Here is a 52,087-nt window from a genome sequence, read left to right as displayed (position 1 = left end):
AGATGAGGCCGCCGACTCGTAGATATTGTTTACAACAAAAAAAAAAGAAAATTGTTAACAATGACGTTTTTAATATAATAAAAAATGTAGTACATAATAAGAATCAACTAGGACATCATCTATAGAACATTGCGGTGAAGGTAGGTTACAAAGGAAGACTTATATCTCCGGACAGCCATTGCGGATTCACGACTATAAGCGTTTATAGCCTATGTCAACCGAAGTTATCTACGTCTTTCAAATAGTGTTTCAATAATAATTATATACCTACTTACATTAACTCGTTTAGTCATAATCGTCTCTGATCTTTGCATAATTATATGAAATTTTTCGTAAACAATCATGTACGTATTAGATTAGAATCCCTAACATTTTACATGAAATGTGATTAATACTGATAACAGAAATATCTTTTAAGTAAATTCATGAATGAATAATGATTCATTCATTTATAATATTCAAAAATTTGTACAAAAACAATAAGTTTGTTCTCAATCTCTAAAAATTTAAATTATGTTTCTGTCGTGGCTTGTCAAAAATTTCTCATTCCGTGGCTGGTTTCCGTTTAAAATATGGCGATCTCGTGCTGACACACTTCAAATGCGCCATCTGAGAGTAGGCATTCTGATTGTTATTTATTCTGTGACTCTATGGTCTATCTTAATATATACCTACGTCTATGGTAAATACGGCCCTGGGATTGGTGATAAATATAGCAAAGGGATATTATGATTTGGCGCCAAATACAATTTGGCTATGCCACAATAAGTTGTTTCTAGATTTATTTTTTAATGGGCATTTGTTTAAAATCGTTTAGTTATACAGTTTGTTACGTACAATTCAATGGTATGGGTTGGGTTTTTTCCAAATATAATTTATTTTTTTTTAAACGGAACAATTTGAAAAGAATACCATGTTCATTGTTTAATAAACTGTTTGATACTAACTCGAGACTAATCATGTGTAATGTGTACTACCGTTTTTTTTTTAGTTTGGCCATTTTTTTATACCGAAAAATATCAAGTTTAGAAAAACACAGGTATCTTAACCACTGGATTTTACGGGAAAACTAATGTTTTTTTCTCCCTTGGTTCCAAGAACAACAATTTCGCCCTTTTAGCAAAACTGAAGAGGACTAGGAAATTTTTGGATTTTGAGATCTTTAGTTTATTTAAAAAGGAACATAGAATTGCGCCAATCCCAAGTCTCTGATGCCTACAGTACTGACAACGCTACACTGCAAATACAAGGAACATATTAAGCACCCCGTTTAAGATAAATAATTTTTGTTGATACTAACTAGCGAAAAGTAAAACTTAATTTAAATATTCTTCTTATTTACGACAACGTTTAAATTACGACCAATCGGAGGTTTCTATTTTATTCTATGCCGTACGTTGTGGAATCGGCGAATATACGCCCTGAAACGCAAGTCAAAGAACGTCCATAGAACGAAATTTTTGGGTTTAGCGGTGTTGTCATGTCCTTAGAATGTACCTATAATATGTTGTATGCCTCAAATAAACACAGAGAAAGCTTTGAAACACTACACTTTTATTATATTATTTTATGGATTCTGCAATTTTTAATTTACATAAAAAACAAACGAATAAATATTTGTTTCTTTCGATTTTAATTGCAGTTATTCGATATCATTAGAGGTTTTTTGGCGATTGCCCTTTGATAGATTAGCTAATAGATTTGGCAATCACCCTCAGTTGCCAGATTGCAACACACGTCTTTTTAACTTTATTATTTATACTGAAATTTACTATTTACTGTTTTAAAACTATTTAGTTTTTCTTTTTTGATAATTCTTAACTATTAATATTTATATATCTTATTGCTATTGATTGTATATGTTTCATTTTTTAAGTATATATAAACACCGCCAAACACCAATATCTTGATCTGTCATGCATCATTTGTAGCCATGATAATAATATAGACGCATATATCTTATATGTATATATTTTCTATCTTTATATTGATATATATATAGGATATATAGGATATATAGGATATATATATATATATATATATATATATATATATATATATATATATATATATATCAATATTTATTGCCTAATTATCTCTTAAATGGATGGTTCAAATTGTATTAGAACTAAGATACGCCTATTCTGTAATATAGAGATTTTAAATGTGATACTTGCAATGTTGCCTGGTTTTTCTGATATCATTAGTCACTTTGGTTTTCTATATAAAAAATACTCTGTAGATTGTATTATTATTGGAATCCGTACTTCAATACGAGTTCAAAAATATCTAACTCTTGGTATTTTGTCTGGTCGTGAAGGTCTTAAATAAATAAAACTTCTTAGTGCCAAAGAGTTTTGAAGTAATTTAGTAAATTTAGAGTTCTGTGATTTTGACAATAATTTTTAAAACTAACAATAGCTTGACGTTTATTGAAAAGATTTGTAAAATAAATTGTATTAGTAACTAAAGCTGATAGGTTATTTTATGTGTTAAAAAAGAGCGAATTATAAAGTACCTAACTTGTTCAATAATACTCTCCCAAACCATTTTTCTATCCATAAGACGACGGTACAAAAAATTGTAAAGCGCTTTGAGGAAACTGAACGAATAAAAGATGGCATTCGAATAGATAAATCATGAACTGTTATACATTACAATAAAACTTTAGATATTGTTCTGAAGCTATTTTCTTGTGACATTTTAAAGTAATTATTATTTAAAAGGAATAAGCAACAATTAAAGGTAAAAGTAAAGTAAATACAAACATAAGTTTTGAGAAATGTTTGTATTTTGAGAACGATTTCCGAAGTGGAAATTGAAACGTCAATAAATTTACTTTAACTTTTAATTGTGGCTTATTCCCATTTAAATATTAACAACTTTAGATTGAATGCAGAGTTTCGACAAAAATCCACATACATCCTTATGCAAAACTACACAAATACATGATGTAGGTCATTTTCTCATTAGGATAGCAGTGCCTCCGGAATTTGATCTATGATCGTTTCTGTAGATGTCAGCTAGGAAACTTTACGTTTATGTTGTTCGTTAATTTGGTTTCCTGTATTGCTACGATATCAATTTAGTGTCTGTTGATTAATTCGTCCAAAAGTTTTCATTTCTTCTTATACCACCTGGATTTCAGGAGCCTATCTTCAAGCATCTCCTTTTTTCGTACCTTAGTTCAGTACCATATTTATCCTCCCTATCGCTTTATACACCACTTTAGTGATTATTTCTCTCACCATGTGGGTTAGTCCATCTTGTTGTTCTTTGGAAAATAGGATAGTATTTTCTGTTGACAGTAGCTGGACAACAACTAATCGCGTCAATCACGGCACGCCCATGCCAGATGTGAAGGGGGAAGTGACCTCAGTAGTAACAGTCGCGAAAGTCACATACACCAGCCGCCTTTCACCCCACACGCCCCCACTCATGCATTGCTAAAGTGTTTGCAGCTTATTATATTATTGATGTTTACATTGTTTTAGTTCTTTTCTGTTGACATTTATAGATTTTTATATCATTTTTTATATTTTATATGTTTAAAAATTTGCAGCCCCTGGATATTTGCCGCTCTAAGCCACGGCCTAATGGGAAATACGTAAATGTCAGTACTGCATATGTAATAATGTGCTAGGTGTTCGCTACATTTTATTGGGCGGTAGAACGATTTTAATATAAATTGTAAGGTATCTTACAGGCAATATTAAGTGATGGGACTAATTGAAAAACATAATTATACCGTAATACTTCTACAAAGCTTAAAAGTTGTATTACCCAAAATTCACTTACCTGCCTTTTTAAGTTTTTGCTACTTTTGCTTTGATTTACAGATCTCTGCAACTATTCATATATTCAACTCTTCTGGAACATAGACGCTTTCACCTTCTTTCATTCAAAGTATCTTAGAATGATTGTTTTGGATTATTCCCAGATCAGATGATATTTTAGGTCTGCGATGGACCAGTATTAATTTAAGGTCCAATTTATGGTCTTTTGTGCTCATTTAGGGTCGAAAGAAATAATCACTTGTAACATTTTTTATTCGGGAGACATAAATAATAAAACACTACACAATCTACTTAAAGACGCCACAACGAGAAATTAAAATCAACGTAATGTCTAGTTTTTAATAGTAGGTCGGATAATGATATGCAGCTGATGTGGGCGAAGTGACATGTGGCCTGGTAGTCAAAGAAGCTGGATGGTAAGGATTCTGTGACACCGAATATCCACTAAAGCCTTGGACGGGCGAAACCGCCCCACTTGGTGTAGTTGGAGGTAAAATACGACCATCTCCGATGAGTCTACTTTGATCCAGCAGTCTGGATTGATCAGAAATAACTCTGGAGTCATCACCAATGATCCTGCTTTGATCTGACGAAAGCAAATGGTTTGTTCCTAATTGCTCAGTGTTTAATATCCTAGATGTACTGTGATCAGTGAGTACTCTATTGCTAGTTTCCGGAATTAATCTATCTGTGGTTAAATGTCTTGTGGAAATGAGATCTGGATTTAGTAAGCGACTCTGATCTAAAAGTCTGTGCGGGGTTGTCTGAAGACTGTGGTCTGTTAACAAACGAGAACTGCCAATTGAATGCAGAGGATGGTTCCTTAAGCTCAAGTCCACACTGTGCCTGCCAGGAGGAGTCAAATCCAAAGAAACAACCCGCAAAAGATCAGCATGTGTGTAAGTAGGCGGTGGGGGACTGTAATTAAGACGCAAATCCACCCTATCTACGTCAGGATACAATGATCTATATCTATTCACATTGGAATAATTATGGAAACTTCTAGCAGACATATCTAGACCTTGCAGCTCAGAATTGAGTATTAGAGGCTCAAAATTCCGATCCGTTCTAAAGTCAGACTCGATCAGATCGTACTGTTTGTTTCTATTCTCCACCGAGTCGATCAGATCGTAAGTTTTGGTTCTGAAATCGAGCTCAGTATCGTATGTATGATTTCTTTGTCGCAAACTTTCAGTGTCGATACTGTCGTAAGCTTTTAGCCTCAAGTCTAGATCTATGTCGAATTTATTACGTATTTCGACTGATAAATCGTGGTGTTCGTCTCGTTCTATCTCTTTAATTTCATCATTTGGAACTCCGGATGGTAAGTCATTGTTGATAACGTCTATGTCATCGTCTAACTTAAACTTCCTGATGTAATCATGAGTTGTGGACTTGTAAGTCTTGTATAACGATAAATCTAACTGTATTTCATTTTTAGCGTGCAAACTCAGGTTCTGTACTGTCATTCCGTTACTGTCATCAGAAGATAAATGATCCGGATTAACGTGATGACCGAATAGGTCGTATCTGGATGGACTAGGTACGGGCGAACTACTTTTGGGATCGTACCCGCCGTTCTGCGGAGATAAACTATTGATGTAATTCCGCACAAAGTTCGACCTGTGTATATCCGGACTGTGAGGTGGACTGAAGTCGTTTTGGTGGAAGTGGGAATAGTGCATCCCTATGCTGCCATCGTGTCTTAGTTCATCGTTTAACTCGTCAGTCACCGAAACATGATCATTCACTGAAGGAGAAATGAGGCTAATATCTCTCGAATCACTAATACAGCCTTGATCGTTGTAGGAAACGTCATGAAGGTTGTCCGATTGGGCAAGATTATACAAGTTGTTCACTAACGAATCTGCACAGTTAGGAGTCCCGTCTATATCTATATTCGGCTCATTACAAACCGAATCCAAAGCTGCCTCAACCAACAAACTTGCATTAGAAGCTTCATGTCTACCAAAATCACTACTCGTCAATTTACCTCTATCGTACATTTCACTTTCTTGCAAAGTTATCGAGGAAAAGTCGTCTTTACTGAGCTTCTCGACTGAATATATATCCGACAACTTTGTTGCCACTGGTGGATCATCTCCGATCCATTTTTTAGATCCTTTACTTAATACTTTTAAGTTCGACCCTGATACCGACTTGTTGTAATCTTCCGGTGGGGGTGTTGGTATCTCTGGAGATGGAGGGGGAAATTCATCTTGTTTTTCTTCTTGAGGAGGTGCTTGTGGTGGAATGGGATCGTCTATATTTTCACTGTTATCACCTGTAAAAGAAATAAAACATTGGTAAAGTGTTTATTTCTCATTAAGATGATTTTTTGGTTTATACTTTTTTTTACTTTTATAGTTTGGTTACAGTTCTATTTTTTATATAAAGTTTAGTAATATATTAAAAATTTCTATACAAGTGTCATTCTTTAAGTTTGAATCCTTCGTAGTTTTTGGGAATCATACTTAGAAGATGTAAAATTTTCGATGAAATGATTCGATTTGTAAAATTATGGTACAGAAACTTTTGTTTAGTAAAAAACCATAATATTCCAAATCAAATTATTACATCGAAAATTTTACATCTTCTTGAAATTTGCATAAATAGGAACTACTTTAAATTCAATAATCATATAAATACGAATAACTGTGCAGAACTTATCTGTGATCATTTAAAAACAAATATTGCAAAACATCCCGTATTCAAACAGTTTTTATATTGGTGGAGATACTTAGATGATATACTGGTTTGCTTTACAGGAACTAACAAGCAGCTTGACCAATGCTTATCTTACATTAATTCGCTCCATAGTCATATTGAATTTACAATAGATATAGAACAAAATCAATCCATAACTTTAGATTTAAAAATCATTAGAGACTTGAAAACAAACATGAGTTCTTCATATTTCATAAATCTATTGTAACGTTCCGTCAATTAATAATCACATTTTTAATTTTAATAGTCATTTATAATCACTAAGAGTTAGGCAATCCATATTACCTATTTAGAAACTTGAAATTTCTTATTCTCTACCAATATACTGTGACGTAGTTACTTCAAATTCTTAAAGTTGATAGGATGTGCTGCGCCAATACGCACATTGGGAAGATGTGATTTGCTGCATTGAATTATACTTTTACTTCTGGGCAGGAATTCAACGAGAAAACAAGTCGGCTGTTGTCAATTATGTGTAATTGTTAAGAATATATTTTTAAGATTTTTTTAAGAAGGTTGGTTCAGTTTGGAATAGATTATTTTGGTTTAGTTTGTCATGGTTATGGTTTTGTTGTTTATTTAGATTTAATTCCGTAATTCACCCGGTAAGTCTAATTTTAAAATATGTATATGTAGTCATTTTGTAGTGTTCATTGTTAAATCTCCAAAATAATTTTCATTGTCATATTTCCTTCCCTTTCATTGAGAAATATTCTGTACATTTTAAATATATTGAGAATATATTATTGCCTTTTAATATTATTTCGATTTTCACAATTCACACACAAGAAATTTCACAAGATTGAAGAAAGGAAACAACATAACACCATAGGCAATCTAGAAACGGCCACAAGAAGGGATATAAAGATGACAACAATACCATATGTAAAGGGTTTATGAGAAAAAGTAAAAAGGATAAATAGAATATTACAATAATATACTGAGATGTATTCTGTACAAATCCAAACTTAGCAACACACAAGAGAGATCAAACATCTGCATGTATAAAATACCCTGTAAATGCAACAATTTTTACGTGGGAGATCACTAAGTGTCCGGATAAACGAGCATGAACCATACATCAAAAACAGAGACAAATATCTAGGACAAAAATAAGACTGTACAAAACTGTTATAAGAACAACAGTAACTTATGTCAGTGAAACATGAGTGTTAAGAAAATCTTATCAGGGAGGGGGGAGAAAAAAAATAATGAAAGGAATTTACGGAGGGAGGTCTGAAAATGAGTAAGAAAAAAGAACAAATAACGCATTATTATATGGGGGCCCAATATTATAAATTCCATAGAGCCCAAGAGCACAAATACAGCGATGATTGGAGTGCGTGCAAAGAATGGATAGGGATAGAAGGGCAAAAATGAGCAGAATAGCAAAATTGAGCAGAAGTCGACTAGGTAAAAGCAAACAAGGACACCCAAGGAAAATGTGATATGACAGTGTTGCAGAATATCTAAGAGGTATTGGAGTTCTTAACTAAAAATAAAAAAAAATGTTTTTGTTAATTTTAATGTAATGTATATTGTATGTAAGTAATCTAATGTAAAATGTGTGAAATGTAATGACGTAAAAGATTAGACGCTCTAGGCCTACAAGGCCTGTTGAGCAAATAAATAAATGAAAATAAGTTAGGAAATAAAAAAAACTCACAGCTATGCTAATAATTTAATTTAATTATTTAAACTCAGAAAATAGTCTCTCTCTCTATATCTCTCTGTGTGTTTAGTTTCTCAACCCTTCGTGATCTTCGCTGCCTGTACCGACACTTGTGTATTCCCATGGCATCCAAATCTTTTATAATGTTATCCCTCCATCTGAGTCTGGGTCTGCCTATGGGTTTCCTGCAAATCGCATTTTCCTCCCATATCTGTTCGATGAGCAGTTCTTCGTTGGCTCTATTCACATGTCCTGTTCACCTCAGTCTCTGAACTCTTATCTCGTTGATGATGTTTGGGTGCTTATACAAGATTTGTAGTTCTTCATTTGTTCTAATTCGATAATATCCGGTTATCGTATCAACTGTCGGGCCATACATTTTTCGTAATACATTGTTTTTCTTTTTTGGTATGAAGAAATACCCAGATAATTTAACACGACGCTTTCTTTTTTTATTATGCTCACTTTAACAAAATCTTGCCTCATGATGACTGTGTCGATACTGTAATGCGTGTTGCCTGTTCTAATTTATTTTACTCATACTCATATTTAATCTATCATTTCACAATAGTATTCTTGTTTTATAACTTATTTATGGTACAACTTAGCCCACTGTGGATGCTGGTCTGCCAAAAATTTTCTTCAAATCTGGTCTTTTCAGAACATATAGTCTCCACGTAGCAACGCCTAGGTTTGGCAAGTCTTCTTCGATGTCATCTCCGTAACGTCTTTATGTCTTTCCTTTTTTCTCTCGTTCACATTGAACCGTTTCTTTTACAGCATTACATAGCCTAGCTATCCTAGATGGTTAGGTACCATGTGGGGTTATTATGTTAGGTTCTCTGATAAATAATTAGTACAATTTAAAGTTAAACCTTCTTCTCCAATCAACATCATTTATCGCATCTGTTTCGTACGCAATACCTTTCTTTTTTTGTGGCGGCCATAGCTCAGTGGCCAAGTACTTGCTTATAAAATCGGAAGATCTGGGGTCGATCCCGGCCGACACCAAAAATGTTTCAATTTCTAATTTAACTTAACCGCCACCGTATCGGAGGACACGTAAAGACACTAATACCTAAACCAGAAGGCTACACGAATGTGAGATGTACAATAAGTCAATTGGATGCAATACGGCCATTTATGACAACCAAGGGATTCCAAAAAAACTTGCCTTTCAAAGCATTAAAACATATCTTTATCGTTTTTGTTCAGGTTTCTGCCACATACTTTAAAACTGGGTTTTATACATTTAAAATTTTGTTTTACTACTGATACATTTTGACCGTAGTAGTGAGACCAGCTCATAATAACATAAGTTGGATGCTAATATTCTTCTTTTTATTTCAGAAGAATTATTGTTATCTATGTTCATCAGTGAGACTATGTAGATAAATTAATCTACTTTCTCTATACTGTTACCTTCAAATTACAAAGGGTCCTCTTGGCGCTGTGTTTTACTTATTGTATATATTTTGTTTTGGATATATTAGTCATTAGGTCCATTTTCTTGCCAGCGTTTTCAAGCATATCAAATATATCATAACAAAAATAAACAAACAATCAAAAAATACTCACTTCCATCATCCGAATGTTCTTCTTGATCTTCTTTATCCACAGACATGTAGTTATCATCGGCTTTAGAATCTTCACTGACATTTTCATTCTCATTTCCACTGTAGGCTTGAAAGGTATAATCTATGCTACGTATAATTTTCGGCATATTATCTTCAGTGTAATTGTGAATCTTTCTATAGTGGAACTGTAAGCACTGTTTAGTTGTAAACGCCGAATTACAGCTTGTTACATTACACCTAAAAAAGTACGTTTTACTGAATAGTGTTTAATAAACATATGTAAAGCAAAATTAAGTAACTTTTACCAATATCATCAATATTTAGCACCAAAACTGTCAATATTATCGGGTTATGGTCTTATCGTAATGAAAAAAACAAAAAAAAAGTAAAAATAAAAAAAATTGAACAAAATATAATGTTAAGTATATGTTAAGTATAATGCCAAGGTAATGTTAAGGTGTGATAATAATAATAAGACATGTTATAACGTATTAATAAAAAAGGGTTTATGTAATTCTATATAATTAAATAAAAGAGTTGTAATGAATGTAAAATGAGGAAAATTGGATAAACTGACGAATGGACCCTAAGGCCTATAGTCATACAAACCCAAGTTAAAAAAAAACTGTCAATATTTGACAAAAGTAAGTGAGGCAAGCATGTCCACTTTTCTAATTTTGTTTAACTTATATGCAGAAGTAACATTCACAGAGGAAGTTGCAGACTCTAGAAAGGGTGTTAAAGTGAAAGACAAATTTATTATAATTTATATTAACAATATTTGGTATATAAATATTGTAATTCGTAAGTTTCTGAGTGATCACAGATGGGATTTTATATTGAGATAAAAGATGCCTAAGGCCTGGTTCCTCCAAATAATCTTCAAAAAATCGAATTTTTTTTTTAAATTGCTAGAAAATAGGATAGAATTAGTTCTGAAGAGGAAGCGCTCCAAGCGGGTAATTCGGCCATTCAAGCCGGGTGACTTTCGGGTATTTCGAAACGATTACCACCATGAATCAAACGGAATTTCACTCTTTAGTTGTCTCTCTATGGTCGGTACTACAAACAAAAATATTCATTGTTATTTTAAAGTTATAACCAATTAAAAGTGCAAAAGAAAGGTTGAAAAATTCAAAAGTCCGCCTTTTTTTTTCGGTTAAAATGTTTTATTGTAGCACCGTCCATAGCCAATTCGATACAGAATATGAAACCATCTTGTTTTTTGCTTTCGAATGATCCTTTTCAAGAAATGATGACACCCACCAACAAATTGGACGAGTTTGGGCAGCTATTTTCGGAGCCGCCATTTTGAAAAAAAAAAAAACAGTTTTTTAAGTCGTTTACTATAAACGTTAACTATAAATTAATAAATAAATATTTATTTATAAAAAAAAGATTTATTTAAAAAAAATATGGTTTTTGGGGGAACCTGGTAAGTGTTATGTTTGACTTGTTCTGTTGTACGGAATAGAAGCATGAGTATTAAAGACTCATGTAGATATGTAGATAAAGTTCATGCATGTAGATTTAGACCCACTAGCAAACTTAAAGCTTTTTACAGTGAATGCCTGCGACGAATGATTAGAATATGATGAAGAGACTGAGTCATAAATGTGACGCTGAAAATAAAAAGTGGCTTACGTCAATTTAAGGCATGTTTAAGGTTTAATACAGTGGTTTGTTAAAATCGTTTGAAAAAATCAAATAAAACGATATTGCAATACAAATAACTGAAAAATGTCTACGTTTAAGTGGTCGATCTAATCTTAAAATATGAATTCTATATTTTCCATATACAATACAAAAAATTGGGTTATATTGACTTACATGAACCACTCTAAACATGTACAATGTAAATTCAATCATTACGACATGAATCTGTAAAGCAATGAATTTTATGGAACATTTAACATGAATTGTGTTACATTATTAGTACGTTGAATACATTACAATCATAAAAAATTTCTGTTACTGGCTTGCGTCACGTAGTTCTTCATTACCTTCCTCTCCCCCTAGATTATTAGTTTTATCGATTTCCTCTTGATGGTATGGCAAAGGTCCAATATTATCTTGAACAACATTTGTGGTGTTTAGATCCAAGAAAAACGAGTGATACACCGGAGGAATAAACGGTAGCTGATCGACCATGTCTTGCTCTTTCATCTCCCCAACAGATCTCTCTAAAGCTACGGGCCTTTCTTTTCTTCCAGTCGGTTTTATGTTTAGGACATTATACTCCACCATATTCTGCAATGTTTCTTTTTACATTATTTCGTAAGGATTATCATTTTGTTGTGTGATCCATTGAATTTTCAACCAGTTCACAGAGTTGTCAGTGTTTTTCTTCATCTTGCTCAGATTGCTCTCTAAATTATTAGTTGAAAAAAATGTTCATGTTTTATCTTATTTATAGTGAACTTGTTTTTATTTCTACACTTTGCAATGATGGCATGTCAGTCTTATGGAACATAGATGACCTTTCCTTTTGCTGCTGATTCTACACGGCCAAAATCAGCGTCGTTTGGCAAAAATGAATGGCCTGGAACCAAAAACTTTTGATTTATGACATCGATGTTAGTCTCACCACTCTGAGTAAACCTTTTTAATGCCAAACACATATTCATGTTGTGATTTTGACATCCACAGGTATCGCTGTAAATAGTTACATGGTTTTTATTGTTTGCGTTAAGTTTCAACTGCTTTATTAGACGTAAAGAAATGACTTGTGAGCTCTTGCTGCTGTGGTTTCATTCCACACATAAAAATATCCAGAATCTTTCTCAAAATCATGTACTCCAAAAATTTTAGCAGTAGAAGTTTCGTTTGTAGTACGTATCTGAAACTGTTAATACTAGACAGGATAAAGTTTTTTGCAAATCCATATTGTAAGCATACCTTTCATGATTGTTTCTGGAATTTTTTTCATTATCTTTCAAGCAATTTCTAGCCAATTCAGCCTTTCTTAGGTGAAGCTCATGACCCTTTTCAAGTATTCTCTTATCTTCCTGGCTCAAATCAGGCTACATATTTTAATTTTGTATTTATCGCAACATTTAGATGTATCTTTCTTAGGAATGCAAAAATGCCAGTTGAATTTGTTATTGAATGTATATCTACGATGAAAGTGTTTCTTTAATTGGACGTTTCTGATCTTCAGAACATATTTCAACATAATGTGCATACATTTTTCGTATCAATGATTAACATATATATTTCCTGTTAGGGTTATGTTTCCTCATGTAATTGCTTTGGTATGAAGAGAATGACTGTATATGTTGCCTAACATAGTTTATATCGTCTTCGGTTATTTTACGTATAGGACAGCATTTTAATCCTCCCAAGACGTTTTTTGAAGGCCTACCGTCTTCTGTTTTTCTAAAGTGCGAGAAGCTCTTCCCTCAGACGCATTGAACGTATCAAGAAAGTATTTCTTACAAACCATAACGGATAATTAATTGTTTAGTTTTAAATAATATTTATTGAATTTATTATATATAAATAATATTTATTTATTCAAACCACATAAAAATGTATTTTGTCTTTTGAAATCTTTAATTTTCCAAAACGATTGAAACAAAGACTTCCTCTCTTCTAGTGTGATTTTGTCATTACATTTCATTTTACAGGAACAAGGAGTATGTTGAAATGTTTTACCTTGGACAATTTTTCCCTTCTTTAACACATATCGCTATCCAATTTCCGGCTTGCTTCGCTATCAATTGCTTATGTTGGGAAGGATTTCAAAGTCTTTTCCTACTTTTATACTTGTTAGAAGGTCCCATTTCTGTTGGGTCATAATCAAACAATGAATGCAGATTTCCACCTTCGTTTTCTGAACTAGAAGAATAGTTACAAGCCTGTTTACTGCAAAAGGATTGAGAAAGTATTATTGAGCCTAGGCCTGGGTTGGTCAGGATCAAAGTCAAATTCAGGTGAATATGAGTGTTCATTTTCACTGTTATAATAAACTCTCAAAATAAACATTATTTAATCCAGTATTCATCAGAATATCCAGTAAGGTAGTTGTGAAAGACCCAAACAATTTTCAATAATATCAACTAATTAGAAAATCTTTCATTCAGTGAAACTGATTCACCTTTTTTACTGAATAAAATTTATCAAGTTTTTCAACCATAATGATCGAAACTGCCCTTAAAAGGGGTTTACACAACAAGAAACAATGGCTTACTTCACTTTAATTCTCAACAAAACAAATGTTTTGTAGAGAAAAGGCACTAGTGTTTCTCCTAGTGGTAAATTCATGTACTAATGACTAAAGCTACTTTCATTCTGAATAGTACTATGTCAGGGATTTGAAAAATAAACTTAACTATTTTTTGAAATTTTATGACTATGCCACTTTCATTCTCACCAGCTCAAATGACAAAGAAGGAAATATAGAGCTTTAAAAATTTCTGGTTAAGGTAGGGATGTAAAAAAAATCATGGTTGCGTAACATTGGACACAAGACGAGAATTCATAATTATGAAATGCTTCGCAATACTGCTAAAAATATATCAATTTAATTGTGTATGTTTAACATCTGACCTGACAACACAATGAACGATGGACGCTTACGCATAAATCCATGGCACCTTAAGAAGAAGTATAGGATAGTTCTTGCAAACCTTAACAAATGTGTGATTTATGTGACCTCAATGTTGTCCACAACTTTGTGTAACAAACTAAACTACTAATCTATTTTTTTAACTTACTTGAAAGGTTTGATGCCACTGTGGGTTAGCATATGGATTTTAAGATTAGATTTGTTCTGAAAACTTTTCCCACATCTTGAACAGGCACAGTTCGCTTCCGTTTGCTTCTTATGTACTTCCTTTAAATGTCTTTGTAATGCTGCTCTAGATCCCAGAATTTTCAAACAGCTCTTACATTGAAACTCTTTTAAGACTTCAGCTAAATCTAAAAGTCATAAATATTATCATTCGGAAACAAATTTCTGTAATTTGTTTTATAAGAAACACATTTCTGTAATTCCCTTTATGGGGGGTGGCGATATCTATCAATGGAGAAGTTTTGAATAACTTACGTTTTCCAGATGATACCGTAATAATGACGGATAACAACAATGATTTACGGAACGTAATGCAACGCCTTAATGAATGCTGTCATGAGTACCGACTGAAGATGAATTTAAAGAAAACTAAATGCATGATCATGACTAAATCTGCACATGCAAATATCCAATTGACTATTGAAGATACTGCAATTGAGAGTGTTAATAACTATAAATACTTAGGAACATGGATAACATCAGATGTATGAAATAGCACGTGCATCATTCATTAAACTTAGAAAGTTTCGTTGTTGTCGGGATATAAGGTTAGAACTACGCCTGAGAATGCTTCGATGTTACGTGTTCTCTACTCTTCTTTATGGCTTGGAAGCGTGGACACTAAAACAAGTCCATCTGAATAAGTTGGCCGCCTTTGAATTTTAGTGTTACAGAAGAATCCTACGAATATCATGGATTCAAAGAATGTCAAACGTGGAAGTAACTAGAAGGATAGGAAATGAGGCGGAAATAATATTAACTGTCAAAAGACGAAAACTTGAGTACTTAGGACATGTGATGAGAGGGCAAAAATACGCATTATTCCAGCTTATTATGCAAGGCAAAATCCGAGGAAAGCGAAATGTGGGAAGACGAAGAATATCCTGGCTTAAGAACTTAAGGGAATTGAATGCAGTAGTGCAGAACTTTTTAGAGCGACAGTCAACAGAGTCCGCATAGCCATGATGATTTCCAACCTTCGATAAAAGATGGAACTTAAATAATAAGAACAGGGTGGCGTATTACACAAGTTATAGTACAATGACCGCTAGAATCCAGTATATTCGACCACGCGAATTCAATAAGAAGTTGCCGCATATCAGCATCAAATATTCCGGAGCCTTGCAACACCAATTGCGACTTACTAAAATAGCAAATTCAGAAAGTGTAATGATTACAAATAAAGCATTGTAAAACCACCTTTTTTAGTCTGACATTAATGTGATAATAATCTGATGTATTTGTATTTGAAGACCGAATAATATATTTTGAATTGTAACTAAAATCTTTGCTAGTGTAAATAAAAGATTATTTTGAGTGTCTGTGATTTTTAAAAAAACGTTTTTCAAAAGAACATTCATAATTTGCAAGAGTGTTCTTTCTTTCTAAAAGCCGTTCTTCGTTCACACTACGACATCTTTTATTTAATATTTGAATCTCTTTAAGCAGTGGCAAATCGAAGGTAGACTCTGAGAGAAAAAGGCAGGATTTTTAACCAAATTTCTCATGCTACGTAGGAAACATACTACATAACGCCATCTATATTGGATAGCAGAAAATAGGTCAGAAATACCTCTGTATATCGCAATTCGCCGCTGTGTGTAAGTACTGATTAGATTACTATTATTTATTAAGAAATTAAAAGTTTGAGTTTATAAATTACTGTTGACTATTTGTTGTTGACTCTTAGGCGAGGCAATGAAACAATAAACCTACCAATTTTTTGCAATGAAATTTGTTACATTCGATTCGTAATAGCGCTAGGAAATTTTGTGAACTAAAGTGATGGTGTCGAAATGAAAATTGCGATATTGAATAAAAGGAAAAGTTTGTTCTTTGAGTTATCATTACCAGTCTGTAAATTTTAAGCCATTTTGCTTTTGCGGAAGATATACTCTCTTCAAGTACTGGGCAAACACATCGACTGTTGGGAGAATTTTGCCGAGGACAATTTTCTTGTTTTTTTGCAATTGTCATTAAATACATTTGGGCTTTCTAAAGCTAAGTGAAGCATTGTACAGAAGTCCGCCAGGTTCAATTAATTCATCAATTTATAAATCACGATGTTTAAATTTTTGTACGTATATTAAGTCTGGATTTTTCTTGCATAGATAGAAGGTGCTCCAAACTCTTAGAAGAATATAATTCTTCTGGTTTTTTTGTTGTCGAGCAGTTTCCATAAGGTAAACTTCAATGTCCGATGGAGTAAGAGCAGTAAGTAACACGAGTATGTCAGTATCTTCTACAACAATAACTATTTTTTACCAACATCTTTTACCATTTTGCAGTTGCTACTATCGTTCTGTCTGCATCTCCAGAGCACCACCGTATGGTAACAATACCTACTTCATTCAATGTAAGTCGTAACATTTTAATAATAAGATTTTATTTTTTTTAATCTCCCATAAAACTTCAGGAGACGAGGTTCCTCACGAAATCAACTCTGGGCACCAGATACCACAGAGACCATCGCCATCATGATATTCGTGTTTAGCGACCCCTAAAACACCCGAGTAACGAGTTTGCACTGATTTTGTATCGATGTTCCATAATACTTCAGGACGCGAGACCCTTCCTGACCACCAGGTACCTTGGAAATCATCGCCGTCATGATATTCATGTTTAGCGACTCCTAAAACACCGAGTAACGAGTTTGCACTAATTTTTATACCGAATATCCATAAAACTTCTGTAGACGAGGCCTATTGTGCGCACTAGGTGCCTCGGAGATAATCGCCGTCATAATATTCGATTTCAGCGACCCCAATAAACCCCGAGTAGTATTATAGAACTAATTTCCATCAATTATTTCCGAATTACAAATTTATCGTTTTTTATCAGTTCGAAATGCACTTTGGAAAATGCATTTTCCTTGTTCAATAATGTAATTTTCATTTCAACATCATCACTTTAGTTCACAAAATGTCTGCATTGCTTCGCCTATGTGAATATATTTAATAATTTTAGAGTTATTTCGCAGAAACAAGCATTAAATTGTAACATATTGATTACTAGAGGGCATATTGTTGTACATAATGGTAAAAAATGAAATAAGTACTCACCACTATGCATTCTTTTTATGTGCACTTTGAGTTTCTGAGGTTGGCAAAACTTACGACCACAAAAATCACAAAGTGGCTTTGATCTATGGGGATTAGCAGAACAGCCATATGTGCGATGCATTTCCAAATAATTCAGTCTCAAAAAATACTAAAAAATCACATATAAACTTAAAGAAATTGTGTAATTTTTTTTTAATTGAATTAGTGTGTCTTGATTATAGATATTATTTACACAAGAGCAATAAATAGTATACAAGAGATTACATAAAAGCTTTTAACAGTGCAGGATGGTACTAGTACATAAATAATAAGTATATGTAAGTTCGTTTTGGTATATTGGACAGTTTACAAGAATATGTTTGACAGTGACCATTGTAGTATTGATACAAAGGTAGGACCTCAGACATCATCAGATATCTACGTGTGAACCTAGTATGTCCAATTCGTAGTGTCCTTGTGTGGTTGGATTTCTAAAAATTTGGATGGCAGACTATTCCAGTAAGTTTGCCAACTTAAGTGTAAGACGATTACAGTGACGTTTTAGATCTTTGTTAATTTGGATATTTTCAGGATCAATCCTACTAATAGATATCTCTGCTTTGCGTTTTTTGTGCTTTACGATGAACGGTTTCGTAGCCTTGAATTCCGATACGGGAGGGTACCGATATTATTGTCAAGGAATCTCCTTTGGAGGTCAGGAAATGAATATTGTGTGATTAGTGTTTGTATACTATGTATAATACCAAAAACACCAAAAATATAGTCTCGTGCATTTATAAAAAAAACACCAAAGCAACAGTGAGAAACATTGAAATGAAATGGTCTTATAATATGGACAACAAAAGGATAAATTGCATCTTATGGAATTAAGAAAACAAGAAAATCAAATTACAAAAAGAAATTCGATAATAAAGTCCCTTTTCTCAAAAATATGTTAAAGAAAAACAGGAAAAGTATTACCAAATCAAGGAATGTAGGCTTTCACGGCCGATGTATTTCTTCTTGGTGTTTCGTCTGTTCAAAGAGCAATGGAACGAATCATGCTTGGAATATCACTAAGAGACAAGATTAGAAACACCGAGATAAGACGCAGAACGAAGATTTGGGATTTTGCGGAAGAAATTACAAAAATGAAATGGCGCTGGGCAGGTCACGTAGCCCGATATAATGACAACAGGTGGACACGGAGAATTCTAGAATGGAGACCAAGGACGACAACAAGAAGCATGGGAAGACTTCCAAAAAGATGGGTAGATGACATAAGAACAGTGGCAGGCAAACAGTGGATTAGATTGGCGCAAGATAGAGAAAGATGGAAGCAATTGGGAGAGACCTACATTCAGGAGTGGATGGAAAATGGTTGACAAAGAAGAAGTTTCGTCTGTAACTGCGGCAGACATTATCAAAAACGATGAGGCAAAGGCCATACTGTCTGTCGCTCACTCATTCATCTTCCTCGAATATCTGCACTAGTTATAGTCTTTACTTTTCTCCCACGATCGGTCGGTTGGTCGAAATTTTTGGGATTATTGAAGGAGGCTTTGTATTTCTATAAGGCTTCATTGTTTACTAAGGAGACAGTTAGTAAATATTTAGAGTATATTGTCAGCAGTTCTCAGAAGACATCGCAAACCTTTTTCGTCACTGTACTTACAGTGACGAATTTACAGACTGACATGCTAGTTTCTTTCTTTTTATTTCAAATACAGTTTACTTCGCTAATTTTTATATTTCGTAATATATATAATTTGAGGTCGAAGGGTATGAACCAGTGGTGATGTAGACGGAAAGTATATACCTAGACACTTTCCGATGTCCTTATATCTCATATAGAAGCAACAATACAAGTTTCTTACATTTCACGTTCCGTATCTTATCATTAGACATCCTATAAACACCGAAATCAATATACCATTAGAGTATCTATTTGCAAAATTCCAAACAGAACAAATGAACAAAAAGTGATAACCCACACTTTCTCAATAAAATTATATTAAATAGATACTTCAAATGTATAAACATTATGCATAACATTCAATATTGGCCCCCTTTAGTGACAAATTCATATTTTGTTTCAAATTACAAAATATATTGAATACAAACTTACCTTTTTACAAAACTGGCACTGATATGCGCCTTGTCCATTGTGTAATTCCGTAGCATGTTTCATTATGTTCTCTTTACCCAAAACTGCAGCTCCACATATCTTACAATGGTATTTCCTTATTGTTAAACTATACCGAAGATCATGGAATATTGAGCAATGTATCTGGTAGTACTGAGGGTGTTTGAAGTCCATATTACAACCCCCACAAGCTAAAATAGAAAAGCGCCATTAATCCAACAGACACATTGTTAAAAAAAGGCAAGATTGTGTTCTGTGAATCTGACTCGCCCTATAAACTAAAAAATGTTCGACTTACCAGTTTTTTCCATTTTCTTTTTAACATTGGCCATTGGAGGATCTTGCCAGTAGAGAAGCTCCTCTCCATTCTTAATAAATTTTATAGAAACAACATATAACTTAGAATCTCTAACTATCACAGTCAAATTTTTATCATCTCTCGTGGGAGCAGGTCGCACAAACTTGATCCAGTTGGAATCAGCATTACTTTCAGTGTCAATGTATTTGTTGCCAGATGCTTCACTGATTTCCCAGATATACTGCATGTTTACATCTTCGGAAATATCTCTTTCTTTGATCAAATTACCTTGAACATAAAGTAAGAGTTTTAGATATGAATATGAGATTGCAAGATTGTTAGTGGCATTCAAAATGTTTAAAACCAAAATTAATATAGAAGATACCTTTTAATACTAAAGACAGACAATAATTAAGCAGAAGATTAATTCTAAAGCCCTAGCAAGCACTCTTTGGGAATTAACCATTCTATCGATTTTGAAATTTTACAGATTTTAGAAGGAGCGCCAAATTATAATAAAAAATGTATTTTGGAGATGATTTAATTTAAAAAACATCTAAACTATATTAATAACAAAACAGATAATAAAATATTTCTCCTATAATACACTCACTCATATAATTGTTTTATATATTAAAATTGATTGACTGCAGGAAGCTCAAGACTGGCAGAACTTGAAGAAATTAAAGGAGGCCTATGTTCAACTTTTGACGCAGAAGGCTGGATGATGATGATGATACATAACTACCATTACTTGTGCGAAAAGAAGAGTATGATGTTGTTCTGCTAACAGAGAGAGAACGAATATAGTATGAAATTAGTCCAGACATACGAGCTTGTTTTTAATCCCCATTAGATTGAGTTCTAGTTTTGTCAATGTGATATTCAGTTTTGATAACGGAAACGTCAAATATACGTTTATTTTTTCATTAATAATAGTTCTGGTTTTATTTGAAAAAAAAAAAATAAAGAAATTGATATTTTAAGCTAGGAAAATGGTAACCTTCACAACTGAACATGAAATTCAAATTATTAAATGACATTATTCTCGAAGTAGTGCTGACGAGATATAACCGGTAGGTTTTCGTTTTCATTCGAAGGCCCTGAACCAACAAAATCTACAATTCACATTATTTTTAAATTTAAAAAAACTGGTTGTGCCAAGACTTGTAGAAAATGCACGGATAGTGATGAAGATGAATATCAACCCGCTCTTACAATTAATGAAGAACGGGAACAGCCTGAAACTGCCGTATGTAGTCTAAGTGAAATCAATTTTCCTTGTAACAGCATCCTAACTTCAAGAGAAACTAGTATTAATTCTAGATGTGTACGAAATATTATTAAAACTACAAATTGCAAAAAACAGGAAATTTTCCCTGCTGATTATGAACGACGGATGGTGAATACATGATGGAACGCACTAATCGTGACGAAGATTTCATAAAAAAAGTCTTGTTTACAGATGAGTCTTCTTTTTCTTTAACTGGACATTACAATCTATCTGTTACCCTCGGGTACTCTACAGAAAATAGGCACATAAGTGTTCCTTAAAAACACAATATTGTCAAAAAGTTAACGTCTGGGCTGATATTTTAGGTGACAACGTAATTGGCCCTTTTTTCATCGTGGGCATTTTGTGTCGTCGGAAATACCTAGTTATGGACAGTGGAAGTGTGACGTCACAACTGTCAATTACTTTCCAAACAAAAGTTGAAATGCCCAATCTCAAGACTTTTTAAATTCTATAAAGTTAACATTTTGCTTCCTCTGCTGCTTTTTTTAAGTATAGTGTTTTTTACGATAATACCATCATAATTCAGTGTTCTATTTCTATGAAATATAGTTTAAAAATTTAAATTAAAGACATTCTAACCTTACTTTATTGATACATGCATTTTATTGCTATTTTTATAAAACAACATGCTTTATTATTTACACAACCTTGTAAAATTGTTGTAGTAACTATTAGAATACGTATATATTGCAAAAAGCGGAAAGATTCTGTAAAAAAAATGAAAAAATAACGAAAAATACAAATTATCCACACTAAACAAGGTTTGTTTGGAAAGTGAAACTGACAGATGTCAATAAAATCAACGTCATCACTTCCACGGTCCATTAGTACAAAAGTACCATAAAAATGCCACCTCGCTCTCCCGATCTTGCACCTTTGGACTTTTTTGTATGGGGTTATGTGAAGCAACAAATTTACCGATATGAGCATGAATGTGCCGGAAATTTAGACGAATTACGTAAAAAAATCACTCACACCTTTTAAAGCCATACACCCAAAATGTTTTAATTAAAATTATAAAATTGATATTTTTAGAATAAATTGTTTTAATTTTTCTTTTTCTTCTTCTTCTTCCTCTTTATAAGATTTAAAATTATTTTTCTTGGGTAAGCGTGAAATGATATATAAAAGAATTTAACCGTTGTTGTATATTTTATTAAATAATTTAGTTGAACACTCACTATTTTCGTCATTCAGGATTTTTAGTATATCTACTGGAATTTCATCAGGGCCTGGCGCTTTACCACTTTTTGAAGTTTTAATTGCCTGTTTCTTCTTCTTCCTCTTTATAAACAATTCTGCTTGTTCATTGGCAGATTAATACCTCTATGAAAGGTTCCCACTCCATCTTTTGCGCGGTCCTCCGATACTTCTTCTGTCGATTGGTGACTTATCTCTTGCTATTTTGACGACACGGGTCTCCTCCATTTTGCTTATGTGGTTATTCCATTTTATTTTCTATTTTGTTTCCATTCATTTATACACTGTACGTTACATTTTCTTCTAATGTCTTCACTTCTATCTACTTGCTTTTTGTACTTGATCTCTCACTCTAGATAGTGTAATTTCCAGGTATTTTATCAATACTGATGCCATATATATATATATATATATATATATATATATATATATTATATATATATATATATATATATATATATATATATATATATATATATATATATATATATATATATATATATATATATATATATATATATATATATATATATATATATATATATATATATATATATATATATATATATATATATATATATATATTATATATATATATATATATATATATATATATATATATATATATATATATATATATATATATATATATATATATATATATATATATATATATATATATATATATATATTATATATATATATATATATATATATATATATATATATATATATATATATATATATATATATATATATATATATATATATATATATATATATATATATATATATATATATATATATATATATATATATATATATATATATATATATATATATATATATATATATATATATATATATATATATATATATATATATATATATATATATATATATATATATATATATATATATATATATATATATATATATATATATATATATATATATATATATATATATATATATATATATATATATATATATATATATATATATATATATATATATATATATATATATATATATATATATATATATATATTATATATATATATATATATATTATATATATATATATATATATATATATATATATATATATATATATATATATATATATATATATATATATATATATATATATATATATATATATATATATATATATATATATATATATATATATATATATATATATATATATATATATATATATATATATATATATATATATATATATATATATATATATATATATATATATATATATATATATATATATATATATATATATATATATATATATATATATATATATATATATATATATATATATATATATATATATATATATATATATATATATATATATATATATATATATATATATATATATATATATATATATATATATATATATATATATATATATATATATAGTAGAATACAGTAGAAGAGACTGAAAATTTTATTTTTTTTTGAGACATATTTGCATATTAATGTTTACATGACAAGTCACAGAAAAAAAGACATTCAAATCAAAATATTTATTTCACATTACCTAATAGGAATGAAAAGAAATGAAAAAATAGTTTCACCTCAACTTCGATAGAAATACATACATACCTATCTATACATATATTGTATAATTTAACTAAAAATGAAATATCTAGTGGAAAAATCTGTATCTGTAAAAATCTCATAAAGAAATAACAAAATATTTTTTTTTCTGTTCAGGCAAATTCTTGTCTAACGTGATGGATGAGTCCTCAAAGAAGTGTAATTTCCATCTGGTTGTAAATCATATGACTTTAAACTGAAATAAAAGCATTTGTGAATTTTTCTCTGGTATTACAATCTAAAAACAGCCGATCAAATTTAATCGTGAATATGATTTCCATCTAAACAGGAAGTGAACTGAGCGCTACGAAACACAAAACCTTTCCCCAGACCCATCTAAAACTTAAAGTCGCATAAAACTTAAAACAATATAGCATTACATTAGTCACAAAACCTACAATCCTTGATAACAGACAAGACATACATACCAACAAGGGGCCCAAACTGGGCAAAAGGCTCCAAATCACTTTTGGCAAAGATTCCCAAGCCATGATGAGTACCAGTCTCATTGATATTTAAGCAACTTGGTAATGATAACATCGAATAACTATATTTTGTTAAATCATCTTCATTGAGTTCAGTCTTTTCCTTATTATACTGAATATCGTGTAGTACCCTAAACTTTTCTTCCCATTCGCTATGTTCTAAGGAATCATTTATGATGTAATGAGGAAAGCTTATAGGGCAATGTTCTTGGACATGATGAGTATTACAGATGTGGCACAGCTTGATTTTAATCTTATCTAAATTGTTAGGCTTGGCTTCCTTTTCAGGCAGTACTTGTGGTTGTTCTTCTGGGGATTTGTTCTCGCATATTTTTAAATCTTTCAGTGGCAGTTGCAACTTTTCAGTCGGCTTTTTGTTAACATCTATTTCATTAATTTTTGTTACCTTTTTTGGTTGTTTTACACTGTCAGTCTTTACTTTTGATATATTATCTGCTGTTTTTTCTGGAACTATATCATTTATAATGTTGGCAACATTAAAATTAAGATTAACATTACTGTTATTAACAACAGTATCACTTTCTTGTTGGAATTCATCATTTTGAGCTTTTTTAGAAGAGCTTGGCTTTACCTTATGGGGTTTATGCTTCTTTTTTGTCTTTTTATTTTCTTCTGTGGTGGTTGCTTCCTCTTTTTGTAATCTAAAATATAAATAAGCATAAATTAGTTGCTAAATTTGAGATTTTGTACATAGAAAAAAATATAGATAATAATGTATATTTTTGTATTCATCATCATCAGTGGCGTTGCAGCTCTTTATGAGCCAAAGCCTTCTTCAGAACAATCCTCCATTCGCCCCTGTCTCTGGCAACTCTTCTCCAATATTTTTGTATTACCAGAATAAAATGTAAAGGTCTAGAACAGTGGTGCCAAAACGTCGCATGGTCGCCCAGCTTTGGAGTGGATCTCAAAATAATTCAATATTAATCAGGCCTTTGTCGAAATATTTCGTACTTCTGAGGCAATGCTACTGCGTGACATTCGAATATCTGTTTCATCACCGGCACAGTTAACCCCCATGGTACAATGAATACACATTCTGTATTCATTGTACCATGGTTAACCCTACCTTTATTATGTGTCACCCTGTCTGTTTACATTAACTATGGCTATATATATATATATATATATATATATATATATATATATATATATATATATATATATATATATATATATATATATATATATATATATATATATATATATATAATGTATTTGTGAAATATAAATTAAAATTTTAAAATATTGGCTGGCCTTGCTATAGTTACCTGATTTGCCTTTATTGTATGAAAATGTGAGATCAGCAACAGCAACAATACAATGTCAAGTTATCAGTTCAGATTCAGAAACAAAACAAAAAGCACAAAAGAAAAATACTTAATAAAGACTAGAATATAAGTGGAATGAATTTGTTATTATACTTAAGGGAAAAAATTATACAATAAGTAAGTATAAATATGTGCTTAAATCTTTTCGCATATTTTGTCAACACTTTTTGTACTTTTACAAGCATAAGGTAAGTTCTAGTAGTAGAAGTAGAACAAAACACAAATTTTTGACAGGCTGACTATTTTTTAATTTCCACGTGTGTTTGTTTATGTTTGTGAATTTATTGATCTGTCAGACAAGCCAAAATCCCTACCTCCAATTTTTAAAGCTCCAAAGTAGTTGGTTTTGACACATAGAGCATTGAACCCAAGCATTATTTTTACAAAATATCGTTAAAACTTACCCATCGAGATATCCTTGAGCAAGATCTAACAACTTGGTGACAAATTCTTCATTGCTTTTAAATCCTAGCGCTATTCTAATGGAGTTCCATTTTTTAATGTTTTGGGAACCGATTAAGGTAGATAAAACAAATTCACTATTATTGTGGTAGTTTTCCTTTAAGTTTGAAATTTCACTTTCCACTGTTAGACCGTTTTCTTTTTGTATTTTTTTAAACATTACTTAAATTAAAGATGATATACTGCTGTAATCGGACTATCCCCTTTAGGCCGAACCACAGACTAATAAATTACTGAGATGGCCTACAAGGACAACAACAAAAAAAGAGATAGACATACAACTTTAAATTCCAAATAGTCCAATCCCAAAACAATTATATCAAAACTAAATTAGAAACAATTGTAGCTTATATATTCCTTTAAAAAAAAATGTAAGTAATTAAAATTATAAAATGTTATTAATACATATAAATGTGTGTATAGGCAGCCCTGTTTTCAGCATCCAGTTGGGGATTTTTAAACACAGTTGGCTGGCCTGTAAGTTACTAAATTCAATTTGATCATCAAAAAATCAACGGAAAACGTGACAGAAATATCTAGAGAATAAAAGAACAAGTTTTGCAAAGTTTTTATCTTATAATTTTATGGTTTACTAATTGTAATATTATCCCAATAACGCAATGGCATCTTTGAGCAGGGAGGAATTGATAAACAGTATCTATTACTCGGACAAATACTATGATGATGTGTTTGAATATAGGTAAGCTATACCCAAACAATATTAAACTGAAGCATCCTAAAACGTTTAAAGTTTACAATTGTTTAATTAAATAGAACTCCTTGTAATGTCTAAACTTTAGTGTAACTTGTAACCGAGGAATTATTAACAGAAATCACCAGTTATGCTATATGTTATGAACAATTAATAGTATTGTATGTAGATATTCGTTTTTGCTTGATAACTTGTATAAATGAAATGATTTTGCATTTACAGGCATGTTGTACTTCCGAAAGAAATGGTTAGCGTAGTACCCAAAACTCATTTAATGTCAGAAGATGAATGGCGAAGTATTGGAGTTCAACAAAGTAAAGGATGGGTGCATTATATGATTCATTTACCAGGTAAGTACACAATTTATAAAATGATGAAAACATTATTTAGTCTTAATTTCATAAATATATTTTTAGGAGTGCTTGTAAAAATGAACTAACAAATTTCATTAAAAAATATTAGTCTTAAAAGCAGTCTTCAAGAAACTAAAATGGCATTTTAGTATTTATATCTTAGGGAGAGTAATTAATCATTAAATTCCCCACGAGATTAAACTAAATAACTATTTTCATCTATGTATGAATAATAAAAAAAATAGGGACAAAGTCTAGAGAACGTTTTGAATGTAGGTAGCTACAAAGAACTTCAGTAGAATGAAATATGTGTTCTTGTATGTACCAGTCTTACAATGTATATTTACCCAAATGTACTCAGTAACAACTGTAAAACTCAAGGAAATGAAAGGTGGCAATAAGATTGAAAAAAAAACTAAATGCAACTCATAATTGAAGCCATTTGTGTCATGAGGAGTAATTAAGATAGTTTGGTCTGGTTAAAAAGACAAGTATTTCGTCGGCTTAGTGACACAAAAATGTAACTACTTTTTTTCCCTTTTTGAGATATCTACACCATTGAACTTAATTTAGTGAGTTATATTGAGTGATACAAAACTGTATCTCTCCGAACAACTAAAACCCCAGTAAGGAGTTTTCGTAACTACATTTCTTAGCAATCATTTAGTGTCACAGAAATGTGTGTGCTGTTACATTTCTTTGATACTATGTTTTCATACTATAAATAAGCTGATACTGAGTTACATTTTTGTGGCAATAATTTTATTGCACTGAATGGTGATTGCAGGTAGCAACTGTGGATTTGATAACTTGTTTATTATGTTTAGCAGGGTGGTCCGTTGTATTTGCAGTTCTATTATGACAAGAGTAAGTGACACATGTGGTGGCCAAAACTGCACCGTAAATGTATCTGCTATGTTGCTTTAAGCTGTTCAGACATAAAGATTCCAAAAATTGACCATTGTTTTTTTGAATCTGGCCATTCGATGATGGAGTGTGACTTGGTCTATGGTCATATTGAGAAAGCATAAAAAATGTGGACATATTTGACTCCACTGGGTGGTACTCCATTGTAAGAATGGGGTCAAAGAAGTCAAAATACACTGTACACGAGATTGGACAGGAAGAAATTTATGACTCCAAAGCTTTTGTCACAATTTTAATAAAAAACAAAAAAGTAGACATCGATTGTAGTAGTATAAATTGGCTAAAATTAACATGACTGCAGTACAGGAAAGATGATAATAACATACATTTTTTAAATAACACAAGGAAAATGAAAATTTCGGGTCTTTTGAGGTTATCCTAAAAGAAACTAGGAAATTTTCCATGCCAAACAACAACGGCATATGAAGGACAAGGGTCAATAATAGAGGAAAAATATAAGGATTTAGAAGAGCTGTGCAATAAAAGTTTCTTTTTTTAATAAATATATTGTGGTTATTCACATCGAGATGTTTAAATAGTATTTAATGCCACAAGAAAATAGCTCCAGAACAATATAAAGTTATAAAATAAATTATGATTATTATTTTTATTATTATTATTAGCAAATTGGGTAACCCTCAGTTGTGAAATTAGATTATAATGCTACAGCAACAAAGAATTACAAGTAGGTACCATTTCATTTTAGAAAAGCTTATTCTTAATCCTACTAGAAAGTCATTTGTATTTAAATGGCGTGGTTAAGTTTTCGGACCAGGTAGAGATTAATAAATTTTAATCTATTGTACTTTTAATTATTGTATTTGCCACTCAGTATGTTTATCTCTCGAAATTTATCGATATCATTCAAATACAAATGACTTTGTAATATGATTAAGATTAAGCTTTTCTAAAATAAAATGGTACCTACGTAAGTCTCCATCCATATTTAAAATGGCAAAAGTTATTCCAATCTTCAAAAAGAATGACCCTCATGATATTTCAAATTATAGACCAGTATCTGTCCTTAGCATAATTTCAAAAGTAATAGAGAAGGTTGTATACAACAGAATGTTAAATTTTATAGAAGAATACAATTTATTAACTCCAACCCAACACGGCTTTAGATCAAAAAAGTTAACACTCACGGATGCATGCAGCTTGTTTGAGCGTATTTATGATGAATTAGATAGTAGAAATCACGTGGCAGGACTATTTTTTGATCTATCACATGCTTTTGACTGCTTAGACATAACATTTATTCGCAATAAATTATATAACGTTGGTTTTAGAGGGATATTTCTAGAATGGATAATAAATTTCTTAAGTGACAGGAAGAGTGTTTTTAAGATGAAAGAATCAAGCTCAGAACCATACACGACAAATAAAGGAGTACCACAGGGATCCGTGCTAGGACCATTATTATTCCTAATTTTTATTAATGACCTACCAGATCACATAAGGGCACTTATAATATCAATGTTTGCTGATGATACCTCGTTAATAGTCTCTGCACATACACTAGAGGAATTAAAAATGACAATGAAGACTGTTGTTGACTGCTTTATACGCTGGTGTAATACCAACAGACTAATATTAAACATTGACAAGACGCAAATTATTTATTTTCATTCATACAACTCATCTAAATATGACTATATCTTAACCATCCACGATAGAAACAATATGTTATCTTCCACTCATTCTATAAAGTTTTTGGGTGTATTCATTGATTGTAATCTCAAATGGTCAGAGCAAGTGAATTCAGTGAACATGAAATTGAATAAAGCTTTTTATGCTATATCTAGAATTAAAAACACACTACCCATCTCGGCATTAATGAACGTTTATTATAGCCTTGCTTACAGCCACATGTGCTACAATGTAATTTTGTGGGGGAACTCAGTAGATAGTAACAAAGCGTTCATTAACCAAAAAAAAATTATCTGTAAAATTTTTAATTTGGATTATCTCAACAGTCTTGTAAACCAGTTTTTATTAAACATCAAATTTTAACTTTCTACTGCCTATATATCTATAAATGTTTACTTTATGTCAAAGAGGAAATCAATTCATTTCCAGTAAATTCAGACAGTCACTACTACAATACAAGAAGTGCTGAATCTTTACGAGTTCCTAAACACAGAACATCCAAATTTCAAAATTGCTTTAGATATATGGGACTGACCTTATACAATCATTTGCCAAAAACTGTGAAAGAAATACCACTTATCTCTAAATTAAAAAAAAATGTTAAAAATTTACTCTTAAGAAAAGCATATTATTCTATAAATGAATATCTTGAGGACAAACTGCAATAGCTTCACATTTTACTTGTAAAAATGTTATTTTATATATTTTATGTTTTGTCAATTTTTTTTTACACTGTGAATATTGTATTATACACATTAATGTTTTATTATACCAAATTCTGTCGTGACGTATCCTATACATTTATTTTGAATGTCTTAAAGGATCAATAAAGATGACTATGACTATAATAATAGACTTTTCAATTACGTACACAAAAATGTATCTCCGTTACTTTATCTAATTCTTGATATTTTGAAAACATAATTTATATATTGTTGCATATGATTGTATTACCGTAAATAATACATTTCTATGATTAATAATTCGGAACAAAAATGTTGAGAATAAACTACAAGTCATTACAAAATGCAAATCATTTTTTTAAAAACCTTAAATAAGCTCTCCTGAAAAGTAGTCATTTTTGAGATACAGTTTTGTGTCACTAAGCCGACGATTTGTGAAACTGAAATAGACAAAAAAACAAGAAAAAGGAAACTAGGATAAAATCACCATAAACAAAATATAGGAATGAATTTAAAATGGTAAAACAAACAAATAAAGCACTAACTAAAAATGCAAAAAAAAATATTCATAAGACATACCAAATTGAATTTTTTATCTTAAATTTAACAGTAAAATTAGTGCCTCAAATGTTAATATGGTATTTATTTCAGAATAAATGCCATATAATAAAGATTTTTGTTTATTATCAGCTTTCATCCATAATTTGAATGCTATTATATCTCCATCCAATACCATTTTTGACAAATATTAAATTTTTTTGTTTCAGAACCTCATATTCTGCTTTTCAAGAGACCTATAACAACACCTCCGCCCTCCCAATAAGAACCTAAGTCAAATTTTGTACAAACCCATTCCCTATTTTTAAGTTTTCGGATAGTTTATTACAGTAAAATACCTTTATCTGAGTATTTTTCTTTAAAAAACTTAAGTACTAAAAGAAAATTAAATAGTTTTTGATTATTCTTGTAGTTTACTATATAATATTTAAATGTTTGGGTACTGAAGATATTTAAATAGAATAACGTAAATTCCAAACACAAAAGGCCAAATTTTGAGTCCCACATATGTTCCTAATAACTTTATATTGTTTCATCTCAAATATTGCATGAAGAGTTCTTTCCTGTGTCATATTTTTAATATAAATGTCAAAGGAACTGTGAAAACATTGCTTTTTATGTATTTATATAATGTATGTACAAAATATTGTATGGTCTTTAATGCAGAGCATTTGTACTCAGTACTTCATACAATTTTGAAAAACAATTTGATTTGTTGTATAGATTAGAATTACTTGATATGCTATTTATATAATAAATTTTGGTATCTGAAAGCCTCTTTGACAAATTGGAGGAATAAACAAAAACTATACAATTTACTAAAAGATGTGATTAGTTAGTGAAAGGGAACTTCTCCTCTTAACCATATGAGTTGTTAATTATTAAACACATTTTGTTCGAATGTATCTTTATGTTTGAATTTTTAGTGAAATTGTTTATTTTGTAGATAAAGGTATTTTAAAGTAATAGTGTTATTTATCAAAATGGAAGGCTGTAATGTGTTTTAGATCAATAGCTTACGTTTCATTTTTAAGTGTACTTGTATTATAAACATTTTTACTTGTTTTTATTGATAAACTTGGATTAGTTCATGCTTTTAATGTGTTAGTAAAGTTTTGTGATACTCTAAAATAAATCCACGTTTTTTTATTGAAAGATTTTTATTTTTACCACCTAATAATTGATTTTTATAAAGAAAAAATTAGTAGAAATATTGAAGAAGCATGGAAGACAGGTAACTAATAACAACAGGCCAGAAATATGGCTAAAATAGGGAAGAAGGCTAGAAAAACTTTCTTTAGAGTGAAAACAAGTGATGTGCCATGATTTTTCCAAACCCAACATACCTTTTAGAAAATGGAGTTTTTTGTTTACAAATTCTTCTTGAATATACTTTTATTTATACACATATAGCAATGCATATACAATGAAAAGAAGAGGCCCATCCTTTTTTTTAATTTACCTGATCTTAAAAAAAAAGAAAATGGATAGTTTTATTCTGTAACATATTCCTCATCGCAATTTAATGAAATGAAATATCTATTTCCAATAAAAAGCAAACTACAGTAGATATGGGCAAAACAGAACTGACCCGAGTCAAAGAGCCGAAACTTAAACAGAAAGATCGAACATACACGAATCTCAAAATTAAATTTAACAGATCTCGGGCCAGTAACAACAGAACGGCGTAGTTACTAAGCGAAAACGAGGTGTCTACGTAATCACAAGTTCTTCAGATATTTTTTGGTTTGAAGGGAATGTGAACTTATTGATAATTGAATCGGTGAGTTCAAAAACCGTACATTTTTAAAAGTATGGGAGAGTAAACCATCTATATACTACGTTTTAACATATCCCGGCTTTGAACTGTCATACAGGAACTCCCTATAGTTTAACACAGTAAATGTTTCTTTGTTGGAACTAATACTTCAAGAGCTACACGTTTTTTTTATAGTAATCAAGCCACTAGTTCTTAAAATCAGTAATATCAATGTATCGGATTTGCTTCATAAACTCCTTTTACCCTATGAAGACCGATATGTAATTAAGATATGATCAGTGGGACGTTAATATTTAATTCCGATCGCTTGAAAAGTAAAAATATTTAATTTCCTGTATTTTATGTTCAGTAATAATATTGGATTTTACAATATGTATAATATTGTAATATTATATACACAATATGTATATACAGGGCGGTTAAAAAAAGTGAGACGGAATATTTCGAATAATCGAAATTATTTGTCGACATCAAATATTCATCATGGTCTCTATAAGTCTCTATTTTGCGTAGAGTGAAAATTATACGAATGGTTTTGTATGCAGTTAAATTGGAAAATACTTGCCAAGTTGCTGGTATGTTCAAATTTGAATAAAATACATCCAAGACTTTACTTTCTGTATACACTGTATTAAATATAACCTTGAAACAAATTGTCACTAAATCACTTCCGAGTTTTCAGCAAAACAAAAGGTTTAAACATGTGTAGTCCAGTAATTAATACCAAAGCTATTGAGAATATGCAGTCCAGTAATTAGACCGAAGGTACTTTATCGTTTAACTTAAACACACCACAAAGTCCGAAATGAATTCCCGAAACACTTGTTTGTTTCTTCTTTTTAGCAAACGATTTGTCCTACTCACTGTCGTCTGATATTTCACTAGCAGAGTCGTCACACTATCCGAATAATTAGAGGCCGGACCTCATCTATAACTCGTTCGGTTTGAAAAGACTAAACGATTATGTCTTCCGTATGTCTAATACAATTTTGCCATTGTTCTGCCTTTATTTGTTCTAGCGATTCTTTCCATAAACCAAGAATGCTAGCGTCATCTTTTGTTTGGGATGCATGTTTATCATAAAAATTTTTGGCTATACCCCACACTAACTCAATTGCATTATAGTGGCAATTGTAGGGCGGAAGTCGAAGAACTTCATGGCCATATTTAAGAGCCATTTGGTCAGTAACAAATTTTTTTTGAATTTTGTACTCTCAACACCTTTGAAGTAAATCGACTTTTAAAAATATGTCAATGTGATAAATTTTCTTTTCTGTCAACCACAACTTTATTTCTTCTTTTGTCCAGCTGCTTGAAGGAAGTCTCTCTTTTACTCTTGAGTGGTCGGATGCATTATCCAACACTATTAGGGATGGTCGCTCCAATTTTTTTAACAAATTTTCTTCAAACCATTCTTCAAAAATATTTGCATCCATATTTTCATGGTAACCACCTGTATTCTTTGTGGACGAAAAAATTAAACTAGCGTCAGAAATAAAACCCTTATCATTTCCAGCATGAAGTATAATGTAGCGTTTACCATTACCGGAACGACTATAATATAGAAGAATAACATTTCGTGGTGCCATCTTGCCAAGAAGATTTTGACATATTTCCTTTAGCGAAAATCCAAGTTTCGTCTAAAAATACAACTTGACTCGGACAATCAGACATTTTATTGTTCATGAATTTTCTTAAAAAATGCCACCGTTTTGAAACAATATTAAAGAGTTCATACAATACTTGTCTATTATTTGTTTTTTTTATATCGAAAACCTAAATGTTTCAACACTCTCCACAAATTTGTTAAACTAATATCACACAGTTCCTTGTCTTTTATTTTTTGCAACACAGCGCTAACTGTTACATGTTCTTTGGCTTTATACATATTATATATAATATTTTTAATTGCAAGTTTAATTGACTGGTCCAAATCTAAAGTTTTTGGATGTTGACGATTTCTCTTGCTTACTTTATTTATTTCATCCTCACTCATGTTATTAATTCTTCGGAATGTCCACTCTGAGATACTTCAAGCATCGCATGTGCGTTTCTGAACTGCCATAACAGATGTCAATGGACCCATATTATTTTTTTCCAAATTGAAATAACTTTCGACTTTTAGAACTAAACGCCGTTCTTCTGGAGATAACACTCTACGTTTCGACTGTATTTTATTTTCTTTCAAATTACTCATTTTGCTTTAAAGTACCGCTTCACTACACTACTATAAAAAATAGGTACTTATATACAACTACTACACCCTAAAAAGGACGAGGGTTGTACAACAGACGAAACAATCGAACACAAAAATTACTTAACAGCCAATGCTAAACAAGCATAAACACTGTATTGATTGTGATTGCAAAACCGTTCGCATGCTTTAAATAAGGTTTTTGCTGATTATGTATTTTGTTAAATTATTAAAACACAAAAATACAACCCACGACCATCAATTAATTTTTAACGATAAACAGAAGAGAAATATGAAGACGTTTGAATTTGATCTACTTTGTCGATGACAGTGTCGTTAACAGAAAGATATTTTAAAGAGCATGGATAATTTTTCAATGATTGTGTGGATTTAAGAAATACATTACTAAACAAATTTTTTAAGTGTGTATAAAATCTTAACTGTCTTTTTTCTTGAGATTACAATTATTATGACACATGGTATTTACTCCTTATTTTTCAAATGTAGTGTAAAATATATCGCCGCTTATCTGGTCCGCTAGTAATAAAGTTACCAGCATTTAATGACAAAGCCGTCTTCTTAGGCGAAAAATCCTTTATAGTAAATGGTTACCTTGTTATGAAGTACTTAAGACGGAAACTTAAGACTTAATGGAAAATAATGATATATTTTGTTGAATCTCTTAGTTGCCTGTAATGCTAAGAGGAAACGAACCATTGTTTGATTTCGGTTCTGCCCTGCTCATCCATCGGAAAACAAATGCAGTTCAGTGATTTTAGGGGGTATATGTTTCATAATGTAGTTATTAAGGAATGTGCACACTTCATTAGGTCGGTCCCTTCTGACCTTGACCTTTATGGTAAATATAAAAATGACCAGTATTCTCTTTGAGGTTGTGTATTTGGAATGCGAATATTCAGAGCAGCCTAAAATAAAAGATTTCCTGGACTGGAATGTGCGGCAGTGGCATGTTCTGCATATAATTAAAAGCTAATCCCATCACTTCTGATCTTTCAGTACACAATACACTTTTGTGAACCATTGGTTCCGATCCAACTGCTCTCTTTGCGTTATCGTTAATATTAACATCTCTTTCTCTAAAGTCTCTTTCCATGTCTTTCACACTCATATTTTAGTTGGTCAGCAGTTAGTCAATGAAAGGGATAGATTGTATTGATCCCGTGAGACTCATAAAAAAAGACAAATATTGAACATTGATTTCGCGCGCTAAACTGTCATGCAAAATCGACGGTCGCTTCAAACGTTGTTTTTAAGAGAACGGTTCATTCTACACAAAAAATGCTTATAAACATTTTAGTTTAAAATTATCTCAGCTACATTTTTTATTTAAAACATTTTTCTCTAAGGTGTACAGATTCTTGGTAAATCGATTTTTTTTGCGTTTTCCCCCCTGAGAGGGTGTATTAAGGGGAAGCCCGGGGGTAAAAGTGGTAAACTTTTTGCTTCTTTTTTGGGGTCCCAAAATTAATATTCTCTGCAAAATTCAGCTTGTTCGTATGATTTTTAGGGGATAACTCTCTGACGACTGGACCATAATTCACCGCTCCATAACCGCTGTTATTTGTTCGTCGGTAGGTTCGCTCTTCTTTACCCAAAGCTTCATCCTTTTTAACGATTCTACTATGTGAACATAAAGTATACACACAACCAAACTTATATGGAATCATATGGTATTTCTTATTGTTTTAAGCGAATTAAAAAAAAACAAGCTACTATGTTAAAGAGTATTTATTTTAAAGTAATTTATCACCACTACATAATAATTAAAGAAACCCAGAAATTCTGAAATAATAAAATCGAAAATTATTTTTCAATATATCATACAAATAGCATACAAAATTTCAATGTACAAGGAATGATGTTTAAATTGTTTTTATTTATTTATGTTTTTTTAATAGTCTAGGCCTTATGCAAGCTCTAATTCGCGTGGGCATGCTCCTAAACAATTGTCGCTATACAGCTTATACTAGCTGTACGGTGTTTTGTGGATTATCCCGGCGAGGTTCAATTCTGTTTTTAAGCATATCCCACAAATGCTCTATAAGGTTAAGGTCGGGTGAGCAAGCAGACCACTACAGGATAGTGAAATCTTCTGCTTTAAGTAAATTTGTATTGACTCTGTTATGTGGAGGTGCAATATTATGCATGAAAATTAAATTTTTTCCCAATGCAGTTTTTTAGAGTCTAACTACAGGTTCTAGAATCAAAACAACATACCTGCGAGCTATTAAAGTTGGTTGATGGAAATTAAAGGAGTTTTAACCGACCATATTACTTCCCCATGACATAACATTCCCTTTTTTATATCTGTGGACAGATCTGGCTGTTTCCGTTCTTGATTTTTTTCCTCGCCCTCTAAATACACGAATTCATCGGTCACATGATTTTAGACAAATCCTTGTTTCGTTTGAAAATAGCACATTTTGCCAATTTAGAATGTTTCAGTTTTGGTATTAAAGACACCAATTTAGGCAATGAATCTTCTGCTGTCTGGTTAACTCATGAACCCGTTAACTGTCTACTGTAGTATAGTCCTTGGTCACAAAGTTTTGTTGTTGTCATTTCAACTAAAACACTTACACCTGTACCTTCCAAAAGATGCTTTTGTGGTTGCGGGTGAAAAATTTTTGGGTCTCTTCTGGCTACTTGGACAATAAAACGATCGTGGCAAGCCGTTGTTACTTTTTGGCGACTTTATCTTGGTCTATTCTTTAGCATTTCTGACTCCTAATACCTAGCATAGGTTTTTGATACAACACCCTGTGTTACGTCTACCACTTCAGCTATGTCCCTCTGAGATTTTTTGAAAGCGAAAGTTAGTTTATTTATTTTCGTTAACTTTACGACTAAAACAAATAATCTATACCCTGCCGGGCTGTGTTATCTGATTGTTTTGTTTATTTTCAATAAGAACATTTATTCTTCGCAACAATAAGAAGTTTTTTATAAAGAAATAAATATTAGTTTGAATTACTTGGTGATTCCATATAAGTTTGGTTGTGTGTATTTGTGTCGTGGTTTACATATGCACTATTAGTCTCTGGTGTAGTAAGTAGATTTCGTCTAGAGTAATCTTAAAGGTATTAAAGTTTGTTTCCCTCTCAAGTGTTTCATAGTTTTTGATTGAGATTTGATTGTTTTTGTTTATAGTAAATTTGTGCTTGAGATTTCAGTGAGTATTGATTCAATCCACATTCTATACTCCTCGGGTGTCTTGTATTTGAACTTTAGATGTCTGCCTAACTATTATATAGTCAAAAATTGATTTTAATTGTATTGTGTCCTGATGGCAAATATATTCATGGACATTTTTGTGGGGATATAATCCATTAATGGTTTTCAGGTCAAATTGTATACATAGGTTTATAAGTCTATTTATGTTATCATTTGTCACTTCTTCGTCGAATTTACCGATTACTGGATTATTTTCTCTTCTTCCAGTTCCTGCGTTTAGGTCGCTCATCATTATTTCTCGCTAGTTGAATATTTTTGAGAGTACAAAATTGCCTATTTTGAGCTTGAAATTCAAAAAAACTGAAATTTCTGGGGAGGGTCTAATAATTTGAGTAAGGACTGTATAATCAGGTATTAGGATACTCTCCAAGAAGCCTACAACAGAAATGAGTTTGCCGTGATAATCGCTGATCTCAAAAGACTTGACAAGAGGATAGAACTTTTTGAGTTTTATTCTATCCCTTGAATAGTTGATGTTCCTCCACAATTTTGATTGACAAATATACACTTTTTCTTCGATATACGTGATTTTCCACTTAATTCATTATAGGTTTGATCCTCAATTCTTCTTTGCTTCTGGTACGAGTAACGCAAGTGTTATGTAACTTTGAAATATTGACTTTAAAAGTTGGTATAATAAGTTTTATTTCCAAACACAAGTAACGTCATTCTGCAGAAGAAATTGGCAGCAAATTTTAGGAAAATTGGGAATGGAAATGTTTATGTTATTTTAGTTGGTAGGAATGTTTAAAAATACTTCAATATTTAGTCATTTTTTAATACAATTTTTGTAACAAAATTATATAAATTAATAATATAAATAATAAACAAATCTATTAAATTAAGGACGTTTAGTCTGATTAATAATCTAAGAGACTCATTAGTACTTATTGCTGACAGATAAACAGTTTAACTAGATATATATCGGGTCCATATTAATAACAAATTTGATATACTTTGGTATAATTGTTGATAGGGGAATTAAAGATAACGCAGTGGAAGTTGTAAAAGCGAAGGATATAGTAATATTTTAGTGAAATTTGTAGTTAATAAAAAATTGTTAAATATTGTGTGTGTAAGACATTTTCTGTAACCAATTAGGAGACATACTTGGAGAAATTCCATCTGAGGAGAGTCTAGGAATAACAGGAAATTATAAAGCATATGTGGGTAAACCAAGACAGGATATGAAAAAAATACATGGAGGTATATATGATATATTCACAGAAAAGTGAATCGCATTCACTTCACGGTGAATGCAATTCACGTGAATGAAAATAAAGAGGCTAACGTAGAAATGTAGAAGAAAAGACCGTTAAGATTTGATTTCACCTATAGTGCCTCTGTATATTCGCTTGTACGTATTTCATCCTATCAGGATTCATCAGAGCGACTGGTACAGAAGCAAGCAGTACAGCATTATGAGTACAAGAAAATAGTTCACCAAGGATTTTTGCTTAGATGAGGAGATATCTTATGGAATGCAACTTTTTGATTCACCATGTCATTCTTACATCTTTTTTCATCAACTGTTTTGCCTTGCAATTTATAGAAGGCACATATTAAAGCGTAAAATTGTAGGATGTCTGAACTCCTTATGGTAGGATAGCAACATTTCCAAAAGAAACAAAAAAAGAATAGGGCAAACCATTGTTGAATCAGTTCTTTGTTATGGCTCTGAAGTATGGACAATTAATGCAGACCTGAAGAGAAGATTGTTGACAGTTGATGGATTATTTGACAAGAAGTGCTAGAACATCAAAGCTGGAAAGGAAGACCAACGAATCTATAAGAAATAACATGAATGCTACAAAAACGGTCATTGACAGAATAGAAAGAAGAGGTTTAAAATGGTTTGGACACCTATTGAGAATGCTCGACGAACGTTGGCCCCAAAAACTTCACAGATGGAACTACTTTGTTATTTTAGAAATGTAGTTCAAATTAATCTGCTACTTAGACTAGAATGCATTGGTGTATCGGATCGGCATATGGACGAGCAGTACGGCAAGAGATGGGGGCTTGAGACTCGGTGTTACTCCTCTATAGATTCCTACCGGAAGAGATAGTACGCTTAAAAACCGGAGTATAGATATTTTTAACCAGTCAAAGGTAAGGGCACTTATCGGTAGTCTTTTTAGAAGTTTCAGATGAAACGACATAATTACTAATTTACATGGGAAATAAAATAACTGTAACTAAGTAATGGGTAATTAAAAGCTAATACTCTTATCAGCAATGAGAAATAATGAGTTTCTTAGATGGTTGGTGTACAACACAATTACAGAAAAATATTATATTTATGATATTAACAGGATAATTCATACATAATTCCATTTCCAACAGAAAATATTAATTTTTTGCTTAAACTGTAGGTTAATTATTTTTATAAAAATTTTTATTTACAATATCCTTTCGAGCTACATCACAGAATGTTTTCGGACTAAAAGTCCATTATCAGTGCAGTTACCAAGTATACACGAGTGAAGCCACTGAATATGTGGGTAATAGTGGTGTGCTTATCGGTCATTTTTAAACAATCGTTATAACCGTGGTAGTTATTTTCGGGTAACTGTTATTTTAAATAGTTACCAGTTATTTAATGAATTCAAGTCAAAGTCTGAGCAAGTTTTAGCTAAAATATTTTTGGCATATTCTAGAAAAATAAATGGGATTGTAATAATTTAAATAATAAAACATTATCGTCAGATTAAAAAATATATCGATTAGGTCAACAACTAACAATAAAATCGAGATGTTATTTATTGTTATTACATTATAATCATTTTTCTCCAACCGAATTGGGAGCTTAAAAAAAGTAGTTGTTGCACCTTTGTTGAACCAAGTCTGCTTCGTCTATCAGCCAACAATTGACGGGCTTTTGAAAATAAGCGTTCACAGGGCACCGATGTAGCAATAGCACAAGATTTTTCCGGAACCATCTTGCTAATCTAAGGGTAGTTGAATTTATTATCACGCCACCAGTTCAAAGATGTTTCCTGTCTCGGCAAAATATCTTCCAAATAACGTTGAATTGGATAATAGTTGCCATACCTTTGGGTTGATTCGCAGGAACTGTTTTTTCAAATGTTCTCTAAACTGAGATTTCATTATCATCTTCACTATTTTTCCGCTCCATTTCTTCCTCACGAGGGTGGTTTATTACGTATAAGTTTTGTTACGTATTCTGTAACTTTTTTTAATTGTCCCCATAGTTCTGGTTAAGGAACGCGATAATTTTGAATCGGGGATCCAAAAAGGTACATATAGCTAATGTTTGGCTATTTTTAATATGTTCAATCGTTCTCTTTATCGCCTCTCTTCATATTTATTTAATCGCCGTTCTCTCCGCGTTCTCTTTATATTTATTTAATCGCCTTTTTCCAACTTTTTTATAACTGTCCTAACAGTTTGTGAAAACGTTTAAAACCACAAATATCATAGAGGCCATATATATAGTATCTAAGGTATTACGTAAGAAGCTGTACTGTAATTTTCTCCACTTATTCATTTTATAACTTTTTCAAAGGGTTTTAACACCTGGCACAATTTATGGGATATTTTCCATTCCTCTGCCGTTAAAATTGGAAGATTCTGGTCAATTAATGCCATTGTACTTTTAATTACTTCCTCTAATTGGTTAAATCGGTCCAACATGTAAAAAACCGAGTTCCACCTAGTGGGTACTTCCTGTAGAAGTTTAAGGGCTGGCTCTCCGCTTTGTTTTTGGTAATTCATCAACTTCTCATTTGAAAAACAACTACGTTTAAAGTGACAACAATAGATTTTATTTTTTGGACAATATTACCAAATATTATCAACATCTAGAGAAGCTATAGAATGATTTACCACTAAATTTAATGAGTGGGAAAAACAGTCAAATTGCTTCCACTGTAGTCCTTTTTTTATCGCTCCAACTATATTGTTTCTGTTGTCAGAAACGACTAGAAATATTTAGCCAATAATGTCCCATTCATTCGCTATTTTCAGTATAGTTTGGCCTAAATTTGTGCTAGTGTGTTGACCGATAATTATGGAACATTTTAGTAAAATGGACTGGAGCTGAAAGTTGTCATCTAAAAGATGGGTTGTTACCGCTATATATGCTATATATACGACAGCAGTCGTATTGCTGTTCAATATCAACATTAGCATTATCTGTATCAATATTAACGTTATGATTGACTAGTCGAGTAACCGACTTGATATAAAAAATAACTGAATACCTGCTAACTTATTTTATTGGATAATTATTAGCGACTGTTATTTGTCAGTAAGCAGTTATTAATAACAGTTTCTATTATATCGTCACTTCTCTAGTAGGTAAAAACCCTTTAAATGATATTAGATTTGTCATTTATTATATCTTTACTGATAAATTCTTAAGATGTTAAAGTTTTAAACAGATTTACTTCATGGAAACGCAGAGGTTGCTCACCCTGAGACGTAGTCTCTAAATGATCCTACCTAGACTTGCTATACTACCTACGTCTCGGTCAGCAACCCCAATTGGGAGTCTTGCGTTGCCATGCAGCAAATATGTTTAAAACTTTAACATCATACGAATTTATCGGCGTTTTTACTCACATTTTTAGTAGCTTCAGTCATGTATACTTGGTAACTGCACTGATGATGAACTTGTTTATCCAAAAAGATTTTGTGATATAGCCCGAAAGGGCCTTTTTTAGATATTTACCTATACATTTTATTCTTTAAATAAAAAATTTTGTGATTTATGATATACAGCCAAATACAGGAATTTCATTTTCCTTGAGAATTATTTTTATGTATTGAGATACGGAATGTTAACGTATATTTAACTTATTTTAATTTTTTATGAATCACCCTGTATAAATAGAAGAAATTATTAGGAAGTATTCCTAACTTTTCACAATTTTTACCTTTCTAAAAACATATTGCACCTTTGCAAGTTAAAACTGTGAAGGAGATCCAGATACAGGAGGAAGTAGAACTGAGTAGATTGGATGAATTTAAGGGCAAGAGTGAAACAATTTCCATAAGATCACTTTAAACCACGTTTAGAATGTTATGGGCAATGGATGGACGTAAATAATTATCGAATAGAGTCTAGGAAAGATCAAAAATGAAGGCTAAGAAGCAGCCATAAATTGTTTGTATCAAATTTATAGCAGGATCAATTGGAATATTAAAGAATTTCGATATTCAGTAGTGGACATTAAAGGATCATTTGCCGTTAATCATGTTGAACCTTGTAAATTGAGAAATTAACATGAAAAATCAATGAATCGTCATTTATTTTCATGTCCAATGAGAGAATAAAATATTTTAGTAAGAGATAATTTGGATATTGGGTCCTTGCTTGGGAATCTCCAGTAAGTACTTTCGAGTAACTAAACAAAAAGAAGAAGAATGATAAAACGTTTTCAAGGTTTTAGAGAAAACTGTAAACCATCGTCCGTTTAGTATCCAGTCAATTTGCATTTCAACATTCATTCTACAAAAATTCCACGTAACACACAGTTAACTTAAATTGCACACTTTTCATAATCTCTCTCACAAATGTGGCGTCAACATGATCCAACCTCTACTTATAGCTTTTAAAAATATCCGACAACACTACCTGATCCTGTCTCTTCACAGTCTTCATATCCAACACTTTATGAAACTCCGGCAGTTGACTATCTGGCAACAATTTCTTATACTGCTCAACAAAGTTCTTCGAAGGTTCTATCGGTGTCATAACTACCTTCAAAATCATTTCTGCCCTTGTCATTCCTTTAGTGACCACCTTGATATACGCAGCTGGTGCCGGGCGATTTATCTGTGACGCAATGGACGGCAGGTTTAATAATACCGTTTTCAACATGTGTGTGTCTAACAGAAGCTGTTCCGCGCCCTCCGTGTTTATCGGTTTGCACTTGTAGATGTTTTGGATGAATTTGGGAATGAAACTGTTGGCAAATTTGATGCAGAACTGAGTGAAGTATTTACGAGATTGTGACAGGTTTTCTCGGATTATAGGAACGTTGGTTTTCAGATGGGTTGTTATGGCTGTGATGTATGAACTCTGGTCACCCACTGTGTCCACGTTTTGCCATTGTACCTAGAAAATTACGAAATTACATAATGTAATAATATCAATATACAGGTTGATCAAGTTTTGTGATAATGTCCGTTATTCTGTTATTGGAGGAGATACCAAAAAAAGTTATTTACAAAAATATAAGGTGGCTGTAAGCTTCAAATTTTGAAATTAGTTACAAATATACAGTTTTAAATAAACACCCTGTATTTTATTTTAAATTCGCATCACTTCCCCGTTACAAGGATACAAAGTTGTTTTGTTTTATACAGGGTATTTAAAAAGTTATAAATAAATTTCAGTGAAACGATTTTCATCTCCCTATATGATTGAAAAGTGGTACAAAAGCAACGACCTATTGTAGCAGTAGCAGAAGGATATAATTAAACTATTACAATATAAGAAAAATTTGGCTTACCTTACTCATTGCTGTCAATGCAGGTTCACATGAATTTTCCAAATCCTGTACCAAAATTTGAATACAGCTAGATATAACTCTGAAAATAAAATAAATCGGATTCATGATTTAAAAACATAAAACATGTCACATAAGATAAAACGGAAGAACTATATTAACATCAATATAAATTTAAAACTCACTTGTGGAAATTATCCTGTTCTTTGGTTAAATCAACTTGATCTACTAAAGTGGGCTCTATCTTTTCCTTCAGTTTATCTTCCAGTTGTTGTGTAGTGTCTAAACAATATTCAGCAGTAGTTAGGATGCAACATATCTTGGTTTGCTCGTCTTTAGTAAACCTAATACAAAGAAATTCTAAAATAATATCTTTTAAACTAACTCATTTAAGAATCAATGCAATGAAAATTCTGAATAAAATACTATATATATATATATATATATATATATATATATATATATATATATATATATATAAATATATATATATATATATATATATATATATATATATATATATATATTTCGGTGTTTTGGGTGTTTTTCTGGAATCTCGTGCGCTAATTCGGCTTCGTGTTTTCGCTGGCTATCTCTAGAACAGATGTTTGTATTATATAAACTGCTCGGCGTCCTTTGAATAGACAGTAATTAGACAAGTTTTTTTGTAAGCGATAATTATTAGGGTATTTTTAATTATCAATGAGATATTTGTTATTTAGCGGGTTTTTGTAGTTGAGTGATTTAAATAAAGTTAAACTAAGTTTACTTCACTTAATTCTTGAACCCAAATTAGAATGTAAAAATATTATATGTTATGTGTTGTTTTTTTTTGTTTACTTTTAGAGTCGGCGTACAACACTGAGTGTGCAAAATATTTGACAAGTTATCCAGGTAACAAAACAACTCCTAATGGATTTGCTAAACTACTTAATCTTGCCTGCTGTACAGTATAGACAGCAGAGACACAGCGAACAGCACACATTGGACGAACCGCGTTCGTACAATGTATGTACCGACAAAACTGTGTTGGTACCCAACAAAACGTTGGGAGTTTTCCGTTGGCCGTCGGTTTTTGCGTACACATCAAAGGGATTGGCGCCAATACTGGTATTGCCGTTGATGCCGACCACACATTGGCGCTACAGCAGTGTTCCAATCGGCGTATAATTATGCGATTTGCGCATAATTTAGTCATTGGCGTGTAATTATCGCATCCTGCATAAAATTACCTAATTTTGCACAATCTAGCAAAGCAAAAGAAAATAAACCAATGACAAGCCACAGGTTATAAAAAGAGTCCTCGTCTTCTTTTTTCTTTTAAAACGTTTGTGCTACCATTTTACAAAGTATTCTTTTTAGAAAATTAAATTTACTTTGTTGAAAAAAAATTCCATTCCATGGCGGCATTAAAAAACAAAAGTACAATATGTAAAAATCGATCTTCGGCCACCTGAGCCACCTCCGTTGAGTAGTTTAGGATTAACACTCCGATACACGACGGTGGTGTATCAAAACGGGGTTTATGCTCAAAAGGATATTTCTTACATAACAGTGCCGCACCCAGGTTGGGTTTTGGGGGTTAAACCACCAGGGCACTATTCCGACACTGTTACTCACAAATTTTAAGGACTCAAAATGGAGGTAGCATAGAAAAATTTCGGTACCCAACCAAAACCACCCCACAGGAAAATTCTAGGTGCGCCACTGTTACATAATAATATATACATATCTGGTTTTTTCAGTACCTTTCAGACCCAAAAAAAATGTACTGTACTACTAGCGATATAACTTGGCTCGATATTTTGAATAGGAAATGCAGGCTCTTAAAACAGTCTCCTGTGACAAGAAATCGGAGTGTTACAGATAAACGTACTTTAGCAGGTATTGCTTCTCTCCATCGCGTATCTTTCGTCTTGATTTTTGGTTCAATTAGCTGGAGAAGACTTTCAAAATCGGTCGATGACAATCGACAGAAGTTATCAAATTCTCCTGAAGGTTCTCGCAACAAGTTACTCAATAATTGACGTCCATCATATCTAAAATATTGAATAGGTATACCTAAATTGTTTTGTGCTACCAAATAAGACCCCATTAGATAACCAGTATCCAAAGCAGTACTTACTGATTTCTACTTTATGAATTGTTGTCATCCACCATCTTCTTCGACGAGGCCTTCGCCTTTTTTGTAGCAAAATATAATCATATGCACTCATTATCACGACAGTCCCAGTCGCTACAATTTTCATGTCGGACATGTTGACGATGGCTCTAGAGGGAACAGACTGATATCGCCTCAATAGTCAACGCAATGTGTGGATGCCTCATCGAACGTGGGAGCACAGTTGACCGAACGTTAGCTGTAACATTGGCGCAAACATTGGATCCCATGTGTGGAGCCGGCCTTATAAAATAACATTCTTTTAACACTCGAAAAGCCGCAACAATGTTGATCGAATGATAAGTAAAAAAGAACGAGACTACTCCTAAAGTAAATAACACTCCTAGACACACATGAGAGAATAAACGTATTTCGTTCACAGAAATCATTCCCATTTCTACTTGCTCTAATGGAAATAGACGGAATCCGCAAAGGATTTTAATAGCCGAAGTCATATAATACTCAATAATTTTCACTTCAACGCTATTGAAGGACGAATTAAAAAAAAAAAGAAAAACTAAAAATAATGGGACAACACTAGGAAATGTTGATATCGACTAAAAACAGGTTTTTAAGAGCGAAGAATCCACAGAACGACAAAATATAAATGCTCACAATCGTCCGTTGACTCCAATGTATTAACCAGGTTTTCATAAAATGTAGATGAGAGTGCTTTATTTTTAATACATCCAAACAGGATGTGATTAACATCACACTGGGAAATAGTATCGCACGAACACTTTCCTGATTCTATAATGTTTAACCTATCCAGGTGAGCAAGAACAGCACCGTGACTAGTTTTAATCTTGTGATAGCTGCTGCTGATTGTTTGGATATGTTATAATGGAATATGTGTGATAATTCTAGCAACTCTGTGTGATTTCAAGAATAAACTTTTATATTTAATTAGAGAACTAGAATAATCTGGGACACTTTGTAGTAAAGATGTGTCTTTATTCCCCCTTGTCTACTTATCATTGAAAAGAACCTGCCTCCGGTAACCTTTGCATTATATGTGGGAAATTCGACAGAAACGACAAAATTTGGATGCGTTGTGTAATATTTCGTCAATGGCCACATAAATTATGTGCTAATGTAGTAAACGTTAGTAAACGTGTATAACCGGCATTTCATGAGCCAGCCGTATATAAATGCTCTCCAGACGCGCAATATTAAAGTCTTTCGTAATGTCCAGGACAGGATTTAGGGCATGATAATTATAACTTAAAAAAATTTGCTTGTAATTATATGTGATTTTTAAAAAATTTATTTCGCATTTAAAATGTGACAACTTAACTTATATCCCGGATAAGTTTATTTGTATATCAGTTTTTTTTAATAAGTCCTTTCGTCTGTTTTCTTTTTTCCTCTAGTCTTACTTTTCATTCTTTCAACATTTCTCCAGTGGTCCGCCTTATTCTCTGTTAGTTTTTTTTATTACTTCTTTTAAAAAACATAACCTTAAGTTAGTAGTAGATCTAAGTGCAATGGCGGATGTAGACATTTGCCTTGGAAGGGGGGGGGGGAGGACTTCCAATGAACACTAACCAAAAGACATAAAAAAATAATAAACTCAAACTACATAAAAGATATAAAAATAAGTTATATGCATTATGTTCCCTTATTTTTTCCCAACTAGCGGGTGTATTGGGTTGAATTTGTTCATGTCAGTCATTATATCTTTGTTTTTTGACCTTATTGGGGCGGGAAATTTCCTTATTTCCTCCCGGTGTATCCGCCACTGTTTAAGAGGGAAATTAAACCATCCCAACGATTGAATTTGTAAAGGGAGGTATTTGTAAGAGATTGATTTTCTAAGAATTGATTATTGATATTGAAGAATAACATTTTCTTTTTGTTACTTTTGTATTTCGGTGTTAAATTTGACAAATTTGTAAAATGCACAAGTTTTTGTAAAACGTTCTTTTTAAAATAGATGTTCATTGAGCCATCTACAGTTTAATATTACTACAGAGCATAATTTGAACTAGGATCGACTCAAATTACTTTGTAGTGGAGGAAAAAGTGATAAAACATTAAAACATATCTTCACACTTACCTGGTCAATTCTCCTTCCTTTAATAAAGACGAAAAATTCTGTATTAACCCTGATGTAGATATTTTCTGCAAATCCTTAGTAAAGTTTTGCACAGATGTACCCAAACTTTGTGGCTCAATTTTCGGCAAATTACTCAAAAGTAGCTTCTCAGCATATTCGTGTAGATACTTTTGGAAAGTTTTGGTTAAATTCAACATAGTGTGGCCTTTGTCCAGTTGATTGCACTGGATCATACTTTTTTTGTAGAAAACGAACAAATCCGGACAACTGGGTAGAATTGACGCTTGAGTCTCTGTGGCTTCTGTTGGTTTACTTTGTTTTTGATCCAAAACGAAACGTTCTATGAGGTCGGCGAGGTTTCTGTCGACGCTTTCGATATAGATTTCTAAATGGGGAATGAAACATTTGCCTAGAAATAATAAAAAAGTTAATAGATGCGTCACTAGAACTTATTAGATACTAACAATCAAGTAAAAAATATTACCTATTAATCCATGAAAAGCTGAGGAATTAATATCGCCATCTTTATCTTCACTTTTTGATTCGTTTAATTCTTTTTTATTTTCTGCAGTTTCCTTGGAGGGTTCGCTATTTTCAGACAATGTTACACCAGTAAACCTTCTGGCTAAAAGACCTTCAAATGCCGATGTTTTCTGAATAGCATAAAGCAACAATTTTACATCTATTTCATTTTTTCTCTTCACCATGATTTTAGCTAGCTCTTCCCTTGTGTTGTGACAAAACTGGACTGCTATTCGTTCGGATACTTCCCAATGTTGTGGGAACATATTGCCTATAAAATAGAGATATGCTTTATTGTCACTGAAAATTGTACAATTTTATGAAAAAAGCTTACAAAAAGTCAAAAAATAACAATAAAAATTCAAATTTGCTAAAATTACATAAATCGTCAATATCACAAAATAAAAGATAATCAAATATACAATCGATTGCAAATCGCATAATAAAACCTTACGAATAAGTTTAAGTTGCTGCATGTGATACCCAAATATATATAAAAATACTTTATGTATCTAAACATACTGTAATTTCTTAGTTATTCGTTAAGAAACTCTTCCACTGAACAATAGAGTCTTTCAGATAGATAGGCTTTTATCAATTTACAGAACTTAAGGAAAGTTGTTGATTTAAGTTGCAAAGAGAGATTGGTTGTATAATTTTTTTGCCGAATATAGATTTCTTTACTAATTCAGTGGTATTCACTAAATAGGGAAGAGTTAAAATCCCGTGATTTTTGAAGTAGCTTCTGCAATGTGTTATTTTACTGAGACCAAAAAGATACCGTATTGCGCATTTTTGTAATTTAAAAATAACATCAGATTGGGCAGCAATACTAGAACGCCAAAAAGGCTATATCAAAGATGAGACTCAAACAAAGAAAAATATGTTATTTTGGAAGATGCTAAATTGATTTCCTTCGAAACAGATCTTATTGCACAGCAGGATGAGGCTAGTTTCTTACTTAACAAATCAATATGAAGGGATCATTTAAGGTTGCTGACTATAAAAATACTAAGAAATTTTACAGAATCAATTATACTGATCTGGCTGTTATTAAGAAGCAAGGGTTGAAGAGCTCCTTTATAGGATAATGCTACTGTCTTATTCACGTTAAAAGAGAGTAAATTAGGGTCGGCCCAGGTTTTTATTTTAAGTAGATCAGAAGTTATAATTGCATGAAGAGTTGCAATACTAGAGTTCCTCCAGGTAATAGTGGTATCATCAGCAAAAAGAACAATTTTTCCATCGATTTTTAAGTTAGTGATGTCATTTATAAAGATAAGGAAAAGTAGAGGACCCAGTATTGAACCTTGTGGTACTCCACATACAATGCTTTTGTGATTAGAGTCAGTATCATTTGTTCTAACTAGTTGTTTAATATTCCTCAAGTAAGATTGAAACCAATTCAAAGGAATACCTCGAATTCCGTAGAAATTTAGTTTTTTATCAAAATGTCATGATTTACACAATCAAAAGCTTTGGCATAGTCACAGAAACAGTGGCAGTATAAAGAGTATTGTTTGGTGCTTGATAGACCACATGTAGTACAGAAAACAAAGTTCGCTGCTACATTTATTAGATAAAAAGCCAAACTGACTTTGTGATAAAATGTTATCAACGAGGAAGGAGATAAGTCAGGCTTTTATAAGTCTCTCGATAATTTTGGATAGGACCGGTAATAAGGCAATAGGTCTATAGTTGCAGACATTAGATTTTTCACCACCCTTATGAAGAGGAATAATAACAACGGCTGTATTTAGGAACTTGACTTTGTGATAAAATGTTATCAACGAGGAAGGAGATAAGTCAGGCTTTTATAAGTCTCTCGATAATTTTGGATAGGACCGGTAATAAGGCAATAGGTCTATAGTTGCAGACATTAGATTTTTCACCACCCTTATGAAGAGGAATAATAACAACGGCTGTATTTAGGAACTCTGGAAATATACCTTTTAAAAAGGAATCGTTAATTAATAAGACCAGGACTTCTAACACATTTTTTGGGAGATTTAAGAAAATTTTTATGGATAATCCATATGTACTACAGGAAGACTTGTTTTTGATTCTACTGATTGTTTGTATCAGTTCAGATTTATCAACTTGTTCTATAAAGAATGAATTCAAGGCCTTAGTATGTATTTAGATTTTCAGGGTTTGGAAGAGAAAATTTTTGAGCTGTATTGGTTTTATTTCGAAGATCGTTTATTATGGACCAAGTTTCTCTTGCAACATTTTTAGAGCTTCCCAGACGATTCTAATAGTACATTTTTTAGGTG

The 52,087-nt window shown here is 31.8% G+C and overlaps 3 protein-coding genes across 3 annotated transcripts in view; 1 reads left to right on the top strand and 2 right to left on the bottom strand.

The window, feature by feature from the left end:
* Window positions 1–3,926: 3,926 nt before the first annotated feature.
* LOC140432442 (uncharacterized) lies at window positions 3,927–26,681 on the bottom strand. The gene is made up of 8 exons (XM_072520349.1): window positions 26,421–26,681; window positions 24,608–25,326; window positions 20,054–20,341; window positions 19,738–19,946; window positions 17,631–17,778; window positions 14,492–14,696; window positions 9,775–10,010; window positions 3,927–6,081 (listed from the first exon to the last, which is right to left on the bottom strand). The coding sequence occupies exons 1-8, from the start codon at window positions 26,636–26,638 to the stop codon at window positions 4,136–4,138; spliced, it is 3,969 nt and encodes a 1,322-aa protein (XP_072376450.1). The 5' UTR covers window positions 26,639–26,681; the 3' UTR covers window positions 3,927–4,135.
* Window positions 26,430–32,516, top strand: Cks30A (Cyclin-dependent kinase subunit 30A). The gene is made up of 4 exons (XM_072520350.1): window positions 26,430–26,537; window positions 26,688–27,178; window positions 27,413–27,540; window positions 31,571–32,516. Exons 2-4 carry the CDS (start codon window positions 27,099–27,101, stop codon window positions 31,624–31,626), a joined length of 264 nt encoding a protein of 87 aa, XP_072376451.1. The 5' UTR covers window positions 26,430–26,537; window positions 26,688–27,098; the 3' UTR covers window positions 31,627–32,516.
* An 8,216-nt stretch (window positions 32,517–40,732) lies between these two features.
* The window catches only part of Vps53 (vacuolar protein sorting 53), a 17,894-nt gene continuing 6,539 nt past the window's right edge, over window positions 40,733–52,087 (bottom strand). The window contains exons 5-9 of the mRNA XM_072520348.1: window positions 49,774–50,082; window positions 49,290–49,698; window positions 45,255–45,413; window positions 45,073–45,151; window positions 40,733–44,675 (exon numbers count right to left, since the gene is read on the bottom strand). Of these exons, the coding sequence (XP_072376449.1) occupies window positions 44,157–44,675; window positions 45,073–45,151; window positions 45,255–45,413; window positions 49,290–49,698; window positions 49,774–50,082 (1,475 nt within the window). The 3' untranslated portion in view covers window positions 40,733–44,156. The remainder of the gene's footprint in view (window positions 44,676–45,072; window positions 45,152–45,254; window positions 45,414–49,289; window positions 49,699–49,773; window positions 50,083–52,087) is intronic.

The sequence above is a fragment of the Diabrotica undecimpunctata genome, chromosome 1 (genome assembly GCF_040954645.1).
Source record: "Diabrotica undecimpunctata isolate CICGRU chromosome 1, icDiaUnde3, whole genome shotgun sequence".
Classification (NCBI taxonomy): domain Eukaryota; kingdom Metazoa; phylum Arthropoda; class Insecta; order Coleoptera; family Chrysomelidae; genus Diabrotica; species Diabrotica undecimpunctata.
Note: the sequence above shows the minus strand (reverse complement) of the source record. Positions and strands in the feature narration are given on the sequence as shown.

Excerpts from the sequence above, each read along its gene's own strand:
- LOC140432442 (XM_072520349.1), bottom strand. The coding sequence starts at position 26,638 with ATGTTTAAAAAAATACAAAAAGAAAACGGTCTAACAGTGGAAAGTGAA. Across the intron at positions 20,342-24,607 it reads CCAGTTTGGGCCCCTTGTTG|GTAATTTGATCAAAGAAAGA; the intron begins GTATGTATGTCT and ends TTTATGTTCAAG. Across the intron at positions 10,011-14,491 it reads AGTGGCATCAAACCTTTCAA|GTGTAATGTAACAAGCTGTA; the intron begins GTAAGTTAAAAA and ends GTACTTTTTTAG.
- Cks30A (XM_072520350.1), top strand. The coding sequence starts at position 27,099 with ATGGCATCTTTGAGCAGGGAGGAATTGATAAACAGTATCTATTACTCG. Across the intron at positions 27,179-27,412 it reads GATGATGTGTTTGAATATAG|GCATGTTGTACTTCCGAAAG; the intron begins GTAAGCTATACC and ends TTGCATTTACAG. Across the intron at positions 27,541-31,570 it reads TTATATGATTCATTTACCAG|AACCTCATATTCTGCTTTTC; the intron begins GTAAGTACACAA and ends TTTTTGTTTCAG.